Raw genomic sequence first — 72089 nt, forward strand, 5'->3', positions numbered from 1 at the left:
CATTTTTTTTTTTTGTCAAACATGTTTAATTGGAAGTACTGTCTCTTTATGGAATAGATCATCTTTGATCGTATCCACGGTAATACATTTTAAATGCGTATATTTATTAAGCAGTGTAAGACACAGTAGACGCTTACTTAGTTTCCCACAAGAAAAGTTTGGGATAGATTCTCCTATATTAATGAGTAGTTTTAATTATTTGTCCATTCGAGATGGTAAAATCTAGATTTTTCAACATGCAAGATTTGGCGGAAATTATATATCTATGATGAGACATCCAACCCCTTGGACGGTTGACCACACACAAAGACACAAATTTGTGCTATGTGTGAATTAAATAGTTAAAAGAAATATTTGATTTAATGGAAAAAGTAAACATTTAGTTACCGCCTCACTTGATATAGAATGGGAACAGTTCTATTGAGAATGTGTGTTCTCTGCAGATTACTGGCTTGAATTCACATTGAACGTCATCAAGACAAGTTTACATTTCTGAATGGTTTTAACAAAAACACAGAAAGAACAATCTTTTTTTTTGGATGTTGCCAAGATAGGTATATACGAAGATAAAACGTCATGCATTGGAGAAACAGAATCACAGCATGTCGTGCGGTATTGAACTCCTACGATTGTTACGTATGCTTGACGAATTTGGGAAATTTAACTGGTTTGAATGTAGAAATGTCGTTAAGCACTGGATGTAGTGCAAGATTCTGTGTTACTTTATGCGTCATCAGAATTTCTCTAGCGAAATACTTTTGTATTGTTCTGCTTGTTTGATGGGATTTTTTTCCTTATTTGCGTGTAGAAAATTTACGTAGCACATTTTTGAGTATTTTGCTTTTGTTTTTCCTTTGATATATGTGTTTCTATTTTACTTTGTCTCGTTTTTCTTTTCTTTTAATTCAAAATTTCATAGAATATGAATTGATAGAAGAATCAAGTAGAACCAGATCCATTACGTTTGTTATAGATTTTGTATCAAGTCATTCCATCCAAAACTTATTGAATTTGTCTATTCTATGAACTAATTATAATCAGAAAATAAACTGCCAAGAACCTCCCACGTGTTATCTTTTAATGAAAGAATATGAAGTTAAAAATTCCGGCTTTGTATATGTTTAAGCTGTAAGGACCAGCTAAATATGGAGTGGATAGTTCAACTCTTAACATTTTGTTTGTCCGTTAAAATTGTACACAGCATAAGTTAATGTTATTTCAATCAATGAGTTTATTTCTTATTTGTTTACAATGTATTTATCAATTGATGTTTTGGTATAATTGGCTAAGTTTGCACACTGGCATATTCTCCTTAGCCTTTTTGGTTAAAGCAATAAGTGCGTTTAAAAACAAAGTAAAATTTGGCTCAGGTGCGTGGTGGGAAATAAAATGCTCTTGCTGAGCAATAACATAATTGGTAAATTAATCAGAAGCATTTTATTGCTGTATATCGGACTGTAGAGACGTGAACTGAATACCGATTTAAATTATTGTTTTCTTAAGGAGACAAATGTGCATTGACTTAAGTGGGATGTGTTCCAGTGCTGTTAAAGAATGGAATATTAACTTATTTCTAAGACTTATTAGAAGTGACATTGCTGCAAATTCATATTATCGGCAGTAGTTTCTAAATTACTGCATTTAGGTCATAATTGTCTTGGATGTGATAACCATATTTTATGATATTTATTATTCTTTATTTTTAGCATTTTATGGAAATTCTTTGTCGAGAACCGCATAATTTTAAAGCCAAACGAATGTAGGAGTATGGGCATTTTACGAACTAAATACGTTTGATACATAAAAATTCATACATTTATGTATTAATTTGTTGATTCTTTCGTCTTAGGAAAAAAAGGGTTGGCACTCACAAAATGGGGATACTTTACCTTGGTCTTTACAAACATGCATTTAAAGATTTTTTTCAAACAGAACTACTTTTAAGGTGTCGCAATTGCAATGCAAATATATTATTTTATGAAGAAGAAAAAAAAACAACTGACACCGCTTTGTTTAAATCTGGGAATTCCCGACGCTATTCAACAAAATTTATTTGCGCGTGTTAGATTTAATCTATATTATCACATTCCACGTACAATATTTTACACCTACTAATGTTTGAACAAATAGGACGTTATTTTTTTTTATTTTTAAAAGTCAATGAAATGTGAGTATCGACGGTACATTGCAGTTGTCAGACATTATTCTGTCATTAACCTTCATAAACAACCACGCATAAATACGTCCTGAGAACGCTAAATGTCTATAGTTAACCTCTGTCCATTTTTTGTCTTTCTTCTATTTCTAAAGACGACATTTCTTCTCCTATGTAAAAACAAGTAATAAAAAGAAAAATAATCTGTCCAATAGATCGCATGGCAATTCTATTGTTTTTTTTTACTGATTGGGGAGCTATATAAGTTGGTCAAATAACCTCTGTTTTTGTAAGATTAGTATCGTTTTGTCCTTACTGTACAGATGTGAACAAAGTTAATCCTTTGGAAAGCGTGATAATAATAACAATTTGATACATTCATTTCATTCTTAATAATGTGTATAATATATGTACCATATACCGGGTTCGTCTGCGACATATTGGTGGCGTCTGGTCAAGTTTAAGAAAAAAGATATTCATGGAATCATAAAATTCTAACGTTTTATCCGGTGAAACAAGGAATGTACATAAAGATTTAGATGCAATAAGAACAATCTCGTGATACGGATCACAAGGCAATATACCAATTTCAAAATCATTTCAGTTGGTGAATAAAAAAGGAACAGGCTTATAGCAGCCAAGTTTATATTCTACCAATATACTAGGACAATCAGGATTATCCCTATACTTGGACATAATTAATATTATTGTAGAATCAAAAAAAAATACATAAATCTTATCAAAGTAAAAGGGCAACTAATATAATATGCATTTTATTTATATGAGTCTCGAAACTAGAAAACTTATTAGTCCATGGACAGGAGGGTCCACCGTGCACCCCTCCCCCCACCTGCTCATCAACTGCGTACTGATTTTCAGGTACATGTATACCTCCCATTACCGAATCAATTTGTCGCCAAAGTTAATATTCCCGGATTGTTTTTCAGTATAAGCCTATATTTGTACTCCACTGGGTAAAAAAGCCAGGTTTTTGTGACTCAATTGATCGAGCGTCTAAGTCTTCCTTGGAGAGCATGTGTAAAGAAACCAAAAAAGTGGCAGTAATACATAGGATTATGGAGTAAAAATCTGACATTCTGAAAATTCCTCTTTTTACCACTTTAAAGAAATTGCAACCGAAAAAAAAATTCTAAGCACCTGCATTGATCAGATATGTTAGGAACATAATATTATCTTATTATCAATGCCTTAAATATGAGTTATACAGTGTCGGTAAGTTGTGAATGGGAACTCTTTTTTACACTGAGATCAGTTTACTATGGGTAGGGGTAATATTAAAAAAAAAATTTGAAAATTCTTTCTGGAAAATTTGTTTTTCGTGGTTTAATTATGAATAAAATTAAATTATAAATTGACTGATACCAAATTTTAGGCATTTAGAAGTTGAGGAAAAACTTGTTGAGACGAATTTATGCAACCTTTTACGGGAAAATTGAAAATCCCATTTTATACATTTATTGATAAATTTGGACTACGAAAATCGCCACAAGTCATTAAATACCCAATAAGCCATTTTTTTCTGAAGCATAAATACTCTAGGGGTTTTGACATTGAAAAATATGAAAATTTAAGCGATTTTTCGGTGGAGTATGGGTATATTTTTTTTCATTTTACTCCAAAACCCCAAAGTATAACCCCAACATTCTTGAGACCATTGTAAAGCTGAAACATTGGGCTACATGATGATACCTGTACATGTCAATTTACTTCATTTTGTAGGAAGTAGAAGTTCGAAGAATCCAAACTCATAAAAATTATGATTTTTGCCTTGACAAGGTATAAAAAGTAGCCCCCCCCCCCACAAAAAAAAAAAAAAAATAAAACAAAAAAACAAAAAAAAAAACAAAAAAAAACAATAATGCTTCAGGTCTTTTTGCGACAAAATGATTCGTAAAGAGGTTATCTCAGCCTATGTGTTAGATTAGTAATGCAAGGACATTTTTTAATAATAGTACGTCGATTAGTCGACTGTCTTATTTATATGGCAGATGCGGATGACTCGTTGTAGATCATAAAACATCTATTTTAATTATATTTTTATTTGAAATCAATATGGAAAGTCAACATTCTCTGTTGATTGTAGAGGTATAGCTTGTGCATGTTCTACAACTATTTGCCATCTACGGTGAAAATTAATACCATAGCCATTTTAATTTTGATGAAAAAATATTTGTAATAAAATGCTCCGCGTGGCGTAGCTTGAAACGGCCGCTGAGGTTGAACTCTGAATATTTACTCACCATACAAACTTGATACAGCTTTGAAATTTGATGGCACCTCGTAGTAAAATTTATATGATAGAGATCCAATCACTTTCACTCGTGTAATTGTTCTTTACTCGAGTAATTGTCCAGACAGAAGGAAAATGCTTGATGTAGGCCCCTAATTGCAAAAAAAAAGGTTCAGTTCTTCACACCAAAAATCAATCAAATTTGTGGTATGGCACCTTGTAGTGCAATTCTCAACTTCAAAGAAACCAATTTACTAATAGTCAAACTGTTCTCTGTACACCAGGAAAATGCTTATTTGTGACCCCCCCTCCTTTTTGGCAACTAAACTCTAATATGATCAATACCTACATGTAACCCAAAAAAAATTCCAGTTCTGACTTTTGTGGTGCAGAATATTGTGAAACAACATTATGAAGTTTTTTTTATGTTTTTACTGTAGTTTTATATGAATTCAATAAAATGCTTGTTTATTTACCCTTTCTGACCCCTTGGGGACCATAACGGACCTTCCTTTTGTAATTTAGGACCTTGATATGGAATTTTATATAGCCTCCTCCATGTTATAATGCCTGCAAAAAATTACAATATTGTGATTTAATTGTGATTTGATTTAAGTGTAAAAAAATCGATAACTCATGCTGTGATACGGTGATTTTGGGAAGAGGTAAGCTTGGTCCGAAATAGCATACTCGGAACAACAGACGTTTTCATTCCATTCCCCGATGTGAATTTATACCTATTGAAAACAAAATTGAAAATGTCATCTTTGCTGTCACGTTTCCAAGGAAGTCTTGTTGGAGCGGTTACTGGAGACTGTATTGGTGCAGTATTTGAACGTTTATGGGCGAGAACAATCGAGCCAGAAAAAGTAAAAAAGGTTGTTGATAAAATAGATACTGGTGAGTGTTTTGGATTTCTTGACGACACCAACTATTTTATTTTTTTATAACTACTAGCCAAACAGGCCATAGCACTAGAATTGGACATGTTGGATTTCAGTATGCCTTTATTTGGGCCTTTAATCTGTGACCAAAAATATATTTATAATCACAAATGAAAATGAAGAAGTCATTGGTCTTAAAAGTTAAACTTAAATGCAAGCATATCATAAATTAGTATTACATTTGTAGGTCACTTTTGAAACAAAGAAGACCTCATGCCATTTATCACTTTTGCCAAGTTTGATTAGGTTATTTTTATAGAATGCAGGGTTTTATCCCTGTCCGAGTAGCTATGATCAAGTAACATATATATTTTTGAAATGTTTTATTATGATTATTTGAAAGCTACAATAAATCACAATGTAAGGTTTTGCTTTGAGAAATGTTTCTCAAGTGGTTAGTATGATGAATTTTCAGAAAACTTCTATACAATGAGCGAGCTCTGCAGATATGAAGGCATACCTGCCAAGCTCCAAAAGTGCTGTGGGGGATCAAAATTCAAATGTTGGGTCATAGCGTGTTACATTTTTTTAAATGAAAGTATTTATATTAAAAAAAAGTGAAATTTTAGGCACATATACTAGAAATTATCCAAGAATAATATTTCAGGCTTAAATTGTAATCAGTAAAAGCCATTTTAATCTTATTTTAGTTGTGGTCTATGGTCGTGACATTCATACATGTAGACTTTGTTCTATTTTGCATAGAGAAGGGAGCAAACTGTATCATTGTTAAGTTCTGATTGTATTGGATGTTGAAAAGCCTCAGGGATAAGACATGGAAGGACTTTTGTTGAGCGGGTCAGTGCCAGATAGTCTGATTTTGATCAGAGTTTGAGGTGTACTTTGTATTCAACAACCCAGTTCACGATCTATATTGAGATCTTGACAAACATCAAGTGTCTAAGCAACTGGGCTTTTCCTCCATTTAAATTTGCTTCAGAATTTATGAATTTGCATAGTTTTTCTTCTCTTTGGAAATCTTTTGTGTTTTCCTCATTTGGCTTTCAAAAGGGACCTGTCATAAGAGTCAATTTGTCGATGTGTGATGTTCACATCGATGCAGTTATTAACCTAAGGGCAATTAATGCCTTTTAATCGCTTTAATTACGGTTGATTACAGTCTGTATTTCATTGCAATTAATTTAATTAAAGGTCAACAATTTTTTTTTATTTTTGATATTAGCTGCTATACATAATTAAACAAAATAGAATGTTGCATTTTGATATCATCTTGTTTCTTCACATAGTGTCGTGGCCCTTACATGCTATATAATGGCCTGGGGAGAACACTGTGGTCGCTGTCAGGCATTTTTTTTTATGAAGATTGATTTTGCAGGCGATAATGAAGTGGTTTTCTTCAGATGTGACCTGCCATTTGAATTGCGGGTCACTTGGCAAGTATGACCTTAATGAATGGAAACAACAAAACTACCAAACTGATAAACTCTAGATAGCCAATAGTCAAAAGGAATAAGTTAAAAAGGAAAGTTCACATTAATAGTAAAAGTCCAGAATTGGTTACATAAAAATTAAAGATCTGATATACATGTACCCTGAAAAAATCTGCAAGATGGCTGAAAAGGGATTTCCATAACATGAATTTTCTCAAAGTCCTGCCAAAATCTCAAAATCCATGACATCACAACAAAAAATGTAAAAAGTCAGACCAAAATAAAAACAGCCCAATCAGCTTAAGGACTTATTGGGGAAATTAACTTGTGTTTCTTTCAGAGTGTTTCAGGTTTTATCTTTGTCATTAAAACCAGATCAGTGTGAAACTTGCATGAAGTTCATTATTGCCAGTATGTTAAACTAATGCCATAATATTTTTATTCTTTTTTCTGTGCCATTATACCCCTGCTGCGAAGGATTCAGGATATACTGTTTTTTCCGTAACACTTTTTCCCCATCACAGTTTTCTCAGCAACTACTCATCACAGCAGCTTGAAATTTTATAATATTTTTCCTGTAGGTATGCCATACATCTACATGTATGGTGGAATCCATTTTTTGAAAAATTTAATTAACAACTTCCTGTTTGTCAAGGACATTGTTTATTTTCCTGATATCGTTATTGAAAGTGGGAGTATCACTAGTGAGCCATCACAGATTTCTTGTTATTTTTTGTTTCATGTTTACAGGTTTGTGATGTTCCTGCAGTATTTCTTTTTCGCCAGCTTTAATATGTTTATTTATGACATTAACTGTTATTTTCCTTATTCATGTACACGTGTAGTGGTAGTTGAGTATAACACTCTAGTAGAAGAAATTATACAGTCAGATTGAACTCGAATACAAAATGTACATGTACATTGTACACAACATACTAATTGGAATGATATATTCATTAATATTATTATGCTTTATGGAGCAGTTCGTATATTAATAAAAGAAGAATGCAAATGTTGCCAGTAGCCATGAAATGATAACTTTCTCCATTACAGAAGCTGAGAAAGAGGAAGGTTTTAAGATATGGAAGTTTACTGATGATACTGCAATGGCCAGATCTGTAGCCCGTTCTCTAACTGAAAACAAAAGCTTTGATGCTGCTGACATGGCAGAAAGGTATAATGTTTTAGGAATACACATGGAATCTTAAAACATTTCAGGTAAAAAAATTCCAATATATATATTGTTAAAATCTCTGAGTTGCCACACATGATTTTCACAATATTATTTGAGAAAAGGAAGAGTATCCAGTAAGAGTAAAAAATCAGTGTGGAATAAAAAAAAAAACAAGTGCTAATATTAAATATATTCATTCTTGTGTTTTTTTATTATTCAAAGAGTAAATGCATTTAAACATTGCTAATCTTTGATATCAAAAAAGGGAAAATACAATATATATTGTCAATTAATACCACCTTTATCTAGGTTATGTAAAATATTATATTTATATATTTGTGATACATGTAAATAAGCAGAACTACTTTCCATATGGACTGAAGCAGTAAAATATACTGGGTAGAACTTTAAACAATGTCATGGCCTACCTTATGTATTGAACATCAAGTCACAGAAGTATTGCTTTAGTACTATTTTTGGGGGTTATTAAAATATTTTAATTTGCCGGTTCATGTCCAAAACTTCCCTACTGTTTCTAACACTACACAAGAATATAGTCCACATGTAATTCCTTTATAAAAGTTTTATATCATTCAATACATATTTATAACCTGTAAATATGTTTATGGCATTTATTCAACCCAATAATATTCTTTTATTTCTGCAAATAAAATTAAAATCTAGTCTTCAAATTTCAACCTCTGAAGGTTTTATGGACTCCTTTTTGAATGTTTAGTAATAAATTAGCATTTAGGGAACGAAGTTTTTGCAGTAATATGCCAAGAAGTATCTAATGTGCTAAGCAGGTTCCATTTAATACAATTATTAGTCCATCCTATCATGAGTATTTTATGATTGATAAATAGGAAGTGATTTTAACCAAGTAAAATTGGCTTGAAAATTAAAATTGATAAAAAGTTTCCAGTTTTGAAAATCTTATATTGATCAAATAAATTTACTTCTTGAGCTAAAATAAGTCCCATTTAAATAAAATTACTTTGTAGGATAGTACTCTGTTGAAATACTTTTGAATGTGATTGCATATTAACTTTTGGCCAGGTTGAAAAAAATGGGAAGAAGGTGAAAGAAAACAAATTATAAATGTATGTGAAGTTATTTACTGTTTAACTATCAATTACAGTTTTAACTTCAGAAATCAGTAATTGATTGACATTCAGTTTATATACATATTAGGAAAAACAGTTCTAAATGATATGGGAAATGCAAATGTATGATTATAGATAGTTCTGTTTTACTTCATGTAATCTTTTAAACTTTGTTCATGCTGCAATTTCTACAAGAATCAAAACCGCCCAAGTGCTAACAACACTTTGATTAGGTAAAAAACTACTGAATATGATATAACTCATTAGAACATTCTTAATGTTAAGCATTAGTTTAGTATGATACATGTAATTGAAAAGAGTAAATAAGGGAAATACAATCATTTGTACTGGAAAGAGGCAATTAAACTTGTTCTATGATTGAGTTTTTTGTCTCATGTTTTGGTTATTCTTGATGACCTATTTATTACATAGATTTTCTCAATACATGTATTGAATTGTAATTTTCAAATGAGATCAGTTTTGTGAGTGATTGATTGATACACATTTCATTGAGATATATTTAGCTTTTGACTCAAATTGTGAACTATCCATAAGAATCAACAAAAATCCAAATTTAATTACTCTCGGAGATATTTATTTTTTGCTTTAGTCATGCTTAGATCAGTCCCTAGATTCCTTTTCCAAGTAGTTGTTTACCATTCTCTTCTGATCTTATAAAGTATGAGTCTACAATATTGTCATGTATTTTTGTTATTTAAAATGCGTGTGCAATCATGATTAAAATACAATTTTAAATCAAAAAAAAAAATAGATATATATTTGTCATTCTTAATCTACTTTGTAATTAATTATCAGACTTTTTCAGATTTTCAGAAAATTATTTTGATGAACCGACAAGAGGATATGGAGGAGGTGTAATATCTGTCTTTACAGACCTCAGAGAGTCAAATTATGAAAATGTTTATGAACCAGCTAAGAAGCAGTATAATGGCGAGGGATCATATGGTAATGGTGGAGCCATGAGAATTGCACCAGCAGCTTTATTTACCTACAGTCAGAATGATCCTATCAAATTAAAAGTAAAAAGTAACTTGCCCATTCTTATATGAGGTGCAGAATTAGTAAAAATGTGGTAATTTAAGGAGGTCCTTAAATAATTTGGAGGTCTCAGTTATTTCAGGTTCTCATTTTTTTCGTGTATACCAGGGGCTCCAAAAATTATATATGAACCTTCACAATTTGATTTCAGGACCTCCATAAAAAACTGATTAATGGTAGTGGTCCATAAATATTTAAGGAAAATTCTACTGAAAATTGAGGAATTGTTCTCAAACTTTAATTTAATGAGATAATAATATTTACGTGAATGAAAGTACAATTAGGATTATCTCCCTTGAAAAGTAATCAACCACTGGGAGTGATTTAATTTAAGCACGCTCATTACTTTGACTCCTGGGTATGTGTTCCGATCAGTTTCTATCAGCAAAAAAGTGATTTCCACTAAAAGTTTCTGAAGGGGAGGCGGGAGGGTAAGTATTATTTTCTCATAAAATTAAAATTTGTGGACAAATTCAATTTTATATTAATGCTATAATACATGATGTACAATTATGAGAATTCTGACGTATCCTTTGCTTCGGAATCCCTCTTTGAGAATTGTGTCTCCCTCCTTCATAGGTAGGCTTCAGTTAAGTATTTACAATTTTACAATTGAAAGTATCAGAACTTTTAAGTCATTTACATCACAGTGATGTTCAAAGTATATGACTGTTTTAATGAGAACAAATATACGTGCTTCTTTTCTTTTTTTTTTTTTCATTATGATTTTTTAAGGAAAAATTTTTGAATCTAATTGATGAAGATAAAAACGTGAAAAAGAAGACCCTTGTGTCCAGTCTGCTGTGTCCATTGTTGACTTCATAGAGCTTCCATTAAAAAGATTCCCATGACATCCCCAAGGTTATAGTAGAAGAAACACATGAAATGTTGGTCTTTTACATCCATTTCCGCATAAGCACATTTTATGACATAAACAGACCAAGTGGACATAGTTTGTGATGAGGATTAAAAGGTTTCAAATCCGATATAAAAGAGTTTTTCCTCAAAACTGTCATCCGTTTGTCTTAAACTCTCATTTCTCTGTAAAAAATAACAAAGAACTCTTTTAGGATCCAGAGACTTGTCACTCTTGAAACTTGGAATAAAAACTTTTGATCCAACATGTTTTGGGCATTCTTGTTTTGCAAGGCAATGTCTTATATAAGTTACCCCTTTCTTTTGTATCACAACAGAGTCTTATCCAAAACATAAAGATTGTAGATCACTGCTTCTCCTGAAAAAAGTAATTGCAATTAAAAGAGCAGTCTTCCAAGCAACATATTTAAGAATGGCTGATTTCATAGGTTCAAAAGGAGTTTTTTACAATTTTTAGAACTAGAGGTAGATCCCATTCCGGTAAAAGATTTACTTTTTGAAGTCTAGTATTCAAAACTCCCCCAGAAGTCTACAAATATATGGATGTTGTCCGACCGGTGTTTTCTGGAAGGTGTTATAACAGAGGACAACATAGACCTATAATCAGCAATGGTCCTGTATTGTAAACCTTCAGAGAATAAATATGTCAAGAAGTCACCTGCTTCTGTTAAAGAGGCATTATAGGGTTCAACTTTTCTTCTACTACACTTGCTATGGAATTTTTGAAATTTAACAGAGTAGTCTCTGAGTTTTTGACCGCTAGGAAGCTTGTAACAAGGTTCTAGTTTGTTCAGAAAATCCTTTCTTTTTAAACCATTTCTTGATAAAAGCCATGCAGTTAGATTGAACACTGCAGGATTTTGATGATGAAAATTCCGTTTGGACTGGTGTAGCAGATCCTCCCTTACTGGTGGTTTTCTTGGAAGATCTATTGCATGCTAAAAGTGAGTTGCGAACCAATGTCTGCAAGGCCAGAGTGGAGCTATCAGAACTACATGTTTCTGGCAATCATAAACTGGGGGAAACACATAGGCAAACATGTTGTTCCATGGAATGGTTAGAGCATCTTATTGATATGCTTGTGGGTCTGGAATCCATGAGCAATAAATCGGAACTTGTTTGTTATCTGCCGACACAGATAGATCTATCTTGGAAACCCCCATATTGACCTTTGATTTGTTATTACAGACTTGTCCAGAGACCACTCGGTGGGTCTTATTTTTAGTCTGCTTAATTCGTCTACCAAAATATTCTTTTTGCCTGCTATGTCAGCTGATTTTGGCGACATGTTGTTCTCTTAAATCAGTTGCCATAGTTTCCAGACCGTCATGCCGGGGAGATCGAGTGCCCCCTAGTTTGTTAATTTATGTCACGACTGTTATGTCGTCTGAGCGAAATCATTTCTCTTTTTAGCATTGACAAAAAGTGAAGAATCGTTCGATAAACTGCTTCCATTTGTAGGCTATTTATGTGCAGAGTTTCTCCTTTCCTGTCCAAAAACCTTGTGGTACTTGATTTTGACATAATTGACCCCGTAACCGATTTTTGATATATCCTTCATAGCAATTTTTGAAATTTGCCATGGAGTAAAATTTCTGCCTTTGTGTACATTTTCTATTTTCAGCCACCAGAACAGGTTACCTTCAAATGCTGAGAACTCGTATTGGTCTCATGAACAGACATACATTTGGTTTTGACTCTATACATGAGGTCATTGCCCCTGTAAGCTGCAAGTACTCTCTTGCTGTAGCATTGGTTTGCTTTTTTAAGATGTTTTCTACTTCTGAAAAAAGTTGTGTGATTCTGTGATTTACCGTCTATGTACTGGATTCCTAAACTTCTCAAGAATCCATACAAACAACGTTTCATTGCTGGATCTGCAAAATGCACCACCAAACCTCTTTCAAAACTTAACTTCTATACTCACAACTGTCAAATAGGGTCTGCAGTCCTACCACAACACTTGTTACTCCCGTAGTGGTATTAATTCAATGTGGATCCTGACAAATTCGAAAGATCTTTTGGAGACAATCAGTTCAAGACTATTATCTGAATATAATAGCATTAAAACCTATGATTTTTCAACACTGTATACGTCTATTCCCCATACTCAGTTAAAATCCCGACTTAAAAACATTATACATCGTTTTCCAAAAAAAGATGGTACACCTAGATACAAATATATAGTTCTTGGTAGAGATTCCTCATACTTTGTAAGAAATAATTCCAAACCATCCTCCAAATATACAGTGGAAGATGTTTACAAAATGCTGGAATTTTTAATCGACAACATATTTGTCCAGTGTGGTAGACGTGTTTTTCAACAAACGGTCGGCATTCCAATGGAAAAAAATTGTGCTCCTTTACTTGCTGACCTATTCCTTCACTCTTATGAGGCTGATTTTATAGCTGAAAGAAAGAATATTGTTTAGCTAAATCCTTTAATCTTAGTTTCCGCTTTATAGATGACTATTATCTTTAAACAATCGGGGCTTTGATACATCGCATGTACCCCAAGGAACTTAAGATAAAGGATACAGACACTGTGAAGTCAGCCTCATATCTTGACCTACACTTAGAAATCGATGGTAAAGGAAAACTATTGACCAAATTTTACGAGAAACGTGATGACTTTTCTTTCAGAATTGTCAACTTTCCTTTCATCTGTGGCAACATCCCTTCGGCTCCTGCGTATGGAGTGTTCATATCACAACTCATACGTTATGCCAGAACTTGCCGAAACTACGCAAACTTTTTGTATCGCGCTAGAATTCTAACAAATAGGCTTCTGGAACAAGGTTATGTTGCTACAAGATTGAAGTCATCACTACAGAAGTTTTATGGTCGTCATAATGAACTCGTGGATCGTTATGATGTATCCATCAGCACCATGAAAACTGATTTATTCAACGGGTCATAGTTTTCCTTTCCTCGTTTGTCTACCCCGGACTTGACTTTTTATTAGCAACTCGGCGGGTGTTTCTAGAAAAGCAGAGGACGCTTATCCTACCGGTGCACCTGGTCCATGCTCCCAGTTTTTATTGGAGTCCGAGTTGCTCATTTACTTTTGTTACTTTGTATGTATGATTTTAGTTACTTTATGTTCTTTGTTGTGAATGTCTGTTTTCCATGTCTGGTCTTTGTCCCTGGATTACATTCTTTTGATTACCGCTATAACCTTGGATCCCTTGATTACTCTTTCTGTTATTGGACATACTAAACCTTCTTGACGACAAAATTGTGCCCCTGTGTATGCTATGTTTTGTGTAGAAATCACGCTTTACTTTGCTATATTTATTAGGAACCCAAGATCTAAAAGAAAAATAATGGTTTTCTCTCGATCTGAAATCGGCATCTTTTTCTTTAAATTCACAGGAAACGAATCAGATAAGCAGTTAGTCCGAAGTTCTGAGATTGTAAATGAGCTGCTACTGCCGCACGAACTTTGGTAAACACCCTTGGTGCTGAAGTTGAGCCGAAACAAAGAACCCGAAATTATAGACATTGATTGTCTATGCAAAATCTCAGATACCTCGTGTGAGTTTTGTGAATGGAAGTAACCCTCTTTCAAATCGAGAGAGATTGTTCAATATCTTTTTTGCATTAGATTCAGAGCATTTGATAGCGAGTCTTTTGAAATGTTTTTTTTTCTAGAGGTACATGTTGAGTGGCCTCAAGATTATAATTGGTCATAATTCTCCTGTTTTTGAGGTGATACCAGAAAAAAATGTACTGTAGATACCTGGATTTTTTCTGCTACAGGTACATTTTACATGTAACTACCTCTGAAAGGAGAATTTGTTTATCTTTGGCAGGAACGTTTGTTGGTCGCATTCCTGTTTGAGGAATTTTTCGAATGAACTCTAGTTTGTAACCTTTTATTATATGTCGTTGGTTATTTTCACTCAATTTTTCAAAAATAAATTTAGAAGTTTCCAAGTTTTCTCTGGGCTAGAAGCTTAAGTTTTCACCTTAGTTTCCAAATAGGCATTTGGTTTTATTATCACGAAAAGAACTATTCGTTTTGTTGTCGCCAAAGTTGTCTTTCTTGAAACTGTTGCCATCATTCCTCTTATTTGTTCTTTTGGACTCTGGAAATTTGGAGAAATCCATGGAATATGATAGTCTGAAAAAAATCATTCTTGGACATTTTAGCAGCACTACTGTCATTGTTAGAAATTATGTTTTGTTTCCTCTTAACGCTTGAAGTAAAAGTTTTGGAATTAAATTCTGGTAAAAAAAAATCTTTGATTTGCTTGTAGGTCTCAGAACGTAATTTAAGTAAAATTTTAAAGTCACTACCAAGAACACCATCACTAGCTAGTTTAAAGTCCATAAATTTGTCAACTAGTCCTGAAAAGTCTTCTAGCCCTGCATCAATAATAGTAACCTTCATGCGTATAAATGATGAAAAGCAACGTCACTTAGATCAATAGATTTAACTGACATGGCAAAAATATCTTTTACCATACGAATAACTAAGTCTAGATCTGGTCCATTTTCATTCAGTTTTGTCATAAGTGTTTTCAACACTTGTTGCATGTATGCTGAAATAACTAAACCCATATCGGCAGCTATTTGTCCTGTGTATGCATATTTTTCAAAAGATTGATCAGGTTGTATAATCAACTTATTCACCTTCACTTTTGCACCTTTCTTACCATTACGTTAAGCAAGAAGGGACTGAATTATCTCATCTAATACCGGAACTTCTAAATGTTCTAGTGATTTACTACTAACAGGAAATTCTTATCTTTATTCCTCCTTGCACGAAGACAGTTAACAGGGTTTACCACAATACCAAGACTGGTTAATGTTAATTTGACTTAACTAAATCCTTGTCTTCTTATTCTGTTTTAGCTTTAGCATCTCCCCAAAAGGTGGAACCTAAAATGTCTATATTATTGGAGTTACCTTTTTCTGTTTCTGAAAATGTTTTTTTTTCTTGCAAAGAATACCTTTGAAATCTGCATTTTTGTCTTGTGCACCATTACGTGTACAGATTGATTTATTGTCCGAATCAAATATCTAACCCTCAACGTTACGATGCAGGGAAATGCGGTCATCGACATCGCTATTATGAGTTTCTGGATGAGAAATATGCTGCCCATTTTTCTCTATTACTGTTGCACTCGCACTGATAACCTGATGCGTCCGATTTACGTGAGACCAACTCTTTAAGCAGTTGTAAAAACTGATCTACTTACAACGAGACATTTGTCACTGACTGCTTAACACTTCCAATCTCTGCACGAAGTTTCTTTTCCAGTCTAAACAAACTAGCATTGGCTCCGTCCTTTGACTTTTTTCTCCGCTCTTACCGACTTACGTTGAGAAGACTTCTTCTTAGTACTTGTCGAATTGGAGTTCGATTTAGAAATGCTTGACGCCGAACTTTTTGACTCTCTTCGAACGCAGCGTTACTATATTTACGCTATTGACACTAATTTCTTCTTAATTTGCAGTAATAATGGCTTCTTCCATTTTTTCATTTTACAAATTGTCAGTTACCAAAACTACCGACTATAATAAACAAAAAAAAATGTCTCAAACTCAAGGAGGCAGAAAAGAACATTTATCACTTTTACCGCTAACAAAACAAAATGAACGGGGCGCATGCGATAGAGTCCAAGTCACGAGGGCGCTGAATTAAAATTGCTCTCTGCGGTTGATTACTTTTCAAGGGAGATAATCCTAATTTTGCATTCAATCACGTATCATCAAATTTGAATTTGAGAACAAATCCTCAATTTTCAGCGGAATTTTCCTTAAATATTTAAGGACTACTACCATTAGATTTCAGGACCTCCATAAATAAAATCATGTAAGTATAATAGTATTAATATGAAATTTTAATTACAACAAAATCACATTTTTCTATTCATTGAGAGGTTAGTGATTTTACACTAAGTGGCTCTGAATTCATCATATAATTGAGAGACCATCATACCCCACTACTTCAGGTATCATTCTCTAAAACGACTTAAAGTTATCAAACGATATTCCAAGTTACTATTAAAACCTATAGCTACACAGCAGAAAATAAAGCATGCCCTATTTCTTACTAATAACGCGTTTGCAAACTGAAAATGCAGACCTATACCCCTGATTTTGCGGTTTTGGCAGTTACCGGAAATAGTCTCTGGCCCCATACGCCGTACGGCCATCAAATGCAATATTTTATAGTGGCAATGCGTAAGACAGATAAAATTCTACGAAACTTAAAAAATCATTAAGATAAAAATAGCAAAATCAGTGCCCGATAATGCAGAAAACAAAAAAAATGCTGGTGTAGCTTGGCTATTTCGATCCAAAGTAAGAGTAATCAAGGGAACCAAGGTTATAGCGGTAATCAAAAGAATGTAATCCAGGGACAAAGACCAGACATGGAAAACAGACATTCACAACAAAGAACATAAAGTAACTAAAATCATACATACAAAGTAACAAAAGTATATGAGCAACTCGGACTCCAATAAAAACTGGGAGCATGGACCAGGTGCACCGGTAGGGTAAGCGTCCTCTGCTTTTCTAGAAACACCCGCCGAGTTGCTAATAAAAAGTCAAGTCCGGGGTAGACAAACGAGGAAAGGAAAACTATGACCCGTTGAATAAATCAGTTTTCATGGTGCTGATGGATACATCATAACGATCCACGAGTTCATTATGACGACCATAAAACTTCTGTAGTGATGACTTCAATCTTGTAGCAACATAACCTTGTTCCAGAAGCCTATTTGTTAGAATTCTAGCGCGATACAAAAAGTCTGCGTAGTTTCGGCAAGCTCTGGCAGAACGTATGAGTTGTGATATGAACACTCCATACGCAGGAGCCGAAGGGATGTTGCCACAGATGAAAGGAAAGTTGACAATTTTGAATGAAAAGTCATCACGTTTGTCGTAAAGTTTGGTCAATAGTTTTCCTTTACCATCGATTTCTAAGTGTAGGTCAAGATATGAAATAACATACCAAATCTTTATTAAAACCTGTATACACAGTAGAAAACATTGAATGCCTTTTTTTATCAATTATTTGTTTACAAGGTGAAAATGCCGAACAGTACCCCTGTTGTTGTCGTTCCGGCCCTTACCGGAAGTTAGTCTCTCGTCCCCTACGCCCTTATATCTTATACTGTTATTCAGAATATGCATTGGATGTTTATTTGTACAGTTGTGGTTGTATTGTATTATATATGGACAAAATAAAACAGTAAAAGTGTAACGAGCGATGCCTGAACTTCGGCTTTAATCATACGAGCTACATTTGTATGAAGTCGTTCGTTTCCTGAACATTTATCACCTGATTATTTTTGTTCTTTTTATTGGGTTACTCCAAGACATCGCGGGTCAAGAGGACAGATATTGGTTGTGCATGAGACAAAATTTCTTTTAATCATCTCACATAACTAATGATAAATTGATAAAAGTGTAATGCTTCATAAGTGGGTCAGTGGACTCAAAACTGGTTCATAGGGACCCTATGTAGGTCAGAGGGACTGTCGAAGACTGTGTATATTCCTTGTTATAAATATCTCAATTATGATCAAGTCATAAGAGACGACGATTTTAGGGGGAAAATGAAAGTGGGTTAGAGGGACTTTTTAAAAATTTTTTTACCCCAAAGTGGGTGACAGCATCAAGCACGTAATATTTACCCGTATTCACCACACCCACTAATTGCAGGAATGTATAATTGTATATTCTTTTTCCAGGAACTAGTTACCCAAATAACAAGTCTAACCCATACTCACGAACAAGCCATTCTAGGAGCTATACTACAAAGTTATGCAGTTGACATGGCCTTAAACAGTTCAAGTACCTTCTCTCCAGAAGATATGGTTGAAAGTTTGATTATATTGATGAGTTCATTTGAACAAGAAAAGCAGGCAGGAGATGGGGCCATACAAGGGAGTGAAAGGTAAAACTAGCATTATCCATTTTCAAAATTTTGAAATACTCTACTGAATTAGTGTGTGAGACATATTCAGCCCAGATTTATATCAAATTTGCATAAGAAAATACCAAAATAAGAAGTAAACATCAGTTATAAAATGAGATCAATAAAATACAAAGAAACAGCACAGTACACTTGAGGAAGGGGGATAGGAGAGACAGACTGGTGTATTTGAGTTTCTGTACCATACATCTGTGGTACAGTATCTGTTTCCATTTATTCTAATAAACAGTGGAAACTTTCATTGACACAATGGCCTAGCTATGACTCACTCTTGATCTTTATATTATTTGGGATGATTTATCTGTAACGATGGTATTAACAATACTTGGAAAGCTGTGTTGTGTGAAGGTGAGCAGTACATGGTATTTATTGTCTATCCTCTTCACTGTAGGGAATTATGTTTTTGAATTCTTTTGGTTATTTCTTATTTAATAGTCAGGATTTTACAAGAAGTCTCACAAACACCACCTGACTGAGGTGTTGGAAGATGACATGTAATATAAATCAAGGACTATTTTACAGTGTATTTAAGGAAATAGAATAGAAAAGAAAAAAAATTAAAAAATACTGAATCCTTCACGTCACATTTTCAAACATTTACCATTTCTCTCTTTCATGTACAAATACATGTGTATATACCGCTGTGACATGTATGGCAACCGGCTGCACAAAGTCCAGCGCCTTAGACCACTCTGCCAGCTAGGCAATTTTCAGACCCTTCTATAAGATTACATTATCTTCCCTGTATCAGTTTGATCCGATGGAGCAGTGTAGCGAATATCGTCGTCACATTCTGAGACGTTTGTATAATATTGATTTGTTGTGACATGTATCGTTAATTTTATCCTCTGTCCTACTTAGAAGACAAGTTGTTCCGTACAACCACGCATCTTGTACTTAGTTACAGCCCTAGATTAATCCAACGAGGAGGAATGACGCGGCGAGCGAAAGCTATATTTTTATATAACTAGCTGGCCGAGTGGTCTAGGGCGCTGGACTTTGTGTAGGCGGTGTTGCCGTAGATGTCACAGCTGTACGAGTTCGAGTCCCGCGGAGGGAACAACCAAAAATTTGCTTCGCAAATTTTTTGACAGTTCTAACATCGTTGGGAATTTTTCAGACCCTTCTATAAGTTTACGTTATCTTCTCTGTATCAATTTGATCCGATGGAGCAGTGTAGCGAATGGAGTCATCACATTCTGAGACATTGTATATATATATAAAAATATATATATATGTGTGTGTGTGTGTGCGTGTACATTTCAATTTATTGTACATTGGCGATTTATTGATCCCATGTTTCAAAAGACAAATGCCATAAAATGAAATGATGCAATTAAGTGTGAAATACGCTATTCAGTGGTGTTAAAATCTTCCATAAGTCCAGTAGTGTTCCGTTTTTTTTTGGTGATAAATAGTTTGTATTACTGATGCCGCTTAATCGTTGATTTTAAAATCAACACATTTTGGAATTGTTTCTTCTGAAGTATAGTAATGATAAGATATTAGGTACAAATAGGTATTTGCTCTAATAAAGCTTCTGTTTGAAAAAGAAATGTTCCAGATATCTACAATGTTTACAATGAAATGATGAGATACAATATTAATTTTTCATAATTTACCTTAAATTTATATAGCAACCTTTTTGAATAAAAACATTTAAAACTTTGGTAGTTGTTTTAATTTTCAAAATGTCTTACTACTGAGGATCAAAAAATGCTTATGATCGATTAGACCTTTTATGATATTGTTTATTGTTCCTGTTTACAAAATATAATTTGATTATAATGTAATCTTGATTTTTTATGCCCCCGCGACAAACTGACAAACTGGGGGGCATAGTAATTTACCCCTGTCCGTCCGTTCATCCGTCCGTATTTCACATGATCATGGCTTGTCCGGCTATCTCCTCGTACAGTTTTTGAACTACATCTAAAATATTTTACAGGATATTTGTAAAACATGATGTAGGTGTGCAGGGCCAATGGATTTTGATTTTCGTGAAATATTACGGTAATTGGTGATAGTTACATTTAGCCATTTTACTCAGAAATATATGGATTGATTGATTGATTTTTGGGTTTAACATCCGAGCAGGAATATTTCAGCTATATCCAGACGATGAACATAAAATGGACGATAAAATGAACATGAAAGAGTCGACAAATTTTGATTGCCACTAGAAAAAGGGCAATATTTCAGCTATATCGTCTGAATATTTTTGAAATATTGCTGCTCGGACTTTAAACCCCCACAAACACAAACAAAAACAAGAAAAAGGGAGGGATGGGTAGGGCCAGGCAATTTTGCCTCCTGTGGCGGATCGCAAAGGTTCCTACTCCTATCGAATACCACAGCAGGGTTCTTTAACGTGCGAGGAACGTGGCATCTTTCCCAACACGGTGCACCACTATGGCTTGCGGTCAGGTTTTCCGTATTATAGCCTGATAACCCCAGCATCTAACACGCCAGGGGTACCCCATTCCACCACCTGGGGCACACATCTCAGTTGCTTTGTGGGCAGAGCGCCTAGCCCCCGGCTAGGTTTTTGAGCTTTATTTAGTCGCCTTTTATGACAAGCTTAGTGCTGCTGCAGGTCTACAGTTTTTGAACTACATCTAAAATATTGTCTGGATATTTCTACAAAAAATGGAGGTATGCAGAGGAATTTGATTTTCGTGAAATATTATGGAAATTGGTGATAGTTAGACTTACTCATTTTCATCAGGAATAGGGCTATATGGCTTGTCCTGCTATCTCCTCCTGTAATTTTGAACTACATCTAAAATATTTTTGCAGGATGTTTCTACACATAATAGAGTAAGGTAATATGATATTGATTTTTGTGGAATATTACGGAACTGGGTGATAGTTGGACTTGGAATATTTTTTTTCAGAATTATACACAAGCGACAAAGTAAGGGATTTGTTATTTGGGGTATTTACATTTTTTATGTATCCGTCATTCTGTCCATCAGTCCTGTTTTTCTCATTGCAAGTATTTTTGCAGTGCTTAGCCTAACATACCAAATATTTACTGCGTCAACCAACCTTTCTGAATCTGTGAACCATGTCAACAAAAATAAATATGTTCTTAATTTGGCAAATCTAGTGAGCGGGGGCATCATTAGTGTCTTACAGACACATTTGATGTACTAAAAAATCACTACTTACAAATGATGCTGGGGCTCCTTTGACAAACAAGACCTCTAGTTTTAAATGAAATTTGGCCTTAAGATTCTTTTCTAAGGTTATTTAAATCAATTATCTCCATGTAAAGAATAGACCATGGTCTGCAGAAGAAATTCTAGAAGAAAATCCACAAGGGTAGAGTCTTCACTGTAATACATTTTCTGAATGTAAAAAGGTATTTTTTATCAAATGGTGATTAAGTATATAACTTGCTTATGTTTTTTTATCAACTAAAACAGATCTTGTCTATCCTGTAATGCAAATGTCTTTAAAATATAGTCTTAAAAATTCTTAGTTAAAATCCCGACTTAAAAACATTATACATCGTTGTTTTTCCAAAAAAGGTACAAATATATAGTACTTGGTAGAGATTCCTCATACTTTGTAAGAAATAATTCCAAATCATCTTCCAAATATACAGAGGAAGATGTTTACAAAATGCTGAAATTTTTAATTGAAAACATATTTGTCCAGTGTGGTGGACGTGTTTTTCAACAAACGGTCAGTATTCCAATGGGAACAAATTGTGCTCCTTTACTTGCTGACCTATTCCTTCACTCTTATGAGGCTGATTTTATAGCTGAGAGAAAGAATATTGTTTAGCTAAATCCTTTAATCTTAGTTTCCGCTTTATAGATGACTATTATCTTTAAACAATCCTAATTTCGGGGCGTTGAAATATCGCATGTACCCCCAAGGAACTTAAGATAAAGGATACTACAGACACTGTGAAGTCAGCCTCATATCTTGACCTACACTTAGAAATCGATGGTAAAGGAAAACTATTGGCCAAATTTTACGAGAAACGTGATGACTTTTCTTTCAGAATTGTCAACTTTCCTTTCATCTGTGGCAACATCCCTTCGGCTCCTGCGTATGGAGTGTTCATATCACAACTCATACGTTATAACTTGCCGAAACTACGCAGACTTTTTGTATCGCGCTAGAACTCTGACAAATAGGCTACTGGAGCAGAGTTATGTTGCTACAAGATTGAAGTCATCACTACAGAAGTTTTATGGTTGTCATCATGGACTCGTGGATCGTTATGATGTATCCATCAGCACCATGAAAACTGATTTATTCAACGGGTCATAGTTTACCTTTCCTCGTTTGTCTACCCCGGACTTGACTTTTTATTAGCAACTCGGCGGGTGTTTCTAGAAAAGCAGAGGACGCTTACCCTACTGGTGCACCTGGTCCATGCTCCCAGTTTTAGTGGAGTGCGAGTTGCTCATTTACTTTTGTTACTTTGTATGTATGATTTTAGTTACTTTATGTTCTTCGTTGTGTATGCCTGTTTTCCATGTCTGGTCTTTGTCTCTGGATTACATTCTTTTGATTACCGCTATAACCTTGATTCCCTTGATTATTTTTCTACAAATTTCTGTTTCATCGGAAGCATAATTAAACAGTTCTATTTCTTTTTCAGTGATAAGATGTATTCTACGTACAGAGAAAAATTAGAGCTGATAAAGAAGTTCTTAAAACAAGAAGTTGAGCCATCACGCCTCACTATACACGATGAGTTAGGTCTGTACAATACTGACTTTGTCTCGAACATATTTGATTTGATAACTACTACTAGGGTGCATTGTTCAACCAAATAAGGTAAAGAGCACCACGTTCTGTCCTTACTCCTATGTTTGTGTCTGTTATAGCTGGGTTTTTTTTTCTTATTCTTACTGATAATTCCTTTTACCAGTAATACAAATTGGGGGGGAAAAATCAAATCGTTAAACTCCTTAGGATAACTAGTACATGTACTCTTACCCTAGAAAAATAATGTTTCCGCGAACCAGTTCTGTTGTCAGCGTTTTTAACAGTTGTGGGATCTTAAATATTTGTCAGTTTCACATTTGTTGTTGATTATCTGGACTTGGGTTTTGTTGATATTGATTTTTAGTCCAATTAGCTTCATCTAGTGCTGTTTTTATTTATTTATTTTCCCGTTATGGTTGTTGCTAAAATGTCTGCAAAATCTAGTCGAAAGAATAACTGGAAATAATACAGCGTTCGTTAATAGAATTACGGCGATTTCACTTCAGCTTCTTTCGCGTAAACAATTTTAAATTCCTTGCTTTTAAGAGGTTTCTTGAATTAAGATCCGAAGGTTCCAAGTTTTTCGAAACATTTCTATACCTATTTTAAAGATTGTTTTCCTCTTTGATTGAATGATATGATAGTCTGTTCAGAAGATTGATTAAACATGTTGTCTGGAAATGTTTATTTCACAACATTCGAACTGTGGTGCACCAGGAAGCCTATATTAGATAAACTCCCCTATTGCATATATCTCTTGGAAGCAATACAGGACTGTGTCCATCATACATTATACAATAAAACAGCTATACATACCCTAACTACGCGTGCAACTTCATGTTTGACCTGCCTTAAGCGTTTGCGTCCATTCGATATATTGTATGTAAATGGATATTCAAGTCGGTCAAATGACGTTCTAAGATAGTAGATTGAACAAAATATTTAACCCTATAGGTTCTTTGAAGTACTGAATCTAAGCTATGGTTTCGGATATAAGGATACTTTTTTCATTCAGAATCTTAAATTCAGATCTATATTCAGCTTAAATGTAGTATCCATATACTTGCCTATCATATACTGTTCAATGTTTTATCATTGCGGTGGTAAGCTTCTCCTTTTTTTGTTCTCTTTATCTCTGTTTGGATATTTGGCCTTTAAAGAACGGGTTTCTGAAAGGATGCGGGCAATATCAACGTTAAAACAGTATTAAGAAATCACCTACTTGTTACGAGTACAAATTCCACCTAATGGCAATCTATTGTATTGTTATCATGTGGGTTCAATTTTAGGTGTAGATATAGCTGCCTTTGATTCCGTTCCAGCAGCAATTTATTCATTCTTGCACTGTAGTAAAGATGTTAAAGATTTTGAGGTAAATTTTAAGAGATGGTGTTTTTTCACAATTTATTTCATACGCCAATTACATGTAGCTGAATTTAGGTTAGCGTATGTTTTGTTGAAAATTTTTAGGCTATGTAAAAAAGTGGTGCTTGATCCGTTAAAAATCAATTTGTCGAGTTGTGCGCACATAGTAATCCAGTTCGTTTGGCCTAAACGATTTTTTTGCCAATAAATCAATCGAACAATTATCATTCGAGGGTTATGACTTTTAACATTTTCTTAATTACGTTAAGGATGGATCATTCATAACACCTTAACTGATGACAATTTTCGATTACTCTTCCGTTGTGAAGAATCACGTTTCCTTTTATTATGATTTTAAAATCATACATAGTTTATAATGTCAACACTTTAATGATAAATCCGTACCGGAGTTCTTATCAAATTTCACGATTTGTACGACTCGTTGATTTAACTTCAAGAAAGCCCGGATAATATAAATATATTGTTACATATTGAAAGAGTAATCAAGGGAACCAAGATTTTAGCGGTAATCAAAAGAATGTAATCCAGGGACAAAGACCATACACAACAAAGAACATAAAGTAACTAAAATCATACATACAAAGTAACAAAATTGAATATATTGAAGAATGTCTTTGTTTTGCAATTGTCACATTTCTTAGTTATTGTTCGTGTTACATTCCAGAAAAATGATATTTAGGGTAACCAAGGATTGATGAATTAAATTTCTATTTTAATGAAAAACCCCAGTAGACGGAATAAACACAACACACATGGACCAATCAAAATCAATACCATCGTACCTACTTGGGAAAATATTGATTCAGCAAAAAAGAAAGAAAAAAAAGAAAGTTGCACATCCGTTTTTCTGTCTGTACCCTGACAGTTTCCAGATGATAACTTTAGTAGAAGATATTGGAGGATCTTTTTTAAACTTTAATGTCCATGAGATGCCCTATTTGAGCTATTGCCATCACTTGGCGTCCATCGTCGTCGTTAATATTTTTTTCAAAATTCTTCTCCTCTGACATAATTTGATTTAATTGGAACTGAACTTGGTATGAATGTTCTTTGGTGTATCCTGCATAGAACTGATGTCGGGATTTTTTATCTGTCAAAACTCCTTGTAAGAGTTATTCCCCTTGAAAAATGAAAAAAAGATGGGCTTTTTTTTTACAGTTTTCAGCCAATATCTTGAAAACTTTAATAGATAGAAAAAAAACTACTAAAGTCTTCTTGAGTCAAATTGTTGGATAACTCCTTGTTAAATTTATTGCCCTTGAAAGACTTTAATCAGGTGAGCGATTCAGGCTCCTTGGAGCCTCTTGTTCATACTTGTTTTCCGTTCTTACGAAAACGAATCAGGGGTATATCGAAAGAACAGTTGTCATGCTATGTAGACTGTAGAGTTTATGTTATACATAAGAAACATTTAATTGTTATTACTGTGATAAAATAAAAGATTCAAGTATTCATTTGGTATTGTAGGACACTAATCCGTTTACTAGAACTGTGATGTATGCAATTTCCTTAGGAGGTGATTCTGATACTGTTGCTTCGATGGCTGGAGCTATCGCTGGAGCTTGTTATGGACTTGAAAGCATTCCAAAATCATGGCAGAAATGCTGTGAAGGTGTCGATGAAGCCATGGAACTTGCTGAAAAACTGCTAAAGCTCCAAGACAAATCATAGTACACGTATAAGACATTCCTTTTTACCATTATTTATACAATCCAGTTGTGATACAACATGATAGGAGATTGTTAACTGATACTGAAACTATTTATTATATGAATTGAACTCAGTTACAATCATACTTGTGAATATTAACATCATAACATCAAAATCTGTCTATATAGCCATTCAAAAAGGTCAAATTTAATCCCCGACATTGATAATGATTTCAGCTGAAATGAAATTAAATATTTTTATCATATTTAAAACATCCATATCATACCACCCTCAGTAATAGATTTGTGACTTCGGTCGTTCGGAAGATCTATCTAGATGTTGATCTGAAAATGTTTTGTTTAACGTCCCCAAAATTTATTTTTTTTTTTATTTTTAATGTTTCATCTGCATCAATATAATTTCAAATACATGCCTCATTAGAAGTTGAAGTGGTAAAAACAGCAGAGGAAAGAAAAAAACACATATGTTTGTAAATATTATAAAAGCACGATTATATTAGTTGGTTACAGTAAAGCATTGACTCTATCTTCGTGATCTTAACAAATTCCTTTCTAACTGTTCATTATATAGTTGAAAACATTAAACCTTTATACCCGGTCGTTACACTGAAAGAGAGTACTGGTTTTCTCATTGGAACCGTAAGACTTACCATTATATAACCATTTGGTACGAGTCAGTTACCGAGTCAAATTTTGATGGTACACCCATGAGTGAGTAGAGGTTTTATGCAGATGATTCCTTGGGGTAGTCATTAAGAACGTATATAAACTAAACAGAGCTGGTGTGTTGATTAATTGAGACAAGAGGGAAACACTTATCTTAATTACAAATAAATTACATTCATATTTCATGCGTAATTATTCTTTAAGTTATCAAAACATATGTTAAACAAATCAACAACGTAACGCCGAGGTAACAAGTTGAAAATCGTTAGAAATCAACCATTTAAAAACGTTTTAGATCACGTAATTTATTAGTGTGTCGTTTTCTCCGATTGGAAATGAGCCGTGGTTCGCAACGAGAAATGTTTTCATTGATGCAAAAACTCGACAAACCCCGCATGGCAAAGTACGAGTTTCTGTTTTGACAGATATTTTGATAAGACAAAAAAGAAGAAGATGAGTTTTACTAAGCGGAACTGGAAAATAGATTTAAAATGTGTTACTAACTGATATCAAACATATTTAAGTTTACTTTTGATTATTTTGGATAATATATTGAAAGAAAAACATATGCATTTATCTGATGAAAATAGTTTGGATTTCACATAATCGAGAACAAAACTGAAGAAAATTGAAAGAGCAATTTGTAAATTTTGACACAATCAGATAAGCTTTGAGATTAAGATACATCAGAAATTATTTTTCCAGAAGGTTGCCTTCTGTTTATTTCTTGTTGCCAAAAGTTCGATTAATGCTGCTGATATGTAAATATATGCTGCCGAAATTAGGCGGACACATAGGTATATTTTATATGTAGTTTTCTAAATATTTCTGTCCTTACACATATTTTTCTAGGAATGCAGATAAAATTCTATATATTAGTAATAATTATTGTTGACGGTTGACATTTGATAATGTGTAATATATTTGTTTTTCGTCAGTGGAAGATACAGCAATGACGTTCAATGTGTTGTCCTTTTATGTTTGGTTAATCCAAATTATGTTTGTATAAGCAGTTGTTAATTAGAAGTGAAATGCCGACATGACCATAACATTAAAAAACTTTATATGAGTATTATTGTTACTTGTTTTGTCGCCAGTAAGCGAAGCTGAAAATGACGTGTGTAAATCTCAATATGTATTCCACACATATTCATTAACCATGTTAAAAGCAAAATTGGTATAAGAAAAATTAACTAGCATTGTTAGTTGTTTTAATGTAGTTTTTGTTTACATAAACATTATGTACAGACTTATATGTTATGTTTTTGGGATATTTCTTATGTCAACTTAAGACTAAGTTATTCACTCAATATAAGGACGAATGCCATTTTCCAGACCCCCCCCTTTTTTGTACATTTTGATTTGTAGATTAATTAAAAGTTAATTGAGTATATCTTACATACATTGTAAGTGTGCGTAAGACATTTATTTAAGGTGTCATTAATTGAACCAGTCAGATTATACCAGTACAGTAAGAGTTTCCAAGATATTTATCAAGAAATTTACAATAAAATTGTCTTTTGCATAGGTCAATCACACTTGAGTTAAGTGTTTTTATTTCATAATAATTAATTTATGTTTTGAAAATACCTGAATAAAACACACATTTGACTCCGTCAAAAGTCTTACAAATACTGATCAACACATTGGAGAGGGATTTGTCAATGGTTGTCTCCATGTACTGAACAAAATCGCAAAGAAGAAAGTATGCGTAATACCGATCAAAAACACATATAAGTGCAACCCCAGAACCACGAGTCATATAATAAAAATGGAAAAAATACAAAAGGCACAAAAGGAGTTTCACGCCTCTAATTATCACTTCCCTTTGAGAGACAAATATCGAGATGACTGCATTAAAGTTATATGTAAGTTCCAGGTTAATAAGATATCGAGCATGAAATTCAAAAAATCAATCAAGGAAATGAGGTCGGTTTTTTATGTTGGCTTTATAATTTTTATACGACCGCAAAAAGTTGGTTGATCTGTAAAATACAAAGTTCCAAACCAAAAAATTGAAGGTTTAGAAAACAAGGCCAAAAAGGGTTCAATTCAGTTCTGGTTTTCTTTCCTTACTTTTGATTTCGATATACATGCCAATTTTCAATACACAGTAACAACAGCTTGGAACATCTGGGGAAAGTACGTTAACTATATTTCAGTACATCCTTAAAAAATATTAGTATTTATATCAAACAATTGATTAAACAATAATTTAAACTATCAAATAGTTAATAGAAGATTGACAAAATGATGAAACATCTGTGAAAAGGACGTGAATGACAGCATTCAACAATTAGTTTACTTAGTTTTGTACACATTCACATGGAATAATAGATAAGGTATAGATATTTAACTTTCACTTGGCATTCACACGTACAAATGAAAGTATACATATTGAACACCTGCCGTCAGAACAAACGCTGTTTAATTTTTTTCCATTTTCAAACTATAGTTAATGATGGGACAACTATCGTTTGATGTAGAAAAAAAACAGTTTTGAGTTATCTCTCTTCTAACTTGTCGACAGTTTGCTCGAAGAATAGAGTTTTTTTTATTACTTACGAATTATTTTGTTTGAAGACTTGACTTATATATAAACATCTATGAAAATTTACAATGGCGTCATGTGTCAGAAAATTATAACTGGAATGAATATTAAGAATTAGTATAAAAGGATTAAACGCGAGTGTTAGTTTGAGGATAATTTTCAAACAGATAGTTATATCTGAAATCAAATAGACTGCTGTCCTTTTTTTTCAAACAACAGATGTATAAAGATTTATGCCGAAATACTTCGGTGTACGATGGGTGAATGCTATGACACCGTAAACACTTGTTATTCCCTATTTCCGTGACGAGACTGCGGAGACGTTCGGGATTTCTGAGTAATTATACATCACCACTCATCTCCGACTGAACAGGTGGAACATTATTGGTGGGAAAAAACGTGAAATTTCAAAAGCGCTAACTAGATAATTACTTTTTTTGCTTTCTTGCTATACTTCTGTTAGTGTTGTTAATTGAAGACAAGTATTTTATTAAACAAATCTTGATTTTCATTCAGTTTTTCGTTGATTCACCGACATCTATAAAAATTTGTCGGCTTGCCGTAGAAAAAAATGATGAGGTTTGTTTTGGGACACCTCCCCTAAAAACCGAAACCCAAGAAAGTGAAAGGAATAAACTAAATAAATGATAACAATTTTGTTATATTCGGGAAGTTTAAGAAAGATACTTTGTATTGCATTCGTATATATTATTATTCGAAATAATTTTGCATTATTCTAACGGTAAAATAAGTTTTTTTTATAGATTTTTTCGCTTTTATCATCTTTTAATCTTTCATTTTTTTCCATTTCTCCAATTATTTCTTATCATTTTTCTATTAATCTTTCAAAATATTTATTCTTCCAATTTACTTATTCATTTAATTTGTACTTTCTTTCATGAGTTAATTACCTCAAAACCATATTAAGTGTTCCTTTTTGTACAGTCTTCTGATCAATGGTTAGTCATAATATTTACTGATCAAACATAAGTTGGGATTAATTATGGGTGAACAGATAATATTAGTACTTTTTTTATATTTACATCTTTATAATAAGCGATGAATTATCTGAGGAAATGAGATTAGCAGTCTTTGCAACATAGACAATGACAAAATGAACAAAAAATTTGCATCAATCAACTGGTTACCATGGTAATTACTTATCATTCTGTCATATCAGTGTCATAAACGAAATATCTTTTTAAAGAAAAATCATGCAAAATTGCTATTTGTATTAGAAATGCAGCATTTCACCTCAAACCAAACAGGTGCTCGCAACGCCACATTGAATTCGAGTGAAGATAAAACGCCATTTATTTCATAAAAGCTGATAAAGCCGGTTCAATGACAATCTGATAGTGCGGGGTCTTGCTTTTAAATTAGAAGTGATAATATTGTTTACCGCTAACGAATAAATTGAATGTTAAATGCAGAAAAATCCCTTGCTCTTTACTTTATTAATGGCATCGTTGGCAATCGACTCTTAAACTCTTCGCAATTCCTTCACACTTGTGAGAAAAAAAGGAAGGTTGTAAAAATTCCATGTTTTTAATTGATTATAAACCTATAATTAGTAGTAATAGATGTCATCGCTTCAAATGCACCAAAGAGCTGAGATTGTGTTTCTAAAATAGCAATTAAAGATGCCTGTCTACTTAAATTCTCATGTGAAAAAAAAACTTTGCCTTACAGATATCTATCATGATTGCAAAGCTTCTGCTTTCCATTTTGACCATAATTCGTTTTAAATTTGCTTTTGTAAACACCCCAATTTGCCACTTAAAAAACGTCCCTGTTTATTGATCTTTTTACCACTTTATGCTCAAAATTTGGGCATGTTCAACATTTTAGATCATACCAATGCTCAGTCGGAGCTACTCGGTCATTTCCACTTCACTAATTATTAACCATGGTTTCAGTAAAAAAGAATGGTCTTTTTTAAACGCCAGAAACTGAAGAATTCATTTTAAAAATGCTTATTTCCTTCTAGTCGGTTAAAACTTAAAAGAATGTATTGATGGTCAAGATATGTAACTCTGCGAAAAATGAAGATGATAAAAAAAACCAGTAATAGCAAAATAATTAAATCAGTTACAGTTCAATTGACAATTTTTATGTAGAATTAATGGGATAAAACAATAGGCGATTCTTGATGGTACGCATAACGCTTTTATTAGTGCAACAAGGAAGGCTGGGTAGTTTAAATTGCACAATTTCTATGCTAGTCATTCAAAATTTTCTTGCAAAATGTTACATCCATTTCCGTTATTTGACATGAACAATTACGTCATGGGTTGAATTGACGACTTTTCATATTTAATCTTTTTTTTTTATTTTGTTGAATAAAAATTAATATCGTAAGATATTATGGTGACTATTTTAAATAGTACTTTCAAAAATATATTAAAAGTGCTACAAAGAAGTACAATAGGACAAAAATTTGGAAAGAATGAATAGCAAAAATAAGATCACAGAGCCGAAGAACTTAAGAATATTACTGGTCCGTGCATGATGGTGTTCTCGACAACAGTAATTACATTTTTGTTACTCACTGTTACAAATCTATTGCCTTATTTATAATATAGATTTTCTAAATAATTCAATATCATTTTTTCAATTAAATTTTAAATTTTGTGATCGGCGAATTGATATTCCAAACAAACAGTGACGTCAAATGCTCGACTGCATGGAAGGTTAAAGTCTGGTTGTAGTTATCTTTTCCGTTCTACCATCATGACTTAAGGCATAATAAAACACAAATCTACCAATATGCAGAATCTAACTCTGTAGTAACTAACATACATGTAATTTGTTTATTTTAGATTCTAGTTTCAACATTATGTCTCATTTCCTTTCATGTATTTGCCACTTGAAAAAAAAACGTTCTGAACCATTTGATTGGGTTTTGTAGTACCAATCTCATAAACTTGTTCCAGTATTGGCTTTTTCACAAATGAAAATTTGCGCTGAAAAATATGAGAATATTGAAAAAAATACATAAAAACGAAGAACTTTTCAAAACTCTGAGGACGGCATAATTATATATTATTCAATAAATTAATTTGAGATAAATACTGTAATCTGATTGGTTAAAATAATTTTGTTATATCTCAATGGATAAAAAAATATTGACACCTCTCTATTCAGTTAAATTCAGAGCTACTTTTCTCTTGTTTAAAAATAAAAATATGTTTTAAAATACGTGCAATAAACAATATGCACATGGAAAATTCATATTATTTTTCAATAGAAATTTTTTTTATCATTGCCAATTCTTAAATATTGAATTGATAAACAATTATAATTATTTTTTAACATAATTGAAACGATATGATTAACATATTAAATAAAAGTTATGAAAGCACAAACAAAACATTGGTACGTCTTAGACCTGTCGATTAATGCATTGTTTAGAGTGAAGATAATCTGTTAATGTTGTCGCCTGGGTGTCAGAGACGCACTTTTACAATTCGGGTTATAAAAGCATATGTTTACCAAAATTTAGTAGGAAGCGTACTTCACGTCATATTAAACCATCTTTGGAAACACTGAGTAGTTAAAAACACATCAATTCACAGGTATCCATCAAAGAGACTTGGATGCTGTGAAAACGGTTCAGTTTATATGTAAAACAGAACAATGATAAACGAGTAAGAATATAATATTCCTCCTTATCTTAATTATCTGTCTTTACTTCTCAAGTCAGGTTAATACTACCGAACATAAACATTGCTTGTTTTACTGCGCACTTATCAGTATTGTTATGTATCGTATGTATACAAATATTCATTCTGACAAATCCTCATGAAGTCTTAATTATAGAGCGCGAAATTGATGAGAAATTCGTTTTCTTTACGACACGGTTATGATTTCTACAGAACAATTCCGTGTCGATTAAAACATTGTCGAGATTCCGTGTACACATGCGCACATGGCATGTGGCGGAACCGATTGTTGGTTGCGCTTTTTCTTCTCTGATAAGTTCGTTTGTATAATGGCGCATCGTAAATTGTCATGTTCAGAATGTTGATGGCAAACGCTGATGTCATCGCTTAATTAATCCATTACTGTTGGAACAATCTCTTAATTACATGTAGTCTAAGAATTTATTTATTAGACCAATAAAGAGAACAAAACTTATTAGCACCTCTTAAAGTGCGCTAAAGAAATAAGATGTGTGTCACAAACAATCACGGTGATTCAAATTAAATCTTACATTTAACAGTCAGTGCTTATTTCCGTTAAAAAGGTGAGTTGCCGGAAATGGTCATTATCAAAGTAATTCTAATTCATTCTGTTAGTTTCAAACTTAACAATGAAGTTTCTTTTTCAAATTGCTCTTTAAAAACAAATGTGCATGTGTTCTTTATTTTACTAAGTGCAATTAAAAATTATTCAGCCTTGTATTGTATATCACTAATATCACACCATACTCTATCTAGCATATTCGTTTTAAACATATAAAGTATTTTCCTCGCATAAAACATTCTCAAACGTGCTAAACTTCCAAAGTTTATTTCTTTTTGGTATATATAGATGTATCAAAGGAAATTATCGACGATGCATTTCATATCTTCAATAAATCATCTGTACTTTTTTACTACTATTATTACCACCTTTGCCCAGATGCATTTTGTTTTCTATATACCAATAGACCGAAAAAACTTTAAAAATCCCGTAATAGCAGCGCATAACCCGTCGTTTCCATGGGAAATGTTTATACAAAGTCAGGACCATTGCAGGTGCTTCCGGTTTGCCTTGATATTGCCATTTGTTATATGGCTTTCCTTCTTTATCCTTTACTATTGCCTGGTTATTTTTATATTACCCTTTATTTGTCCTCTAACATGCAAGACCTAACATGTTTTTCCGAAGTATGAGGTCAACCTTAAAACACACTTTTTCAAACAAATTTCGGATTCCTTTTGACAATCTATGTTTTGTGATTAAAGTTTTTCATATTGATTTCATTGTATATCAAAAGCCCACAGTCAAAGTCAAAAGTTTTACACACGATGACCATTAATATTGCCACATATGATAAACACATGAGTCGATATGTACTTAATCAGTAGCGTATAGCAGTAAAACACGGTATATACAAGACAAAATTCACATCAGTTAGGAATCGAAAACGGAACTCAGTGTACTGGAAGCCGACGCGCTACCATTTAAGCTTAAGAAGTCATCGCCTAGCGCAGCTAATGGGGCGCGGTATTTTGATTTTCTACATGTGAGAGAAAGGCACTTTTTCATTTTACCCACATCAAAAATCTATATAACATCAGATCTATAGCTGCACTCAAACTTATTATTCCTCCATATATCGCCATACGTTTTTTAATAAGAGCCAAATGTAAGAACAAAGCAAAAACGTACCAGCCGGGGATAGACGCCGGGACATCTGACACTGTTAGTCTGCACTTAACCAACTGCGCCCAAAAATTACTATACTAATTCCACTCACGGGATGCGGTAGGTATTTAAATCTTCTATCTGTAATTCATCACTGGGGAATCAGAACTTCTTTCAATAAGTTTGAATTATAAGAAAATATCAGCTTGAACGAAAGACGAAAAATGTTAAAATATGAAAGCATGTATAAACTGAGAATAATTTATTACTAAGATTCTTAGAATGTGATGCACGTGTCTAATGTACATGAATCTAGAGACGTCCTCTGTTTTAAATAAACTCTTACTGATTTGTACATGTTCGATGATACATGAAAATAATACCAAAAAAACTGTTGCTGTCACCTTTAAATCCCAAACCGAAAAATAGAAGCTTTGACAGCTGTCGTAATTGGTCAAAATATGCACTTGACAATTATGTAATCTACAAATGGGTTTTAGCACTAATTGAATTTCTTAAAATCAATCCTAATTTCTACTGAAAGACTCAGCACATATATTCTGCCGTTTTGCAATTTCGAGGAATAAAATACTTTAAAATTCGCATTAATTATCTTTGCTGCAACAACGGGACGGTTTTTCGTAACAAATAGGTCGTTTCTACATAGTTGTATGTCAAACATTCAGTATTTATTGAATGACGTTGTGGTGTTTGGATAGAAGAAGAACGTGCGATTATAGTTTCCTTTCTAACATACCTTTCATCACTTCGTTTCGAGAAATTACCGATTAACAACAATATTTTATTGAAAGCAATTTACTTAATGCTTTTTCTCATTGCTGCACGAGACAATAAATATATATTGAGCTTGTTTTCTCATTTATTTCTATTTATTTAACGTTTAAATGTTAAAACTATAGACTCTTAAATTTCATTCTGATTTAAATCAGTGCAATTCTGTGAAGTCATGCAAAGAATTTTTGCAATTCACAGATATTAAGAACCGGTCCACAACTCTGTGCTAAAAACTAAAAGTAAACGATGTCATCGTTAAGGGGAATCTGCAATTAAAATTCTTTGAAGAGTTGCGTGCATTAAGTAATCGAAATGGTTTTAAACTGTTAGAAATGAATTTTAAACGGAAATCAACTGTTTCGCATGTTTACAAAATGATCGAACACGATGACATTTAAATAGAATCATTGTCTAACTAATTAACATTGCGTTTTTTCTTATCATTAACTTTCCGATTCTGATGATAGATCATTCCGATTTATCCAATACTTCCTCATTAAAATCACATAGGAATAAATATGGGTAAATTACTCTATTCGCTATCAGTCAGGCAAAACCCATTATGATAAGTTTGCAATCATTTCATTTTATTAGCACGAAATAGACATCTCTATGTTATTTTGTTCGTTAATTGGGTAGTAGTTATTTGTAACAAGTAAAATATTCCGATTATTCATGACAATTTTCCCAAAAATGACGCTGATTTGCGACACACAGGAATTTTGATCTATTCTCTGACAAAATTCCAAGTCTTTCAAAATCATGTAACACATCAAGTTTTTATTGTGGTAATATTTATTTCAATGTTTCGATGTGGAGATGGATTAACTTTCGCATAATGTCAAAAGATTTGTTTTTCTTTAAGAAGGTAATTTGAAGCATTCACTTTGTATTAGTGAGTTAACGAAAACAAACTCACCCATTAATACTTAAGCAATTCCCTATATATGACATTTTACTTTGTAAGTATATCCTATCTGCGTCGTTTTTTTTGGTTTTTTTTGTTTTTTTTTTTTTGTTTTTGTTTTGTTTTTGTTTTTTGGTTTTTGTTTTTGTTTTTTGTTTTTGTACTCAAAGTTTTGATTTGAACACTCGAGTTCGTGTTGTAAACAAATATTTTTCAAGTGAAAATCTTGTTATTCGAGCTTCACATGAAATTCATGTGAATTTCACATAAATTTCACATGAAGTTAAGGTTTTAACGTGCTTGATATGCACCAGCAGCGACTTTCTAAATATGCATGTTAAAACATGTACAAAACTAATGCACAACGTGTTTCTTTATTCATTTACAATAAGTTTATTGTATAATAACATGTTTCTCAACACAATATAATTGTGTGGATTTCAAATAAAAGAGTACTGGATCACGTGTTCGGCCGTGTTGATTATAGCATATAAACATTAGCTGACGTGTGTAACATTTATAACAGAAACTAGACTTATCATCTAAATTTTCAGGAATAACTAGTTAGTGAAATGAGGTATTATATTTCTAGACACCGCAAGCATGAGCATAGTATCATTACGACTAATAACAATGTCACGTTAATTTGTAATTAAATGGTTTGAAGAATTTTGTCCGCATATGATATGAAACCAATGGGGAGACATATGTACCACAAAAAGGACAGTTTTATACTTGTAGGTTAACAAAACAGCAGTTTCGATTTGATGTCTTGTTTTACCTTACCGATTTGGTGTCTTGTTTTCACCATGTCGATTTGGTTTCTTATTTTACAGTGCCAACTTCCATTTTTCTTACACATAATCATTATATGTTAATTGTTATCTGCTGAAAACGGTTTTTGCATTAGCCATGATAAATGTCCGAATCAGTATACGGTATTCTGTTTAAGACTTCCTCAAGTTGTGATTTATCAGTGAAACTGACAATTTAACACATGCTCCCTTCGTTTCTATTTCTACAGTCGACCATAATTGATCATGATATATCATAGATTTCTATCAATCAACTGATTTCGGATAGATTTGTCGATGATTAGGATATAATTTGTACTCCTTGTCAGTCTATAACAACAGACAACACGCGATACGGCTGTGGGTGTAAGCCTCTTGTTTCAAAACAATTGAAAAATTTTTGGAATCCGTTAATGAGGCTATAGATTTTGATTTATTCCAAAGTGCTATCTAATTAATATTGCTTTGTTTCAGTATGATTTTTTATCATCAAATTGAAAAGAATTGGAAACTGTTGGCACTATTAGCGATTTTATTTGGAAGAATAAATATTTGATACGGTTTGGTGAATTAGGTAGATACTGTTTTAACTTGCTTTGGATTTATCTGTGTTTTGCTCATAGGGGGTTTCCTTTTGATGTTTATTTAAACTTTTGAAGGAAACTTTAATAGTGATCATCTGTAAAACTTCTTTATATTGGAGGGTGCGTTCCATGTACAATGAACATGGGGTCATGAAAACACAGCTATAATGCATCTTAGGATTAGAGTGCGTCTTAGATTCTTCAAAAAATGAAAGTTCATAATTTTCGTGCTGTGGGGAGAATAGCTACATATGCATTCTAAGATGGTGATAGTATATCGACCCTATACACTTTTAATATATTTCTGCGACTGTCCTTACTTCGTGACGTCGAATGATTTCTCACAAGAGCTCTGTTCCAGGAAACTGATGGATATGTCTTGTAATTATTAAATTGATCCTAAGATAGCTTGGTTAAACAATTTAGTCGTGTCTCCCATTTGCATGCATATTATGTCATCCGCTGTCATATTTTACACATGTCTTTAGGCATATCTTAGGAAATTCTTATTGGCATGGCCTCTTGGACGTCATCAACTGTTGTATAAAACATAAACTAATTTAAGTTCCGTTTTATTGACAACTTTACTAGAATCTTGTATGATAGCAGATGGTTCTTGTTTTGAAGCCCAATTCAAGCTTTCAAATTTTCTCAAAGAATGATTTTGCTTTTTTTTGAAAATTACATATGCAGCAGTACATTTGAGTAACTTTTTTGTAAATACTCTTGTATTACGTGTACCTTTGTACAGTTTTTTAGTGGAGTCCTATAGTTGCTCATTTGTTGTTTTGTAAGTATATTTTTTTATTAATTTTGTAGTATGTGTCTTTTTTCAATGTCTTTTCTTTGTCCCTGCTTTAGATTTCCACTGGAATCTTGGTTCCCATGATTACTCTTTGCATTATGTCCCATATAAATATTCATATCACTTTCACTGATAAGTCACAAGTTGGGGAAGTTTTAAACAGAATACAGTTTACGGACATTTATCGTTGTTAATAATAGAGAAGTGTTTTCAACAGATAATGAATGCCATATTGTAACTATATTTTTGAATTAATTCACTTTGAAAGTGCCAGCTACCGCTGGTGGAATGGGACGTGCTTGTTCTTCCAGACCACATGCTGTCACTCCCGTTTTTCCGGTGTTTTTTGTTTAATAACGAATATTTATATATTATATTTACTTTATTTTGTTTTATTTACATTAGTGTAATTTCTTTTCTGGTTGATCATTATTTTTTGGTTTTATTTTTTTATTAATAGATCAAATATTTCAGTATGTTATATGTTTCATTGAATTCGAGAAATGTATCATGAAACTGGGGTTTCCAAGCATGATCTATGGATTGTGTTTAATTCTCACAATTATCTCTTCCAATTCACTTATACTAGTAATTAAGATCTTGATTTTCCAACATATATTTGTTTTGAGCATTATTATTCATTTATTATTATTTATTTATTTTTATTTATTCATTTTTTTTTTGGGGGGGATTAAGTGATCATAGTTTTAAATTGAACAGAAAAATAATTAAATGAATAATTTCCAATTCAGATAAATTTTGAAAACCAACCATGAACATAAATTGAGGAATTCATGCATGTTTAAATGTTTTAAATTCTTTGTTGTCACTCCTTGTTGACAGAATGTGGACTCTTTTGTTCTTATCGTGGACACTTTTTCTGAGGTGTACCTGCTTTAATATGATACTGTTTATAAATTGTTAAATCTTTTGTCAAATTTGTATTATTTTTGCACAAATGCACCTTTTGGAATATAAGATTCGAAGCCCTAATGATACATACATCTTATTTGTTTGTTTGTTTGCTTTTGTTTTTGTTATAGTCTAGTTTTGTTCTTTTTGTTTGTTTTTTTTTGTTTGTGTGTTTGTTGCTTTTGTTTGGTTGTTTTTTTTTTCGTTTGTTCGTTTGTTCTGTTTTGTTTTGTTTTATTTTTTTGCTTTTATTATTTTGCGATTTTGTACAATCCTTATGTTTTGCTTCTATTTATAATTTGTCTTCTTCCTTCTTATTTTCTTCGGTCTTTTGATATGTATTTTAACTGATAGGTACATAAATCAGATATTGCATACAAAAAAGAAATCTCTTGTAATTATATATTTCGTGTCATTGCGGTATCCACTAATAATCGCGGCGAGTTATCACAAAAACAGTTTATTACGGTAGTAAATGATGCGAATGTATTACATAAGTTGTTCAATCAACTGAAGTCACGCTCATTACTACATTATGAATTCTTTTCATGAACAGATCCATGCTTCTGTATTTCAATATCTGAAAGACTTCAATGGAAAGAGTAATGATGAAAATTTGAGCAATTACTTGTAGACATTCCAAGTTTTCCTTCAACACATGCTGAAACTTTAGAATCATCTATTGTACTTCTTCATACAAGATCTAATAATTTAGGTGTATAATAAACTGATTGATTGATTGGTTGGTTCTCTATGAGCAAACAAGATGTTTTATAACCTGGTTTGGTACTGTGATGTTGTTCACATTGATTAGTCCGCAGTCAACGATTCAATGATTCGTAAAAAAATAACTTTTTTGGTTATTTTATGTTCTTTGTTGTGTCTGTGTCTGTTTTCCATGTCTGGTTTTTGTTCCTGGATTACATTCGTATGATTTCCGCTGGAATCTTGGTGTCTTGATTACTTTTTCAGTGCAAATAAATTCCAAATATTTGGAAAGTATACCATAAAAAATAAGTTGAAAGTAATATTTGCAACTTTTGCCCCGAAATTTGCAGCGCTCATATGAAATTGGTATTTGTATTTTTACCATGTTTTACGAAATAACCTTGTTTGTTTCAATACCCTTTTTTTAGCCAGTTTCCAATTTTTACAAGCCTTGGTTGCTGCAAACCAGGTCTTTTTTAAATTAAAATATGCCTTACATACCCACCCGATATAATATCATTTCGGTGTCATATAATGACACGTGACGTACTATGTAAAAGGAAGCAAAAGAACAATAGGGTCAGTTTTAGATCTTTAATCATCAAAGCGTTTACCAGATTGTGTTTTGTTGATCAAATCTATAATTTATCAGAAATAAGCGATAGATCATGGCATTGTTAAAAATCCATATAACTTGGAAAAGCTTTAATATAACTTATTGTAATTGTATACCAATTCATTTTTTTTTCGCGCAGATTGAAAAGAATACAAGAATAAATGTTGCACGTGATATTGCTATACTTGTCACATTTCAATTGTCCCGATACATGACAAATATGTTGTCGTACCAGCAGATAAGGTTTAAAACAGCATTGACACATTACATCCAATGCTTATCAGAGGTAAACGTAGAAAATAAGAACAGTAATGAGACCTAAACTACTACCACACTCTCCAAAGAAGAAATATTGGAAAACCATAAATCCATGCTATCCTTATTCGGTCCCTCTACTGAAGAAGTTGATTGTGATCTACCGACCATGTACTGGGTTCCAAAACTCTACAAGTTTCTACAAAAACAACTGTTCATAGCTGGATCTGCAAAATGTTCTACCAAACCTCTTTCGAACCTTTTACCTCCCATACTCACAACCGCCAAAGAGGGTTTTCTGTCTTGCTACGGCACTTGTTACTCCCGTAGTGGTGTCAATTCAATGTGGATCCTAAAAAATTGAAAAATCTTCTGGAACCCTCAATGCTAGAATATAGCATCAAGACCTATGATTTTTTCAGCTCCGTGCGGGTCCGGGTGTCAAAAGAATAGGCCCACAGCAGCGCTAAGTTTGTTGTAAAAGGCGACTAAATAGTGCTCAGAACCCTGGTCGGTGGGTAGGTCGCTCTGCCCAGAGAAGAACTGGGTTGTGTGCCCTATGTGGTGGAATGGGGTAACCCTGGCATGTTACATGATTCCTCATACCTTTTTAAAGGCGATTCCGAATCATCTTCAATTAATCCGAATATGATGTTATCAAAATGCTACAATTTTCTATCTACAACATATTTGTCGAGTGTGCTTGACGCGTTATTCAACAAGTAGTCGGCCTTCAAATGGGAACAAATTGTGCTACGCTACTCACTGACCTATTCCTTCACTCTTATGGGCTGACTCTATAGCTGATTTAGATCTGATCTAAAAGAAGGAACATCGTTTAGTCAGATTTTTAATCCCAGTTTCCTCTATATAAATGACTCATTATCTTTAAACAATCCTAGTTTCAGGGATTTGATACATCGCATGTACCCAAAAAACATTGAGATAAAAGACACCATGTAGTCAGCCTCATATATTGACCTACACTAAGAGTTCAATGGTAAAGGAACATCCACGACAAAACTATACGACAAACTGGTTGACTTCTCGTTCCGTATTGTTAATTTTTCTTTCATCTGTAGCATCATTTCTTTAAAACTGGCGTATGGATTTTTCATATCACAACTCACGCGTTATCCCAGAGCATGCCGTAACTGCACGAACTTTTTGTATCGTGCTCGATTTCTTACAATTAGGCTCTTTTTTTTGTAGCAGTTATATGTCGCTACAAGATCGATGTTATCCTTACAGAAGTTTTAAAGTCGTCATTGTGAACTCGTTGATCGTTACGGTGTATCCATCTGCACCGTAGGATCTGATTTGTTCATCGTGCCATAGTGTTTCTTTCTTCTTTCGTCTACCCCGAACTTGACATTTTATGAGCAACTCGACGGATGTTTTTAGAAAAACAGACGACGCTTACCCGACCAGTGCACCTGTTTATGATCCCATTTTTTTAGTGGAGTCCGAGTTGCTCGTTTGCTTTTGTTTCTTGTTTGATTGGAGACAATCAGTTCATGACTATTATCTGAATATAATAGCATTAAAACCTATGATTTTTCAACACTGTATACTTCTATTCCCCATACTCAATTAAAATCCCGACTTAAAAACATTATACATCGTTGTTTTTCCAAAAAAGATGGTACACTTAGATACAAATATATAGTTCTTGGTAGAGATTCCTCATACTTTGTAAGAAATAATTCCAAATCATCTTCCAAATGTACAGAGGAAGATGTTTACAAAATGCTGGAATTTTTAATCGACAACATATTTGTCCAGTGTGGTGGACGTGTTTTTCAACAAAACGGTCGGCATTCCAATGGGAACAAATTGTGCTCCTTTACTTGCTGACCTATTCCTTCACTCTTATGAGGCTGACTTTAGAGCTGATCTGATCGAAAAGAAAGAATATCATTAGGCTAGATCCTTCAATCTCAGTTTCCGCTATATAGATGACGTATTATCTTTAAACAATCCTAATTTCGGGGATTTGATACATCGCATCTACCCAAAAGAACTTGAGATAAAGGATACTACAGACAGACACTGTGAAGTCAGCCTCATGTCTTGACCTACACTTAGAAATCGATGGTAAAGGAAAAACAATTGACCAAACTTTACGACAAACGTGATGACTTTTCATTCAGAATTGTTAACTTTCCTTTCATCTGTGGCAACATCCCTTCGGCTCCTGCGTATGGAGTGTTCATATCACAACTCATACGTTATGCCAGAGCTTGCCGAAACTACGCAGACTTTTTGTATCCAGCTAGAACTCTAACAAATAGGCTTCTGGAACAGGGTTATGTTGCTACAAGATTGAAGTCATCACTACAGAAGTTTTATGGTCGTCATCATGAACTCGTGGATCGTTACGGTGTATTCATCAGCACCATGAAAACTGATGTATTCAACGGATCATAGTTTTCCTTTTCTCGTTTGTCTACCCCGGACTTGACTTTTTATTAGCAACTCGGCGGGTGTTTCTAGAAAAGCAGAGGACGCTTACCCTACCGGTGCACCTGGTCCATGCTCCCAGTTTTTACTGGAGTTCGAGTTGCTCATTTACTTTTGTTACTTTGTATGTATGATTTTAGTTACTTTATGTTCTTTGTTGTGAATGTCCGTTTTCCATGTCTGGTCTTTGTCCCTGGATTACATTCTTTTGATTACCGCTATAACCTTGGTTCCCTTGATTACTCCTTTGAACGTGTTATTTTGGTATTTTGTCATTACATGTTATTTGTTGTTTGTGTGTGTCTGTTTTCTCTGTGAGGTATTTATCGTTGGATTGTATTCTTTTGATTTCTGCTCGAACCTTGATTCCCTTGATTATCAGCCTCTTAATTCATTCTGGTGAATTTATTGGGTATTAGACAAGCATGTTCTTTTAAAGCATTTTTTGTACGTCGTTTGAACTAGATTTTATCCACTTGTGGAGGGATTGTTTAAAACTAGATTACAAGTTTCCTTTGTCTTTACCTCCACTGGAGCAACGACCGGTTATATTGTGTTGCAATGCTTTGCATGGGTGACCTAGTAGGTGGTCATATATTGTGGTCTTTTAAACAGCGACTTCACCGTTTCGGAATTATTTTACTTTTTCACAAATTTCAGCGTTCAAAACCGTCAGCCACACGCGGATCATGGAGATTTACATCAACTGTACATCATCGTGGGAGTTGACTTCCAGTCTGGCAGGAACCTGAGATGACAAATTACGCCATAATGTTTCGAGTGCTGATTTATCATGAAATATGTAATTTTACGCCTAGTGTAATTTTATAGTCTTATTTACACGGATTTTTAGCACGAAGCGATTTACTGTCTACTGCTTTCAACCTACTGTGGTTTTTGTACTTTACTAGTTTGTCATTTTTGCAGTTTTCTGATAACTCTAAAGGAGGATCTGTTAAGTTGATTATATCAAAGGTATTTTTCATGTTGTGTTACCATGCAGACATCATTTCAAGCACTTTTGGGTTGTCCATTTTTATATCGTTTGGCATAAATTTCATGAATTAGTCTTTAAATATCAGATTATCCCTCATCTGAAATATGAAGTAGTATTCCATTTAATGCGTTTAATCAGAAAATGAATTTGTGTTGATTTTTATTAGTCTATGAGAAACTTAGCTGAAATAATTGAGTATTTTCCTATATTTTTAGTTTGTTTCTTTATGTTGAAACACGGTTCCGCAAAAATGCACTTTATCTTTATACAGTCACATGTTAGGTTTATTCATCATTGTGTATTGAATTGTCAATTTAATAAAGATGTAATTTTAATTAGATTGTTAAATTGTCAAGTGGACATGACCGGATGATAATGACCAAAGCATGTGTATCACATGGTAATTCACGCTTCAGATTTATTTAATTTAATTAACACAATAGTTGCTTAAATAGATGGTATTACCGATTCAAATCAACTGCCCTCGGAAGTAAAACAATTACTTTCTCCTGGGGCTCGATACATCAGAGTTTCATTGTATTCAATGGATCATGGAATTGTTCTCTATATACATAACTATTGTATAATTAGTTTATTCTTTGGAAGATATTGAAGATATTTTTATTTGCTTTCTACAAATACGCAACATAGGACGTATAAGACAACATATAACTGACGATGCTTGCAAAACTTTAGTAAATTCTTTAGTGACATCACGTCTAGACTACGGCAATGCGCTGCTGTATGGAATAAACTCATACAGCAACATCAACAAACTACAGCGAGTACAAAACACTGCCGCTCGATTGATATTTAGAAAACGCAAGCACGACCATGTAAAACCGGTCCTAATCTCATTTCATTGTCTACCAGTGCAATATAGAAGTCAGTACAAAATCTTACTGCATACATTTAAGACACTTATCATTTTGGCACCTGTTAACCTGCAAGATCTTGTGAGTGTATACCATCCAACTCGAACTTTGCGATCTGAAGATCACAAACTCTTAACAATACCTCGAACTCGAACGAAAATGTATGGCGAACGCAGGTTTGACAAAGCATCAGCAACATTATGGAACAGTCTCCCTGATAATATTCGGCATGTGCAATCTATATATATTTTTAAGAAACTTGTCAAAACTCATCATTTTAGACTAGCGTGTGGTGACAGTATCTAAGTGTACATATTGTGTCTTTTCGATTCTCAATTACCTTTCTACTATACAATGTAAATGATGTGTTTTTCATTTTTATCTATTTTTGCTCTTTTTATCATAATTTAATTTTTTTTAAATGTAGATAATTTGCAATTTCTCAACTCTGTTTTGATATTCTTATTCCTTTTTCAGTAAATTTTTAGCGTGCTTCCTTATATTTTCTCTTTTTTTATATATATAGTTTTTATTAATGATATTTTCATATTGACATATATTCAATGCATTTATATCTTGTTAGAAATTTTTAACAATGAATTAATTGGTTTTGAAATTTTATTTTTTCCCGTAGGCTTTTGTTTTATTATACGTTTTATTTATTTATGTAGTATTTTCTGTATGTTTTTATATTGTACAGCGCTTAAAGTAATTTTTTATTGGATAAGCGCTTTATAAATATTGTATAATAATAATAATAATAATAATAATAATAATAATAATAATAATAATAATTTAATTTTATCCGAATTGTTATCATATTTCTCATTATTGAAGTAATAAGTATAAAAGTAATAGCATCTTATGAAAATATTGAAAAAGGAATATCTCGACATAAGAGGGCGGCTGGTGTTAATAAAACAGCTAACCGTACCGATGAACCAATGGGTATTGCAATATTGTGTTAGTTTCTGATATCGGACTTCCAATGTGTTTCACAATCTATAGATAACCAATGAATAAAATGATGTTTTACTTAGTTTCCAATAATTTCGCTTCAAATTGAAATAAAATTACAAAAATCACAACGACATTAAGAACACAAAAAAACACATAAAAGTCCAAGCAAATGATACAGAGATAGAAACGACAAACAACATGCAGAAACTGATGGAAAAACATAAAGAAAATAGAAAATAAATGAATAATTTACCAGGACAACCTCCTAAAACTGAGTGTATAGTTCAGGCGCATGCATAATACCATAGCTCCTGCCTTACCAGAATCACCTACTAATCTAGGCCGAAAAAAAATTATCTGCCTACATGATGGATATGGTCACATCTTATCGGGTAACAATTTCAGTATGACGGCCATGGAATTCTCCCATGTTGATCAAATGGGGCAATGGAATGCTTTAAGGATATATATAGCATATAACTTTATTGCAATACAATCTGTATATTGACTCAACAGTACATGTATTATAGATTAATTTATATTGAGTATATTTGAAAACAAAAAACAAAAACAAAAAAAAGACACTAGATGAAAAAAATAGAGAACCTTGATATATTTCACGCACATTGGCATCTCGGTGAAAAGTTATTCATTTCTTTTTTTATTCTCGGTGCTGGATTAAGCTTCCTATTTCGGTATTTTTGGTTTGAGGAACTTCTTGAAAACATTTTTTGTGTCTCATTCTTCTTATGTACATGCATGTAGTTCCTATGTTGCTGCTGAGAGGTTACATACGTACAGCAAAATTTTAAATATTTACTAAAGATTGTTTGTTGTACATATAACTCTTACTTATCTTAGTTTCCTACTTTTCATATTCATAATTCTTAAGTTTAAAAAACGCTAAAGGTTTTTGTAAATATAAAAAATGGAAACTTGCGATATGGATTGATTGATTGGGAGTAAAAACTTTGCATTGAACTCAAAACGCAAAATTAGAAAACTGAGACATTTGTGCAACATACGAATACCCATGAATGTACCATTACCACATTTTGTAGAAAGTAGAAGTTTGAAGATTGTAGAAGGTTTTTTTTATTAAAAAAAAAGGTCTAAAAACTGGTCAGGGAAATAAAACGATTCAGTTTATTTTTTGCGACAGATTGATTCAAATGGTATCTGAATATCAATTTGAAGTTGATGAGTGTGGGTACCCTCGCGAGGGTTATCTGAGCCAATGTACTGATGTCTATTTTCTAAACAGTAGGAAACTCCATTATCAACTTAAGTAACCATCCTCAAAAAATTCATTATCATTTTCTCGCAACAAAGATGGAAACATGTTGTTTTTACTTCTTTTCATAAGTCTTCTTTCGTCAAACTATATCATGTCCGCACAACTGCTCGAAATTGACGAATGGAGTGAAAACTAACTTGGTACACACATAGGCCAGCATATATTTTTAAAATGACTGTCATTTCAAACTATGTCACTATACGTGCTATCAACTAATCATAGTTTTTTCTTTAATTGCCGCCGTTTCAACATGGTCGCCTTTTAAAATTTTAATACAAAACAAAATCATGTAGGCGTAGACATTTATTCTTAATGCTCCTGCATGTGACAATGGGGGAGTTTGTGGAGATCTGTTTAACAACCGAACTAAGCAATGACTCACATATCATCTCTTTTTTTTTATTTGATATATTTTTTTTTAAGTTGGAAAAAATGTTATTTTGCTCTTATTATTTTATTTTATTTTATTTTGTTTTGTTTTGTTATGTTTTTTGTTTTGTTTTATTTTACTTTTTTGGTATTGATTTTGCGTTTGTTTGCTTGTTTGTTTGATTCTGTTTATTTGTTTATTTTTGTTTCTTGTTTGTTTCTTTTTGGTTTGTTTTTAAGTCGCTTATATAGTTAGCGAATTCTTGCACTCATAATTTTAGTACCTTACATTCGCATATGATTTGCATAATTACATATTGCTACTCAACATTAACTGCTGATCGGTGTCGTGTTTACCGCCATAGTTTCATAGTTCTAGCTTCATAAGAGATAAAAATGTACCTCTTAAATATTATGCACATATGTTCTACGTGTGTTTTGTTTTATTGAAAAACATTCGGGTCATCACGGTTATGAAAGAGTAATCATATCAAGAGAACCAAGATTCTAGTGAAAGTCACTCGATTATAGAGCATATCGCTTTCGTGCCATTTCGGATGTTGAAAGTAAGCTAAAATCAGTGGTATAGAATATTTGACGATTAGCGACTTTGAAGATTCAGTCGGATTTTTTTATTATTTTATTTTGACTCGATTTGTTCTATTTTGTTTTTTGTTTTTTTTTTTCTTTCAGTTAAGAAATTAAGTTTGAATTTCATAAATATGTGCATAATTTGTACATGATTTTGTTAAACAACTTAAAGATTATTTGTAATGTGTTAATAAAACCTGGTGTCCACTATGATTGCTGGGCTATCGGCAATATTGTAAATTGTAATGTATTCATTACATTATATGATTAGATATAATGAAGGTAAAAAGTATAGTTACATGAACATTACAAAGGTATTTGTATCAATGGACAAATCGAAATGAAAGGCTAGGTGTTTCTCTAAGTTAAAGTAATTTGTTTTCTCTTCTAGAATTTTTTAGTAAGATAATATCATGTTTCCCCCTTTGCTGTCTTAAACGAACGAAAGTGAAATGACAGCTCTGACTTTTGGGGGATGATTTATTCGGAATATAAGATAAGCTCTTTGGTTGACGTATACGCTATCCCTTTTTGAACTGTGTTGATCCTTAAACGCATTGTTTTCGATTAGTGATGAATGTGCTATAACATGCGAAGAATTATCTTACTCTTCCGGTTATTTCTTGCATTTAAATACTTACTAATGGCTTCAATATTAACATCGTTTCCATCCTTACTTCTTCAATTATGCTAAAGTACAGTATATGGTATACATTATAAATCAAGTGTTTCTTGTGGTATACTTGTTAACCAGACCTGCTATTGACATTATATTTAATTAGGATATTTCTAATTGCTCAAATAACCGTTGAAAATTTGTAAATATTTACCTATCATTTGTGACGTATTGAATATCCTTTGATATGGTAATTAACTGGGCATTGGGAATGTATCATTCTCTGATTATAAATACAGAATATGAAATGATTCTTTGAAAATTAGCGCTCGAGACTTAATGATTATTGAGAGTACACATGTGTAAACTTTGGTGAATTCGATATCCTTGTAGAAACTGTTGTTTTAACAGAATCGCTTGAAAGTTAACCTGTAAACCGCTACATAAAGCTATTTGTGTTTATCTCATTACAAAAATAGGCATTTGTGAAAATAAAGGTTCTATTAAGTAATTATCCAGACGAATTGAAACGGGTTTGATATTAAATAGAGCATTAAATGCATAAACTCTAATTCTGTGAAGATTTTGTGGTGTGGTTGATAGCAAATGACCACAACCCAATCGTTTTACCGATCGACACTGGACATAATCTGTTCTCATGAATACGTAATACAGGACTATGAGTTTGTCTATAAATGTCATAAAAATGGCATAGGCTATTTGTTTTTCTAAGGTTTTATCACATTATTCAACGTATGAGATTTACACAGAAGTATTAGTTTTGTTTAAAGATCCAAGGTCATTGAACTGGGAGTAACACTGTACATCAAAATCAGAGACACCATGTCCTTAATAGGCAACATAAACGTGGCTAAGGATTTATATAAATTGTGCGGAAGTAAAAAAAAACCCACAGTTACAGCAAAATCCTAAATACATCGCATCTACCCCTAAAGACTTTGCGATTAAGGGTACTACAGACTGTGAAGGCAGCCTCATATCTTGATCTACACCTAGAGATCGATGGTAAAGGAAAACTATTGACCAAACTTTACGACAAACTTGATGACTTTTTATTCAGAATTGTCAACTTTCCTTTCATCTGTGACAACATTCTTCAGCACCTGCATATATATGGAGTTTTCATATCACAACTCATATATTATGCCAGAGCTTGCCGTAAATACGCAGACATTTTGTATCGCGCTAGACTTCTTACAACAGGGTTATGTTGCTACAAGATTGAAGTCATCACTACAGAAATTTTATGATAGTCATCAGGAACTCGTGAATCGTTACGGTGTATCCATCTGCACCATGAAAACCGATTTGTTCAATGCGTCATTGTTTTCCTTTCCTCTTTCGTCTACCCCGGACTTGACTTTTTACAAGTAACTCAACGGGAGTTTCTAGAAAAGAAGAGAACGCACCTGGTCCTGGTTTTTAGTGGATTCCGAATTGCTCATTTACTTTAGTTACTTTGTATGTATTATTTTAGTTACATTACGTTCTTTGTTGTGTTTGTCTGTTTTCCAATGTCTGGTATTACATTCTTTTTATTTCCGCTCGAATCTTGGTTCCCTTGATTACTCTTTTACACATTTTTGGGTTTCACGATTCAAAACTATATGTGTGTAAAATGTTAATAAACTTTGTCATAAAACTTGAAAGTAGCATTAGTTTTGTCTTGTAAAAAGCCATACCAAATGGTTAAAATACATGTATCTTTTTTTAACGTGCTGTGTGATACAATATAAAAAATACGCCTCAGCAGGTTTCTGGACCAAAAACGGGCGGATAAAAATTAAAATTTGGAATTTTAGTTCGCGGACGTAAACAGCAAGATTATGGCATCATGCAGCTGACCCGAAATTCTGTTGTTATCCTCAATTGTATTTTCCGCATTCAATGTACTGTTGCGCATGCGTAAAAGACGTATTGCGCGGCGTCTGGGTCATCACCAGTTTGCGTCAGACGAGACGTAATTGTGTTTCATCCCATATTAAACCATTCCGGCTTCCGACTGTCTGTACACGCTCATTTTGGAGTAACTCGGGCATCAAATCCAGGTTTGTTTTCCACATTTTATGACGCCAAATTGTTTACCTGATGCAGTAGCCAAAAAGCTCTGAGTCCATTGTTAAAACGGAAATAATGATACTGATTATACGTGACATAAAATACACAAACAATTAAAGGACAACTAGCAGTTTCTGACATATGTTTAAATATCGGTAAAAATACCGAAGCGTCAGCAGTGGGATGATTCAAATACGTCAAATCCAATTTTTAGTGAACCGAATAAAGAAGATTAGACATAAAAACTGGAGATATGGAACAAGACGTCACATAAAAAACTAAAGCACTAGCAACATGAACTCCGACAAACAAAAAGTGTGTAACATCAGGTGCTCCGGAATGGTAAGCATGCCCTGTCCCGCCAGCGGCACCAGCCATATTGCAAGTGAGTATTATCCGGTATTAATTAAGCATCAATAATGCAATCCGCGACACGAGTCAAATACTGTTGGCATTAGGGCGTAATCGGTCATTTTAATTAAGTATCATGTTGTAAGCTTAGTCAATTTGAATGACATGACAAATCAGCCAATAGATCTCTCGAATGTAAAACAAATGGTAGTTTACACCGAATTGTTTTGACAATTTTTTTTGTCTGTTATATGGGGTTTCAATATATTGAGGAGTATGAACATGCATATGTATAACTGCTGTAAAGAATAGAGCGATACATTTCTTTATTGGTTTTGGGAAATATACACCTAATTTACCATTACGGGGTGACATGGGATGGACATCCTGTATTGTCAAACAATGGTCTTGTATATTTAGATCATGGTATAGATTTACAAAGATGAGTATTTATTGAATTAATAAAGAGCTTTTATGTAGTCTATTAACTTAGCGATAACAAATTAAAGTACTGGAATTCTAGAGTTCCAAGAATGTCTATATTATACTGACATTATTTTTAATAAAGAGGTTATAAGAGATATAGAAAAGATTTGCTTCGATAAATATAAAAAGCAATGGTGTACTTATCTAATGTCAAATACACATACTACATGTACGTACATTCCGATTATTTGTTGGGAAAATGAATATGGTGTGGTAACAGTTTGTTGAAAATATTACCTTGGAAACATAAAAGTATACTTTTGCCACTTTTTGATGTGGCACAGCTCCCTTGAAAATTGAAGGAGATATGAAGGTATAGAATTTGTTTTAGTAACACTTGTATTAAGAATGGGTTTATTGAAGATGAAAAACATGTTTTAATTAACTGTACTAACGTAGTATTTATATTCTCGGGCCAGTTTATGAAAAGAATTTTAAGTCAAATGACAAATTTCCAATATTGATAATAGGATAATTGGAGAGAGTAATAATCAAAATATTATCACGAGTGCCGAAGAACGCCTAAATATAACGAGTGTGGGGAACTTGTTCCGCGCACTTGCTAAATCCTCAAGCGTTCTTGGCACAAGTGATCATATTATGGTTATTCACGATAACCAATTGATTGTCCTATTTATTATATAGAGGAAGTCCCAGAGTGGAATTACTAACTTTATTTCACTGTGTGAATTATCGAAATTTATTACACTGGGAACATTCGATAAAACACTGCTATCTGTATAATACTGTGTGCTATTATACCGCTAAACTGCTTTGAAATATTGTTACAGTATAAAAAGAAAGTGACAGAAATGTAGATAATTCGAACGCATTTTAATGTATATAGATTTATATAGATAATTATTACAATAACGTATATGTTTCATGTAAAAAAATGTATCGTAACCGTTTTAAGAGTGGCTCTTGTGTGTTTTATATAAATACGTAATCTATGTTTGTTATCCATCACTAAGAGGTGAAACTTAAAGAGTAATCAAAGGAACCAATGTTATAGCGGTAATCAAAAGAGACAGACATACACAACAAAGAAAATAAAGTAACTAAAATCATACATACAAAGTAACTAAAGCAAATGAGCAACTCGGACTCCACTAAAAACTGGGAGCATGGACCAGGTGCAACGGTAGGGTAAGCGTCCTCTGCTTTTCTAGAAACACCCGCCGAGTTGCTCATAAAAAGTCAAGTCAAATAATGTATTGGTCTTGTCTTATCTTGTCTTGTCTTGTCTTGTCTTGTGTTTCGGTCTTGTCTGCAGATATAAGCTGTTAAAGAAGTGTAAATTGAAAAAAATATAATTATTGATAAATTGAACTTCTTCTTTCTGACAGGTATATGTATACGATCAAGGACAAGGACTGCATGTTGCAGCAAAATTAGAAATTCAAAAGTGAAGGGGAAAAATCAATCACGGTAAAGGGGGAAGCTAAGGAACCTGAAAGTAACAGAGCACGTAATGCCAGTAAACGCACAGTCAAGACACGAAGACAAAGGACATACAAATAAAAGGCTTACAAAACCACACCTTCCCCCAAAAAAATACAGAAAACGGACAGACATTTTATACTAATATGTAAGAGTATAACATGCAATAACTTAATGTTATGGCAGTTGTGGGTATTTTCTATGGGACTTTAAAAACATCTGTTTAGAGGTTCTGTATTTAACACTATCTAGGAATGGTTGAGTTATGACATTTACATACTCTACATAATTTATAATACGGATGAGTTTCGCATATGCTCTAAGACTTGATAGCATAATTTTTAACAACTATGCTTACTCAATGTCATGGTATGGTATTAATATGGTTTTGATAAAATCATGTGGTAATTGGGAAATTTCATTGAAAATATACAGGAAAATTCTTTGCTGTTTGAGAGAATTTTTTTTAAAAAAATCCTTATTTTCATTTGAGACTATCAAGAGCGACCACGGTCAACGAAAAATCCACAGACAACATGCGACAAAGAAAGCTTCGATAGATACAGTACTCAAGGACAGTACATGTATGCTGTATGTTTTTACTTGTTTCGTAAATCATTACTTATGGTCTCGATTTATTGATGACTTGATGTCAAATCACAGTTTTATGTTCAGGTTGCATACATCTTCTGTTAAATGTTCGTATTTCAACTGAGTAAGTAAAAATTAAAACAGTCACAGCTTTTGTGTAGAATTAATACAATTTCCGTGATGAACACTAGGCACGTACTCTTTAAAAAAATGCATTAAAAAACTAGATTTCCTAATCTGAATGTGTCATTAGAATGCAAAATATATACTTTGTAAAAGCAGAGGTGTGTACTTCATGGCACTATCAAACACATAAAGGGTTTTAGATAACCATTGCCCGGGAAGGGATACGTAAATGAAGAAATATGTCAGATGAATATACACGAGTAAGATATAACAGTTAATTGGTTCATTAAAGTATTAAACATATTAAGTAACATTTGAAAGATTTAAATAGCACTCCAGCTAAGGATCATGCAAAATGTGATTCATGGGTAAAAAGCCTACATATTTTTATTTTTTATATTTTGTTTGAAATGTCATAGTAAACAGTAATTAACATGTAGTTTTTCATATAGCCCGTGCTCTTAGGAGATATAAATTGTATAGAATGCACTGTAGATTTCAAAATTAAGGGAGATAACTCTGTAATTGACGCTCAAATACAATAGAATCTACTGGATTTTCAATGTGGATTATCTCCTAAGAGCAGGCAAATTGGAATGAATAATTACACATTTCATAGTATAGACCCATAAAACAACTAAATTACAAGAATAAAAATATGTAGCCTTTTTTAGGGTGTATCACATTTTTCAGATTTTGCATGATTCTTACAAAGACAGCTACTTAAAACTATAAATGTACGATACATGTGCTACAAAGACAATGTCAGAGAAACGTTATAAAGAAAAAGGAAAAAACAATTTATATCGCAAGCAATATTTATTCTTATGTTTTGTTGGGTTTTTTTTCAGCATGAGTATAATCAAATTGATGCGAGAATTCAAAGAAATAAATAAGTTATAAATAATGTAACAAATTGTTCTAAATAAAAGCCTGGTTAAATCTTTATATATAGGTTGACTTATCGACATAGTCTCAATCTATACCAAATAAACCGAAGACGAAAAATTCTAAATTTGGTGTAAGTAATCCTTTATCAGTTTTTATTTCATTATATGTATCCGGAAGTTCTGTTTTTTATTCATATTTGAACATAATTTATGTTGTTTCTACATGCATATGCCCGTACTTGTACAAATTAGGACATAAAAAAAAAATGTTCATGTACAAAAAAAAAGGGAAACACATTTGATCCGACCAATATATTTTTGAGAACACAAAGTTAAAATACAAAATTTGTCTCTTTTGTTGATTGGCTTGTGTTTCTTGGGAAGTGTATAACAAAATTACATTGAATGAAAAATAAATGTTAATGGTGAACATACCGAAATTCTAAATTAATTTAAAATTTAATTTGTTTTACAGTTTGAACTCTCAGCAATGACTCAGTTCAATACCATTTCGTTACTGAATTAAAAATCGCTATATATAAAATTATTTTATTTTTGTAACTTTAACATTAATTATAGGATCGGTACGATATTAGAACTAAAATAAGATATGGAATTAAAAGATTGTCGAATGATTTAATATAAAATTATAAGAATCTGAATTTTCTATAAATTGTTTTTATTTTCACATGGCGGAATTTATTCATTATGTCTTAATTTTGTTTTAGAAGAGAGAATTACATTTCTTTATTTTTTTTTAAAATATAAACATATTCACTACTTTTTAAATATAAAAAAAAACATGTCATAATTTTTATAAAGTCATCCAGATATCAAATAGCAATCAATGTGTACGCAACATATACAATGTATGAAAAACAAAACAATTTTAATAATAAATTGAATAAATTATAGATTTGCGTTATGTTACGATGTCATTTAACAAATAAAGTTTGAAATAAAATCAACCTTTTTACAAAAAAATGAAAATTATTAATAAATTTTACAATTGGCTGAATCTTTAATAGTTCAAGCACAAACCTTTCTCTATTAAATAGATGACCGTCATTACTATAAAATCAAATAAAAAATTCAACATTTAATATTGCCCGTGACAATTCAATTTCTTCGCTTCCTGCACATGAAAATAAGATTCTAATTTCACACTCAATATGAACAATTAGCCCCTATATCTAATTAAAAGAATCCCATAGAAATGTGAAATGGATCCTATCATCAAATTGTCTTAGGTGGCAGCAGAATTTCCTCAGCACACGCTACTGAGTATTAACTGCGCATGTCTCGTCTTTTGGAAATTAGCTACGGGCGTTTTGCTTAATGTAAATCCGATTATAAGCCAATCAGAGGACGTGTTAAGAGAAGATTCTCATCAGTAATAATTCACCAGACCGTGTTACAAAGTTTTATTAACATTTCGCACTTTAAGTTGAGATTTCACACCAAAAACATCATTTTTATGGTTTGAAAAGATGGAGAGTGTTGGGAGATCGTCATCTCCTAGTGGAGCAATTTTAATAGGATCTGTGGTTGAAAATCATTCAGAAAGTGACAATTCAAATCAAAACGGACAAAGTTTCAAAACAAGCGGGTCTGAAAAAAGGAAAATGAACGATAAACAAACAACACAAAACAAACAACAGAAACTGGAAAGAAGTGATTTAGACAATGAAAATGACGAGACAAATCGTATTAATACGACTTCTTTCTCGGTAATGGATATATTAGATCCGGGAAAATTTACAGGGACCAACCATTCCAGAAAAATTCCATGGAAGAGATGGGGTGAAAATGAATGGTCCAGACTTACCAGAAGTCCAGGAGAAGATCGCATTCGAGGTATACATAAAAACATTAATATCAATAGCTTTTCTTGTCAAGTTAAGTAAGGTGACGAAAATCACTTCTGGGATACTTCTTGGAACTACATGATTTCAAGGAAAAGAAAAAATAATGAGTATAAAATGCCAATGAATATTTTTTTATTCATTCAACTGATTTTAGAAACGAATGAAATTGTATTTTCATATCTTATTTAGAATAATTTGATAAAAAATAAACATAAAACTTATACCAGCTTTGAAAATAAATATAAAAAAAAAGAAAAAAGAAAAATGGCTATATTCTCAAAAGTAAAGACAAACATTTCTAAAATGAAATAACTTGATTATATACCGCCACATTTAACATAAAGTATTTATTTAACATAAATAAAATATTGAAAAGTTAGGTAGATTGCCTGGAAATAGATTATTACACTACTAAAACAAGTAATAGATAATTACAATTTTCTTAAATAACTGAGATACAGACTGTTTATTTTAACGTGTGTAGTTTTACTCTGACGTTTGAAATACATATTTATATTTCCGACTTCATTCAGTTTTTTTATCTCGTTGCCAATTCTGTCTTTGAAAAACGTTCTAATTATACATGTAATATAACTAGAAATATGTGGGATGTTTTGTCAAGATTACTTTAGATGTTACTTTTTTAACTAGTTAATATGATTGTTTTCTTTTAACTAGATTTGTTTGAAATCCAGAAGGAATAACAATTAAGATTTTGAGGGTTCGATTGTAATATTTGCATTTTTGGCTGTTTTGATCCGTGTTTATTTTGATTTTTTTTAACCCAGGGTCGAGTTCTAATGATCTGTGTACCTAATGTGGTTTTAATGAATAAAGATATATTTAATATATGTATGAAGTACTGAAGATTGTTACTATCTCAGCAATGTTGGTTGAAATGTGTCAAATACTGAATCTGGCCCATGGGAGAGTTTATCTTCAGTGTAATGGTCATAGTTTATTACAGACCAAACGGGGTTTTATCTGCAGTCAACACCTCAGACTAATTATGAATAATTAAGATTAGAAAATTAATTGTTTACAGCTTCATTATATAATTTTGTACTGTTTGATGGGGCACCATCGAATGAAACTGACGTGGAATAGACATTCGAGGTGAATATTCATTCCGACCCAGAACCGTTGGAGGTCGAGTAGTGCTTGACATTGATCCACCGGGGTTTATTATGAGGCAATTAAATAAGTGATTTCGTTAATTATATAAATAAACTATAAAGATAAAATTCATTTATCGGTTTTGGATAATACGATTAGCAACTATGTGTAAAATGCCGCAACCTTTATCAGTATACCTTTCTTGAAGAAACTTTGACATAACAAGTAACCACAAAAGAAAAAAGATTAGTACAGTCATTAATAATTAATTCGGTAATGATTCCTTTAATTTTATCTTTACATAACACTCAAGCAATAATAAGGGTAGTCTCAGATAGTCCTGTTTTCTCAATGACTGTTGGTAGACAAACAAAAAAAACATGAAAAGGAAAGTAATACGCTGGAAATTGACCAAGAACCGATTTGATAAAGATAATGAAATAAAAACAAATTATATTTTGCCTTCGGTTCATTGTGGCTTATTTTCTTATTGAACAGATACCGCTATTTAAAGCTAATGTAACGGTTTTGTTTGTGTCTTCCGGTGTCGGTCCTAGTAGTTGGTACCAGGTTGTATGGTTAGCCGCAAATATTCCATAAATAGCTTCCTTGTTAGGCTTCATTTTGTCCTTAAATACTGTTTAATGTGGCTTTCCATTTTGTAAGAAAGATAAAATTTTCTCATTGGAGTCAACCTAGTAACAGGTAACTCCAAAATAATTTCGAATAGAATCAGTAAAAAATAGTATAACCACCGGTATAAGCATCTGCATATGATGCATATAAAATATTTTCTTGTCTTTACTATCTCTCAATTTCCTATGAATACTAGTACCAACTCAAACAAATTACCTATTTGATTTTGATGTGCACATCATACTTTCAGACAGTTTAGAAGAGATCCATTTCACGTTCAATTTATTACAGAAGCGATTACATTAAATGTAATTGTCAAATATTTACTAAATCGAAGTAAATTGACGGTGAAAATTCTGGTTTATGTTGAGCGTTTGAATGACTTAGCAAGTGTCCCTGACACTTGTCACCCGGGTGCAACCGATGACCCAAACCAAAATAACATTCGAAATGAAATCACCAGCTGTTTATTTTCTGATGTATGGCGATGAATTCTTGCTTTAGGAATCCAGAGAAAAATTTGAAACTTTCAAACTGAATCAGTTGGGTGGGCACTGTTTAAAATTTCAAAATTTATTTGCAAATTTGAAGGAATGCTTATCAGCGGCTGATGACAGATTTATTCTATGAGCCTTGAAAACGAGTGGGTTTCTGACAGTTGCTTTACAAATACTAACAAATATCTTATCTTAAACATTGCCTTCTGACATTGTCGTCATTTTTAGTCAATGTATAATGAGGTTACAACTCTTCAATTTCAACATTCAAATAATTTGCCCCTTGTCACATCTCTGATACTAATAAATGTCTGAAAATAATGAAAATTAAACATTTTTACGAGGACGAATTAACAAATAACAAATACGCAATAATTATAGGAAATACAAATTGAAATTAATATTTTATTCTTTATTGGCAATTTACACAACTTATTAGGTATAAAAGTGCTTTCAATGGCGGAGGTATCGCCTGTGCATGGATTGAACTATAGAAATCATTATTCAAATATTTATAATATATGATAAGAGAAAAAAATAAACATTTCCAGTTAATTTGAAAATTTCCAAATTTAAATGATGAGTCTGATGGTAAATGAGGCGACTGTCACCGGCACTAATTAAGTAAAACATATTTAGTAAATAATTGATATATTTTAAGAATATTCTTAGGGGATCGATATGATAAATAAGGCGGAAAATATTAAAACGTATTTTCATTTCATTATTATGAATCAAGTATTCATATTTATGTGAAGTATGATATTTCCATGAGCAATTAAATAGGACTCATTATAGTGGATCAATTTTAGTACATTTTGATACTAGTTTTTTATCAAATAGTATTCATAAAGGTTATGTGGTAAAGTATACTTATTGAATCATGTGTATTTGATCTTCACAAAACCACAGATGTGGCTATCAGATCATTGAGCGTAACAGAAGCACATGTTTTACGCTCAGAATAAAGCCTTTCAGCATGCGAGATTTTTCAATGAAACATACTCAAGAAAGCAAATTTTTCCTTTCCGAACCTGTAATATAGAATTACATGAAACAAATTTTAAGCTATAAATATAAATTTACAATATTGATTTTTTTTTTCATTTTCAGGATGTTCAGAGGAGGAATGTGCCACTGACCTCAGCAAAAAATCAGACAGATGTACAGACGATGAAAATGACAATAATTCTCTTCTAGGAGAGTCAGAAGATATGAACGATTTGAATGACATTGACGTTGATGACACCGGCGATGAAAAGCGGTGCCATTCAGTTGACTCGTTTAAATCAGGAAAACCAAGAAGGGCGAGAACAGCATTTACTTACGAGCAACTTGTGGCATTAGAAAACAAGTTCAAAACAACACGATACTTATCTGTGTGTGAAAGACTCAATTTAGCACTTTCTTTGAACCTGACTGAAACGCAAGTGAAAATTTGGTTCCAAAATAGGCGCACTAAGTGGAAGAAACAAAACCCAGGTATGGACGTCAATAATCCAACTGTTCCGCCATCTACTGGAAGCCTATCTGGTTTTTCTTCTCCTTATTCTTCTAGCATGCTTTATGGACAGGGTATTCACCCGTACCTCCCAAATCCTAATATTGTAAGTGCTCTCGGACTTTTGCGCCATTCAGCATACTCTGGACAGAACCATCCAATCTATTATCCATATTTCAGTCAGAGCACATGATTGTATTTCATATTAGCTTATGTGTTATGTTATTTATTTTCTCAGAATTTTAAATGTTATAATGAAAAGAAATGAATATATATAGATATTAATGACCATAAAGCGCTTTCATCTTTCTGAAACTCAACGCATTCATTCAGTCTAGTGGTCATGTGATATCAAAATAATTTATTTATATGTAATTTGCACTCCTTATTTGTGAATCTAATTTCTAGTTCTTCTTTGCACATACGAAAAGTTACTTTTTGTCTTATGATTCATTTTTTAAAGGAGCTTTACAATTCCAAAAGTTGTGCAATATTCACAAATTTTAAAGCAGCTGAAGTTCACAAAAAAGACCCCGACAAAAAATTCGTTGATTTCTAGAATGTCCATATTTAATAATTTAATCAAGCAATCAAAGTGCAGTATTTTTCGTCCAGTAGTTACCTTTTCTAGACGATTTATGTTCTCTTTAACAGGATCTAAAGACTTTTCAAACTCCCTTCCACGTCAGGGGTATCATTAACTTATTTATTCTATTTGTGGGAAACTCATTTTTATTCTTTGACCGGTCATGATGAATAAAATGTTCACATCTTTAACGGAAATGATTTGTTGTCGATGGAATTGCCCATCATCAGGTGCTAAATTTCAGTGTAGTGTTGATGGAAGGAGCAATTTTCATGATGAAATATAACTGCTTTCAAAGATCTGATTGTTTGATTTATAACCAATATCTATGAACTTCACAGCTTTAATGAGTTAATAGCGTGCTAATTGAAAACGCAGCTGAATATTAACCTGAATATTGTATGGTAGTAGCAAAGAGTTTCGAGTTATCGGACTTGCTATAGACTGAGGAAATAACAAAAATCAATTTTGAAAAAAAATATATTTACTAGTATTTCACATTTGTTCCTTAATTCAAAATATAGAGTTGAAAAAAAAACTTTAATTTACAAATGATTGATTGAATGTTCGAGCAATGTATTACTTTCAACTCGTTAATAAAGCGTACTTTGTATTGAACTTCTTCATTTAGAAAGTACAATTAAATTCACAAATTTTCTAATTGAATGTTTAATATTTTATAAGTGTAATATCACTTAAAAACAAGTTAAAATTATAAAATAATTCATCTGGGATCAAGCAATGTGCAGTTAATTTGATTGCATTGTGATATCTAAATGTTTGATCAAAAACGCACCTCAACTTACACAACGACCCTCAAAATACATGTATAAATAATTATACACATTATTATAAAAAATTCCTATACGAACATTAACATTTATCAATTGGTTGGCTACGTTCCGATGGAAAATTGACTTGTATAGGAGTATAAATTCTAAATATCCAGCTATGGAGATGAAATAATTCTTGTAGTGCATTCTCTTTTCTGTCAGTGAATTGTTTCTATGTTCAAAGCATTCCACTTAATTTATTCAGATTAAAAATATCTTCTATCCTACTCTTACTACGAACTTGTTGTGTATTGTATATCAGTTCCTAAAACATTCTTTTTTTGGAGGGGGGGTAGAGTAAGCGTTGAATAATACATTGTATAATTACAGTAAATGTGGGATGTATTATTTTCATTTATTCATATTAAACAAAATCGGTTCTGAATTTTATCTGGTTTTAACACGTAAGCTGAATACCTCGACGTCTGTTCAGTGTATTACATGCAACAATGTACCCGGGATAACATAAAAACCTGAATTATCTTGTTACACGTGACCGAAGTGTTGATGTTGATACTTACATGGTGAGTAGTCAAAGATACGACCGGTACTTCATTGTGTTGAGGCTGTGTTACGATGGTGTCCTACTGAGGTTAGGTGGCCCTTAGACATATTTATGATGTAAAACAAGACTAAGTGTCTTATGACAGCCCTAAGTAAGTCTCCGTACCATCCTAAGATATTCAGATCTAGGTATACTGAAGTTCTATTGATCTGTCATTGAAAAAAAGAGGTAAAATAGGAAAAACAGACCGATAACAAAAATCAAAACTTCCTCATAAAAAAGAAAAAAACAAGGAGACCATGATTAGGAAGAGGAAAAAACATAAAAAAAATACCACAAAATAAAAGGAAAAAACACAAATGTGCTGAATGTACATACAGGTTATGTTGTTTCTGAAACCAAATAATACTGGCAGTGCCTCTGGATATATTGTATACAGCTGCAAAACAAGTACTGTAGTATACAGCTTTTGTCCAAGGAAACATTTTTCAGGCTACAAATGTATATAACTATTAGAAGTTGACGAAATTGTTTGGTACAAGATGTAGTTGAAATATTGATTTTGAAGTGTTAGCCAGCATGGAAAGATTTAGCCTTAATGTCCTTCGTACACCGGTATTGTAATAATTTTGTTTCATAAGAATTTCGAATGTTTTCTGTTGATTGTAACTGAGAAATTTTTCCATTATGCAGCTTTATTCTCTATTGTTAGAGAACTGTTTTAATCAGGACGAATGTAAAAACAAAGACCACATAGATGTCAATTCTTAGCAATTCACACACTACTAATTTGGTCCCAAGGAAGAGTGTTGACAGACGTTTTAGGGAATTGGAAATTAAGGATATCCAAACCCGGAATCTGCCGATATTTATGTATATATTTAATATAATAGTGTCACCGTATAAAAAAAATTGTGATCGTACATGTATATTGGTATGGTGCTGACAGCGATGTCCGTGTCGTTTATTCCATATCCACTTGGTTTTCGTGCCATGACTATAGTTATGAATGAAATTTATATTACAACTACTAAAGGAAGGCTCCTACTTATCCCCAACCTTTTAAAAACATAGGGCCATCCATGTAACTTACAGATGCCGCACTGTTGGTTTCTGTTAATCTAAAACAAGTACTATATATCTTTAAAAAAGATAACCGACGCAGTAAAATTATGTTTTTTTTTACTTATAAATTTGTACATTTCATTCAAGAAAATAACATATGGCACGCAATTTCAATTTTCGATACAGTTACAGTTTTTTTTTCGGACGCCACTAAGTAATGGTTATTTGGCCAATCGGGAAACCGAATTCCGATCAGGTGACTTGCGTTTTCATAGAAGAGCGTCCTTGAGGTCAAAGGGTAAAAAGCGTAACTATACCGACTGCGTCGGGGAAAAAAACTAAGAGTACAGAATTAAAGCAACCAACTTTACCAAGCTAACCTACATAAAGTGAAATGGGCAAGTTCAACACATGCAATTACACCTTCAAGAAAGAAGCATTGTAATATATATATGACTTGTCTTACGGTTATGGTAAGCCATTGTGGACTTTATTCCCCATTTATTGAAATGAGTGGATATTTAGTAACATATGTTATTTGATATTTATCAACATGTTTATAATTCAATTATTAATAACAATAAATAGAGGAGTTTTCTAGACAATACAAACACATTCAAGGCAAAACTATATATGTTCAAATCTGATCTTTGGGCAATACGAGTCTGCGTCCATACATGCCATTCGGGCAAATACCAGTCTGCGTCCATACATGCCATTCGGACAAATTCCAGTCTGTGTCCACACTTGTATAGTGAATATAGCATTTATTTCTAAATACACTTTTACACACATTTTTTTCAAAAGAGTAAAGCATCTATTAGTAAAATAATTAACAAACCAAAAATGCTTTAAAGGATCCCTTTTAACATGACAATTGTGAATCTCAGGAATTTACATTCAAAAATTGCCTATAGGTGATTTGATTCACAATTCTTAGCTTTACGCTTTACCTAATGACTCTACATAATCCACAGAAAGAAAATTTGTCTTTGTGTAATTTGTCAGATGAAGTGTCTCAGGTCCAATTCGATGTTTTTTGCTTTAACTAACTTCCCCGAGCAACAAATGAAAATAATAAGAATTCCTCATGCCACCCACACCCCCCCCGTCCCCCCATATTTTACTTCAAACTATATCTTCTCTTGTATATTTACGAATGTTTTCAAATGTATCATAAATTGTAATACGTCCTCGTCTTTTGATGATGGTGATGATGATGATGATTGGGGTTTTTTACGGTCTTGGCGTCAACGATTTCATACATTAATTCATTCATCCGCGAAATGCATTTGATTGGTACACGTATTTAACTATCATTTTTAGAATTTTACAATGTTTTCAAAAGACCTCATCAATATACGACGTTGATGACTTATCCCGGTTCTAATACCAGCTAATATTGGGGATTATCAAGTTATTGGATTATAAGTATTTTCCGATACACATTAACACCACTTGTTTTTACCGGAATTACTTCGTGATTGCTTCCAGTGTTGACTCTTCTATATAATTTACCCGGTCCTTAAGTCGTAAATCTCTTTTCATTGTACCATTTATCTTTTCTTTGAAAAGCCGATGGTCTCAACCGCTAATGATGATCATCTAATTTCCTTTAGTAAAATATTTTCCTTATTGAGGAAGATTAAAACCCAAGTAATTCAATAAGAACGATTAAGGGTGATCAGAATTTAATTAAAATGGAAATCAACGTCATTCGTATAGATTTGCCGTCTTGTCCGGGATTTCTTGAGTTAGGGGAGATTGTCTTTAAATTGAATAGCCGTTTTCACTATCATTGGAAAGCTTTCAGCAGCAATGGGCCAGCTCGGTGCTCAACAAGAAATAAAACATTTAATTAAGTGCCAACTTTATTAGATTGTTTGTCATTAGTGCCCTCTGAGGCGGTTCATTCTACAATTAATCCATTTATAGAAACAAATTGTTTCAAATTATTGTCAATATACTGACGTCCATAGAAATATAATAAATTCAATTGTAGGCTCCAATGACAAAGGGGATGACTTTAATCACCTCTAGAATGTTTCAGACGGTGTGCAATAACCATTATAGATTCTTTAACGGTGGTAGATTTTCATTCAAGAACTAACGGGTTTTGTGTAAAATCGAGAAATTACAAAGAAACACTGCCAAAACGCTAAAAATTTCTATGAAGAATACTTGTCTTTGGTTAGAATACATTTTGATAAAAAAATAACAATTCATAGACATTTCCTTAAAACATGTTGCACACTGCACACTTTTTCTATGTTTTTTTTTTAAGTGAGCCTGGTAATTTATTACAGTACAAATACAATGTATGTTCATTGCCGGGTAGCAGAACTTAAGGATCTGTGCGTTAAACTAAAACATAATATTATCGTTATGTTTTTTAGGTTTAAAATGTCGGTATCTAAGGGGTACACGACACCTAAGGAAAATAACTGTAAAATGTCGGTATCTAAGGGGTACACGACACCTAAGGAAAATAACTGTAAAATGTCGGTATCTAAGGGGTACACGACACCTAAGGAAAATAACTTTAAAATGTCGGTATCTAAGGGGTACACGACACCTAAGGAAAATAACTGTCAAATTCAGCAAAGCGTTCTATTTTGTGACATTCTGATATCAAACTCAAAGCATCTTAGTGATCAAATATTTTGTTGATGGAGCTAATATAAGTTCATTGAAATTATTCCAATGAATAATGTGGTTAAAATTCCTTAAAATTTATATATTTTGCTTCTTTTATCAAAGTATAACAGTGAATAAAATTTCAAGAATTTTAAACTAGCTAAATAAGTTTCAGAGAAGATTACATATAGGTACTTAATATGTGCTGGAAAAGGAAATTTTTAAATATCCATTTGTTCAAAAGTTCAGTGACGCTTCTCTGCTCAATTTCGCAACACACATAACATACGAATGGTACTTTGCTAATTGGTGATGCTAGGGATAGTTTAAAGCTTCTGACATTTTCTTTCAAAAAGTTCAAAACTGTGATTGGTGAAGATTTTGTTATTTTTTATTATTAGCATATTGTATGCAATGTGTGTATAACGACCTGTTTGATACGTCCCATCGCATGTACAACCCGGACATTGTACGTGTATGGAAACCATGTATAAACATTTAGTTTAATCTAAACGTCTTTCCAATGTTTTCATATCATTAAGCGAACATGGTATTTCATGGTCTTTTAAGGTAATTTTTGTGTTTTATAATTTTCTTGAACAAATCACTAATCGTTACGGTTTCTGGTAGTATTTAAATCCTATTTTAACAAATTACTTATCATTTTAATCGTATTACCTAAATCCTTTATGTCGACAATTTGTGTATGTTGTTTTCATTAATTTCTTTAATCGCGTTGATATTTTTACAAAATGTTCCGCCTATTTATTTTGGCCGCCTACCTTGCAGAATAAACAACCAAAGGGAAAGCTTTACACCAAGTAATCATAAGGAGCGAAAATAAATCTATGGCTAGATCAATATTATTTCTATATGTATAATCTTTTAACTTCTAAAACAAACCTTCTTGATTACATATTTTTGTCTCATCATAGAATTCAATACAAAGCTGAGTTTTTAGTTAAGTGAATGTTTTATTTATGTTTTCTTAGTACAACGACGTGAAATATTTCTAATGAATTGGTAATATGTGTATAACAGTCCTGTCCTTCAGGATATTTGTAAAAATTAAGAAGTAATTCTTTAATCAATTTCTATCTCTTTAAATATCAAGAAACAAGCTTTAAGCTGTAATGAAACAGTAACGTCTTCAAAGACTTACTGAATATAAATAAATGGTTTAATCAAACAGAAAATAAATTTAAACAGATTATCATATAATGTCTAAAAGATAAACCAATAATATTCTGTAGATCAGGAAAACTATTGATGATTAACATAAACAGAAAGAAAAATATCACAAAAGTTTACAATTATTTTTTTAAATGTACTATGACAAATTCTGAAGCAGCTTCATATGTTTCGAAATAAAGAACGTCCGATGCAGTGGTGAAAGCATTTCGAAAATGTCGCTAGGTGTAATCACGAAAGCGGAATTAAGGACAAATACAATTCGAGGGAGATATTAATACAGCGAAAGCCTACGGAGAAAGACACAACCTGGAAAAGAGAGACAGAAACAGCAAACAGAATATACAGAAAAGCATAAATGAATCAGCAAGGACCCGTTAAGTCCTATACGACAAACCACCACAGCTTAATGGTGGTCTTTGGTGTTGATTATATGTACATAATGTTTAGTGAGCTTTAATATCCCCTTGAATAAGAAACGTATATCTAGTCTACCAATGAGTAGCTTCCAGTAGGAGAGTTCTTTCGATCAGTCTGCAATCCTACACAAATATCTACAAAATAAAATGGATTTAAACCATTACCTAAAAATTTTGTTTGATGATTTACATGTAATCGTATATACGAGCTTCTCAGACGCTCACAAAGACCGTTAAAACAATATAAACCAATCATGGCCACATAAAAGGACATAATTCCCAAAAAATAACTGCACATTTTATGACTAGAAATTCATGACCTTATTCAAGTAAAAACATGTATAAATATCACTGTTTCACTGTTTTAACATTAATAGATATGCCACAAAATATTAGTTCTGGACAACTTGTATGGTCTCCAATGTATGGTCTTCTACCTATAAATATGATTATTTCTGTTTTTAATTAACAAAATTTTGTATATTACTAACTTGCTCACCATTTCTCAAAACTCTTATAGTTGCGACACAACTTGCAATTTGCAAATTTACAGGTTTTAATAAATGTGTCATTGTGATATTTATTTTCACGTTGATAAATAATTATTGATATCAATAAATAAATTACCAACATGTTGATATATATTTATTCACATGTTAATAAATCATTAATTGATTTAAATAATTTCGAATTATTACCACGTGTAGAAAAAAGGGCGCCACGAAAAGCGATTGAAGCGTGGTCCCTTAAATGTTTGCACGTCATCATTTTCTTCAAAATTCAATGGAAAAGTAAATTTATATAATAAACGATATATAGAATGTACATAGAATAAAAGATGGTACATATATAACTCCGATGAAAATATGAGGTCCGTTTGACAACGTAACCGAAAAGTACACAATGTTCTTGCTTTTAAATTGTCTGATACCGAAAAACACGACATCACTGCTCTACTGAAATGACATTAACTTTGAATATTACCCAGAATTTGTTTGTTTTACTCAGAATTTGCTTTTTATTTTTTTTATTTTTGTTTTGTTTTGTTTTGTTTTGTTTTTTGACGTGAGAAAATTCGTATCTGAATCTTTAAAGCAAATAGATCTTTTAACCGATCTAAAATACTGAACTATCTTATTATTGCAGAAGACAAGTTAGAATCATTTTTGTCTTCGAACAATGACAAAATAATCTAAAGAAATTGATAGCACCGGCTAAACGTAGTATGGTACTAAATGACTGTATACTATTTTGTCATTATCTCACTTATTCTGAGCTAATACAAAGTATACTTGACAATTGCCATTAGTGTACAGCGAATTCTAACGCTTCATCGCTAATGACGATTAATTTACAGAATTAATGAAACATTTGGAGAAGTCAAAACATAGAAAGAAATACTGTGAGTTCAGACGATAAAGAGTAAACAGGTTTTGTTGTTTTATAACTATTTTCTTATTGCAATGAACGAAAAAACATTGAATCAATTACATTATGTAATGAGTTGTGAATTGTAAACATAATTATGTGGAATAGTTTATGCCAAAGAAACTATGCTCCAATACATAGACAAACACGGATAACGATATGTACTGTGATCTTAAGAGACTGTATAAATGTAAAGCGATTAAATTCTAAAAAGAATGTAATTAGTAAAATTGTAAACATTCGGTTAACAAATCAGTTCTTTAATTAGTTGCCTTTGAATTAGTTCCACATGGTTTACACCAATTAAAGCGAGAAAAGTAAACTAATAAGTCTTAAAGACCAATAGCATAAATAAACAATAAACTTTCTAGTTAGAAATACATAGTTTTCAGAAGAAACAAAACGAAGGATGTTTGGCACCAGCACCTGATAGACAATTTATTACAAACTATGTAGCAAGTTCAGGATTAAAACGCAATAACATGACGGATGATACGGACTATTCATGTCAGAGAAGACATTCAAACATAATCATTTTAACTTGTTATTACTAAAAGTTAACGAATCGAGGCGAAACCTATTTGAGTATCCGGTCAAGTGAAAATTTGACTCCCGTGTTCATTTCACGCTTGAAATAAAAGGTGAAATAAATGCACCCTTAATTGTTTTACCAAACGGGTGACAGTGTGGTCGTAGTCGATTTTAGATTGTTTTACTGATAGAAGGTGCCACCATAGTATCGGATAACCGTTGGACAACGCAGTATGGATGGACTTGATGAATGATGAGGTTGAAATATAATTCAACCTCACGTAAAAATTGTAAATTATCTGTTTATTATCACCTTAATGGAATTTTGACACATGCTTCTATATGAAGAGATGTCCGTCTGACACAGAAACTTAAAACTAGAAGTAAATAAAAAGCATTTGAGTCATTCGAAAACACATGAATGACATGACAGAATTTTAAGAAAAGTAGAAAAGTTCCGGATTTAGAAATTCTGAATGTTCATCGACTTAAATTCTAATTAATCTGCACATCTATACATGTTATGCAGTAGTATAGGGGATGTACTGTATATATGAAGAGAGAATGTGAATATCACTACCAAAATTACCGCCTCTTTTCAGATTGTCAATGCCAACATTTATCTGTGTTTACTTTTCTTGAATACTTTCCTCTTCCATAAGAATGGATTCGGTCAAGATTTTTAATTATAAAAAAACAACAAACAAATGAGAGAGAACCACGGAGTCTTTATACATGTAGCACCCGGTCTCAGTATTCAACTTCGTCGGATTTTGCACACTTGGTCATGAAAAATGTTTCATCATTTTAATTCGATTTCTCCCAAACTACTTTGATTCATTCTACATCTTCGATCAAAATTTAACATGGTAAAGTAAAATCAAACGAAAGGCTATAATGATCACCAAATACATTCATAATGATCACCAAATACATTCATAAGGTTCTCGTATGACTTCTACCAATTTTTTGGCAGTTCGACCATTACCTAAATTGTTATAAATATGTTTTCTTTCGTAAAAAAGAAGAAATGAGTTGTCATGTGCATAAGTCAAGTAATAACAGGTGTGATCAGCATAAATATAACTTTTCAGATGAATTTTCTCAAGGATGCTTTCATTAAATATGGATTTTTCAACACATCCAACAGATCAATGCTTTAAATCATCTTTTTTTAAAAGCAATACGTACCTGAAACAGATATAGCATCTATCATACACTGGTGTGGCACCAGATACGGCACATGTAGGTACGATTCCGACAAATACACATTTTTTGGCTGGTACGGGAAATCGTATCGATTTTTATCTTTATTGTTGTTTTCGCAATGACAGACCTTCAAAAATAAAACTTAGCCGTATAATGCATTTCCTTTATAAGTGATACGCCTATTATCAATATGGTATGCTTTTAACAGAAAATGCACATGCCTGTGAAGGAAATCCACCTAGTATATAAGGAAAGGTAATATCGACAAAATCTGTTTAATTG

At 32.6% G+C, this 72089-nt stretch overlaps 2 protein-coding genes and 1 pseudogene across 2 annotated transcripts; 2 read left to right on the plus strand and 1 right to left on the minus strand.

Annotated features, from left to right (window-relative positions):
* The first annotated feature begins 5112 nt into the window (after positions 1-5112).
* Positions 5113-28622, plus strand: LOC148622624 (ADP-ribosylhydrolase ARH3-like). Its single transcript, XM_088572573.1, has 7 exons — positions 5113-5306; positions 7795-7915; positions 9848-10061; positions 18669-18874; positions 23538-23638; positions 24937-25019; positions 26501-28622. Exons 1-7 carry the CDS (start codon positions 5165-5167, stop codon positions 26702-26704), a joined length of 1071 nt encoding a protein of 356 aa, XP_088428699.1. The 5' UTR covers positions 5113-5164; the 3' UTR covers positions 26705-28622.
* Positions 15029-16926, minus strand: LOC148622625 (uncharacterized; annotated as a pseudogene).
* A 28600-nt stretch (positions 28623-57222) lies between the features above and the next one.
* LOC148622626 (NK1 transcription factor-related protein 1-like) lies at positions 57223-63207 on the plus strand. The gene is made up of 2 exons (XM_088572574.1): positions 57223-57642; positions 61016-63207. Exons 1-2 carry the CDS (start codon positions 57276-57278, stop codon positions 61594-61596), a joined length of 948 nt encoding a protein of 315 aa, XP_088428700.1. The 5' UTR covers positions 57223-57275; the 3' UTR covers positions 61597-63207.
* Positions 63208-72089: the final 8882 nt, after the last annotated feature.

The sequence above is a fragment of the Perna viridis genome, chromosome 3 (assembly GCF_037379345.1).
Source record: "Perna viridis isolate PV_CMFRI_1.1 ecotype Kerala chromosome 3, ASM3737934v1, whole genome shotgun sequence".
NCBI classification, from domain to species: Eukaryota; Metazoa; Mollusca; class Bivalvia; order Mytilida; family Mytilidae; genus Perna; species Perna viridis.

Bases quoted from the DNA above. Each gene is read 5' to 3' on its own strand.
- LOC148622624 (XM_088572573.1), top strand. From the start codon at position 5,165: ATGTCATCTTTGCTGTCACGTTTCCAAGGAAGTCTTGTTGGAGCGGTT. The intron at 5,307-7,794 runs GTGAGTGTTTTG...TCTCCATTACAG, and splicing joins TGTTGATAAAATAGATACTG to AAGCTGAGAAAGAGGAAGGT. The intron at 23,639-24,936 runs GTCTGTACAATA...GTTCAATTTTAG, and splicing joins CACTATACACGATGAGTTAG to GTGTAGATATAGCTGCCTTT.
- LOC148622626 (XM_088572574.1), top strand. From the start codon at position 57,276: ATGGAGAGTGTTGGGAGATCGTCATCTCCTAGTGGAGCAATTTTAATA. The intron at 57,643-61,015 runs GTATACATAAAA...TTTCATTTTCAG, and splicing joins AGGAGAAGATCGCATTCGAG to GATGTTCAGAGGAGGAATGT.